The sequence below is a fragment of the Triticum aestivum genome, chromosome 5B, assembly GCF_018294505.1.
Source record: "Triticum aestivum cultivar Chinese Spring chromosome 5B, IWGSC CS RefSeq v2.1, whole genome shotgun sequence".
Taxonomy (NCBI): Eukaryota; Viridiplantae; Streptophyta; class Magnoliopsida; order Poales; family Poaceae; genus Triticum; species Triticum aestivum.
Window position 1 is genome coordinate 362,539,029 of NC_057807.1, and position 72,089 is coordinate 362,611,117.

Sequence of the window (72,089 nt, forward strand, 5' to 3'; positions counted from 1 at the left end):
TTGCTTTAGCTTAAGTCTTAGAGTAAAGCTCCCCCTAGATGTGATATCCCCCCTAAGAGGGATGAACTAACCTTGGGTTTTGTCGATGATGACTTCATGTAGGTGTTGAATATGTGGATGCTCAATGTTGATGTAGATCATTCGGAGCAATCCATTGGAGTGAGTTGCACTTTCAATACCTACACGGGTTAGTCCCACAAGGAACAAACAAGGATATCCATAGACATAGAATGATGTTCACACAAGATGATGTCCATGAAAGCATTAGGTTACCTTGTCCCTTGTCTTACCAACAAGAGGGTTTGTGACTCCTTGAACTAGTGCAAGATGTGGAAGTTGTTTGCACTTATTCTTGCCAAAATGATATGAGTGAAGTGTGTTGGCGGAGTCACCCTCAATAACTCTCTAGTTCTTCTTCTTCGGGATCCACATCATCTTGATGGGAATCTTTGGGGTTGTAGTCATACTTGATGAAGTAGAACTTGATGTAGTCTTGGGAACCCACTTGACCAAGGCCTTGGGAGCTTCTTCAAATGCATCAATCTCCTTTTGAACCTTATCCTTGCCTTTTTGCTTGTGGTCTTGTGGTGGAAGATCATATTGAGCTTGTGTCCCTTGGAAAGAAGTAGGATCATACTTCTCTTGTTGAGGAACAAACTTCGTCTTGGGGTATTGATCTTCTTCCCACTCAACTCCATTGGCATTGAACCTTCATTCAAAACCAACACCTTGATTCTTCCGGTGCCTTCCTTGCTTGCGTACAATTTCCTCAAATTGCTTACTTCCGGCAAGGCTCTTGTAAACAACTTTCTCTATAATTCCCTTCAATAAGCTATTTTATTTCTCAAGTGTAACTTGGCTAAGAGAATCATTAGTGGAATCAAGAGAACTACTAGAAGCAACAATATTGGATTTAACATGATTATTGGTACTACTAGAAGAAGAATCTTTCTTACTTTTGTTGCTAGATTTAACTTGTGGCATGTAAGTAGACAAGAGTAAACGCTTGGCAATGTAAAAAGAACTTTTCTTGCAAAGATCATCATTTATTGCCTTTAAAAACTCATGTTCTTGCTCTAGGTTGAGCTTTTCAAAGCGTAACTTCTCATGAGTCTTTAAAAGTTGTCGATGATCTTCCAAGGTAGTTTCATGAGCTAACTTAATAGTATTTAGCTCTTTAGTTAGACGCTCAATCTTCTCCTTATCATTGTCATTCGTTTCATCTTGATTAGCGTGATTAATTGACGTTTCATCATAGTATTCATCACTAGAGTTGTCAACAAGCAAATCATCATCACCTAGCAAGTCATCTTCATCACTATTGAAATCAACATACTTGGGGTGTGTTACCTTTGGGCCTTTAGACATGAAGCATCTTCCAATTCCTTCATTTGGTGAGTCAAATATGTCATAGGAGTTGGTTGACAAAAGTGCTAGACCGGCAACACCTTCATCTTGAGTATATTCGGAGTCGGGGTGATAACTTCTTTTGGAGTGATGGTCGGAGTCGGAGCCGGATACCCATTCACCAACATGAGCTTGATATCTTCATTTTGTGTAGCTCTTTGATGATTTGTCCTTCCTTTTTGAATCCTTGCTTCTCCGGGAGGTCTTCGTTCATAACGATCATCTCTACTCCTTCTCTGTCTTGGCGGTGATTCTTCTCTTCTACTTCTTCTTTTAGGTGAATCTTCTCTCCTTTTGTAGGGAGCCGTACACTCATTGGAGTAGTGTCCGGGTCTTCCACAATTGTAGCAATTATGTTCACGACTCGAAGATCTTTTGTCATTGTAGGACCTTGACTTGGAACTTCTTTCCTTGCTTCTACTCTTGTAGAGCTTATTGAAGTTCTTTACCATTAGGCTCAATTCTTCATTGAAGGTCTGTTTCTCACTTGATGATGTAGGAGCATCACATGAGGCTTTGTAAGCACCACTTGACTTGTTGTGAAGCTCTTCTTTATCCTTGAGTGACATCTCATGAGCAAAAATTCTTCCAATGACTTCTGTTGGCTTGAGATCTTTGTAATTGGGCATCATTTGGATCAATGTGCACACGGTATCATATTTTCCATCCAAGGCTCTTAGGATCTTCTTGATGATGAATCTATTGGTCATCTCTTCACTTCCTAAGCCGGCAATCTCATTTGTGATGAGAGCAAGCCTAAAGTACATTTCAGCGACACCTTCACCATCCTTCATTTTGAACTTGTCAAGTTGACTTTGAAGCACATCCAATTTGGATTCCTTGACGGAGTCAGTACCTTCATGCATATCAATCAAATTATCCCAAATTTCCTTTGCATTGTCAATATGGTTGATTTTGCTGAATTCTTCGGGGCACAATCCGTTGAAGAGAATATCACAAGCTTGAGTGTTGTATTGCAGCATCTTCAACTCTTTCGCGGTAGCTTCACGGTTCGATTCTCTCCAATCAAAGAATTCACCTTGCAAGCCAATACACACAATAGCCCAAACGGCAGGGTTATGTCCAAGAATATGCATTTCCATCTTATGCTTCCAACTAGCAAAATTAGTACCATCAAAGTAAGGACCTCTACAGTGGTAATTTCCCTCGCTAGACGCCATACTCTCCTAGGTTGTGAAACCAAGGCTATGATCACCAAAAGCTATGGAAATCAAGGAAAATGGAGACCATAGCTCTGATACCACTTGTAGGATCGAAAGTATGTCTAGAGGGGGGGGTGATTAGACTACTTGACCAAATAAAAATCTAGCCTTTTCCCAATTTTAAGTCTTGGCAGATTTTTGCAACTTAGCACAAGTCAAGCAATCAACCTACACATGCCATTCTAAGAGTATAGCAACGAAATGTAAAACATTGCATATGAAGGTAAAGGGAAGGAGTTTGGAGGGAGCAAACGCAATGTTGACACGGAGATTTTTGGCGTGGTTCCGATAGGTGGTGCTATCGTACATCCACGTTGATGGAGACTTCAACCCACAAAGGGTAACGGTTGCGCGAGTCCACGGAGGGCTCCACCCACGAAGCGTCCATGAAGAAGCAACCTTGTCTATCCCACCATGGCCATCACCCACGAAGGACTTGCCTCACTAGGGTAGATCTTCATGAAGTAGGCGATCTCCTTGCCCATACAAACTCCTTGGTTCAACTCCACAATCTTGACGGAGGCTCCCAAGTGACACCTAACCAATCTAGGAGACACCACTCTCCAAAAGGTAATAGATGGTGTGTTGATGATGAACTCCTTGCTCTTGTGCTTCGAATGATGGTATGCCCAACACTCAACTCTCTCTCATAGGATTGGATTTGGTGGAAAGATGATTTGAGTGGAAAGCAACTTGGGGAAGGCTAGAGATCAAGATTCATATGGTAGGATTAGAATATCTTGGCCTCAACACATGAGTAGGTGGTTCTCTCTCAGAAAATGAATGCTGGAAGTGAAGGCATGTTCTGATGGCTTTCTCCATGAATGAAGAGAGGGTGGAGGGATTTATATAGCCTCCACACAAAATCTAACCGTTACACACAATTCACCAAACTCGATGGGAACGAACCGTGAGACTCGGTCAGACCGATTTAGTTCATAATGCGTCCGTTAGGCATTTTGGTCGGACCAACATTGAAGGAAATATGCCCTAGAGGCAATAATAAAGTTATTATTTATTTCCTTATAATCATGATAAATGTTTATTATTCATGCTAGAATTGTATTTACCGGAAACATAATACATGTGTGAATACATAGACAAACATAGTGTCACTAGTATGCCTCTACTTGACTAGCTCGTTAATCAAAGATGGTTATGTTTCCTAACCATGAACAAAGAGTTGTTATTTGATTAACGAGGTCACATCATTAGTAGAATGATTTGATTGACATGACCCATTCCATTAGCTTAGCACCCGATCGTTTAGTATGTTGCTATTGCTTTCTTCATGACTTATACATGTTCCTATGACTATGAGATTATGCAACTTCCGTTTACCGGAGGAACACTTTGGGTACTACCAAACGTCACAACGTAACTGGGTGATTATAAAGGAGTACTACAGGTGTCTCCAATGGTCGATGTTGGGTTGGCGTATTTCGAGATTAGGATTTGTCACTCCGATTGTCGGAGAGGTATCTCTGGGCCCTCTCGGTAATACACATCACATAAGCCTTGCAAGCATTACAACTAATATGTTAGTTGTGAGATGATGTATTACGGAACGAGTAAAGAGACTTGCCGGTAACGAGATTGAACTAGGTATTGGATACCGACGATCGAATCTCGGGCAAGTAACATACCGATGACAAAGGGAACAACGTATGTTGTTATGAGGTCTGACCGATAAAGATCTTCGTAGAATATGTAGGAGCCAATATGGGCATCCAGGTCCCGCTATTGGTTATTGACCGGAGACGTGTCTCGGTCATGTCTACATTGTTCTCGAACCCGTAGGGTCCGCACGCTTAAGGTTACGATGACAGTTATATTATGAGTTTATGCATTTTGATGTACCGAAGGTTGTTCGGAGTCCTGGATGTGATCACGGACATGACGAGGAGTCTCGAAATGGTCGAGACGTAAAGATTGATATATTGGAAGCCTATATTTGGATATCGGAAGTGTTCCGGGTGAAATCGGGATTTTTCCGGAATACCGGGAGGGTTACCGGAACCCCCCGGGAGCTATTTGGGCCATAGTGGGCCTTAGTGGAAAAGAGAAGGGGCTGCCCTAGTTGGGCTACGCGCCCCCCCTTCCCCTAGTCCTATTAGGACTAGGAGAGGTGGCCGGCCCCCTCCTCCTCTTTTCCCCTCCGAGGAATCCTAGTTGGACTAGGATTGGAGGGGGAATCCTACTCCCAGAGGGAGTAGGACTCTCCTGCGCCTCCCCCCCTTGGCCGGCCAGCCTCCCCTCCTCTCCTCCTTTATATACGGAGGCAGGGGCACCTCTAAACACACAAGTTGACACAAGTTGATCCACGTGATCGATTCCTTAGCCGTGTGCGGTGCCCCCTGCCACCATATTCCTCGATAATACTGTAGCGGAGTTTAGGCGAAGCCCTGCTGCTGTAGTTCATCAAGATCGTCACCACGCCGTCGTGCTGACGAAACTCTTCCCCGACACTTTGCTGGATCGGAGTCCGGGGATCGTCATCGAGCTGAACGTGTGCTCGAACTCGGAGGTGCCGTAGTTTCGGTGCTTGATCGGTTGGATCGTGAAGACGTACGACTACTTCCTCTACGTCGTGTCATCGCTTCCGCAGTCGGTCTGCGTTGGGTACGTAGACAACACTCTCCTCTCGTTGCTATGCATCACATGATCCTGTGTGCGCGTAGGAAAATTTTTGAAATTACTACGAAACCTAACAAGAACATCCTAAAATACCTGAAAAGGACTAAGGATATGTTTCTCGTATATGGAGGTGACAAAGAGCTCACCGTAAAAGGTTACGTTGATGCAAGCTTTGACACTGATCCGGACGATTCTAAATCGCAAACCGGATACGTGTTTACATTAAACGGTGGAGCTGTCAGTTGGTGCAGTTCTAAACAAAGCGTTGTAGCGGGATCTACATGTGAAGCGGAATACATAGCTGCTTCGGAAGCAGCAAATGAAGGAGTCTGGATGAAGGAGTTCATATCCGATCTAGGTGTCATACCTAGTGCATCGGGTCCAATGAAAATCTTTTGTGACAATACTGGTGCAATTGCCTTGGCAAAGGAATCCAGATTTCACAAAAGGACCAAACACATCAAGAGACGCTTCAACTCCATCCGGGATCTAGTCCAGGTGGGAGACATAGAGATTTGCAAGATACATACGGATCTGAATGTTGCAGACCCGTTGACTAAGCCTCTTCCACGAGCAAAACATGATCAGCACCAAAGCTCCATGGGTGTTAGATTCATTACAGTGTAATCTAGATTATTGACTCTAGTGCAAGTGGGAGACTGAAGGAAATATGCCCTAGAGGCAATAATAAAGTTATTATTTATTTCCTTATAATCATGATAAATGTTTATTATTTATGCTAGAATTGTATTTACCGGAAACATAATACATGTGTGAATACATAGACAAACAGAGTGTCACTAGTATGCCTCTACTTGACTAGCTCGTTAATCAAAGATGGTTATGTTTCCTAACCATGAACAATGAGTTGTTATTTGATTAACGAGGTCACATCATTAGTAGAATGATCTGATTGACATGACCCATTCCATTAGCTTAGCACCCGATCGTTTAGTATGTTGCTATTGCTTTCTTCATGACTTATACATGTTCCTATGACTATGAGATTATGCAACTCCCGTTTACCGGAGGAACACTTTGGGTACTACCAAACGTCACAACGTAACTGGGTGATTATAAAGGAGTACTACAGGTGTCTCCAATGGTCGATGTTGGGTTGGCATATTTCGAGATTAGGATTTGTCACTCCGATTGTCGGAGAGGTATCTCTGGGCCCTCTCGGTAATACACATCACATAAAGCCTTGCAAGCATTACAACTAATATGTTAGTTGTGAGATGATGTATTACGGAACGAGTAAAGAGACTTGCCGGTAACGAGATTGAACTAGGTATTGGATACCGACGATCGAATCTCGGGCAAGTAACATACCGATGACAAAGGGAACAACGTATGTTGTTATGCGGTCTGACCGATAAAGATCTTCGTAGAATATGTAGGAGCCAATATGGGCATCCAGGTCCCACTATTGGTTATTGACCAGAGACATGTCTCGGTCATGTCTACATTGTTCTCGAACCCGTAGGGTCCGCACGCTTAAGGTTACGATGACAGTTATATTATGAGTTTATGCATTTTGATGTACCGAAGGTTGTTCGGAGTCCCGGATGTGATCACGGACATGACGAGGAGTCTCGAAATGGTCGAGACATAAAGATTGATATATTGGAAGCCTATGTTTGGACATCGGAAGTGTTCCGGGTGAAATCGGGATTTTACCGGGTTACCGGGAGGTTACCGGAACCCCCCGGGAACCACATGGGCCTTCATGGGCCTTAGTGGAAAGGAGAAAGGGGCAGCCCAAGGGGGCTGCGCGCCTCTCCCCTTCCCCTAGTCCTATTAGGACTAGGAGAGGTGGCCGGCCACCCCTCTCCCTCTTTCCCCCTTGGGAATCCTAGTTGGAATAGGATTGGAGGGGAGTCCTACTCCCGGTAGGAGTAGGACTCCTCCTGCGCCTCCTCCTCCTGGCCGGCGCACCCTCCCCCCTTGGCTCCTTTATATACTGAGGCAGGGGCACCTCTAAACACACAAGTTGACACAAGTTGATCCACGTGATCGATTCCTTAGCCGTGTGCGGTGCCCCCTGCCACCATATTCCTCGATAATACTGTAGCGGAGTTTAGGCGAAGCCCTGCTGCTGTAGTTCATCAAGATCGTCACCATGCCGTCGTGCTGACGAAACTCTTCCCCGACACTTTGCTGGATCGGAGTCCGGGGATCGTCATCGAGCTGAATGTGTGCTCGAACTCGGAGGTGTCGTAGTTTCGGTGCTTGATCGGTTGGATTGTGAAGATGTACGACTACTTCTTCTACGTCGTGTCATCGCTTCCGCAGTCGGTCTGCGTTGGGTACGTAGACAACGCTCTCCTCTCGTTGCTATGCATCACATGATCTTGCGTGTGCGTAGGAAATTTTTTGAAATTACTACGAAACCCAACAGTGGCATCCGAGCCTAGGTTAATGATGTTGATGTTATATGCACGAGTAGAACACAAGTGAGTTGTGGACGATACAAGTCATACTGCCTACCAGCATGTCATATTTTGGTTCGGCGGTATTGTTGGACGAGACGACCCGGACCAACCTTACGCGTACGCTTACGCGAGACCGGTTCCCTCGACGTGCTTTGCACAGAGATGGCTTGCGGGCGACTGCCTCTCCAACTTTAGTTGAACCAAGTATGGCTACGCCCGGTCCTTGCGAAGGTTAAAACGGAGTCTATTTGACAAACTATCGTTGTGGTTTTGATGCGTAGGTGAGATTGGTTCTTACTTAAGCCCGTAGCAGCCACGTAAAACATGCAACAACAAAGTAGAGGACGTCTAACTTGTTTTTGCAGGGCATGTTGTGATGTGATATGGTCAAAGCATGATGCTGAATTTTATTGTATGAGATGATCATGTTTTGTAACCGAGTTATCGGCAACTGGCAGGAGCCATATGGTTGTCGCTTTATTGTATGCAATGCAATCGCGATGTAATGCTTTACTTTATTACTAAACGGTAGTGATAGTCGTGGAAGCATAAGATTGGCGAGACGACAACGATGCTACGATGGAGATCAAGGTGTCGCGCCGGTGACGATGGTGATCATGACGGTGCTTCGGAGATGGAGATCACAAGCACGAGATGATGATGGCCATATCATATCACTTATATTGATTGCATGTGATGTTTATCTTTTTATGCATCTTATCTTGCTTTGATTGACGGTAGCATTATAAGATGATCTCTCACTAAATTATCAAGAAGTGTTCTCCCTGAGTATGCACCGTTGCCAAAGTTCGTCGTGCCCAGACACCACGTGATGATCGGGTGTGATAAGCTCTACGTCCATCTACAACGGGTGCAAGCCAGTTTTGCACACGCAGAATACTCAGGTTAAACTTGACGAGCCTAGCATATGCAGATATGGCCTCGGAACACGGAGACCGAAAGGTCGAGCGTGAATCATATAGTAGATATGATCAACATAACGATGTTCACCATTGAAAACTACTCCATCTCACGTGATGATCGGTCATGGTTTAGTTGATTTGGATCACGTGATCACTTAGAGGATTAGAGGGATGTCTGTCTAAGTGGGAGTTCTTAAGTAATATGATTAATTGAACTTAAATTTATCATGAACTTAGTCCTGATAGTATTTTGCAAATTATGTTGTAAAATCAATAGCTCGCGTTGTTGCTTCCCTGTGTTTATTTTGATATGTTCCTAGAGAAAATTGTGTTGAAAAATGTTAGTAGCAATGTTGCGGATTTGATCCGTGATTTGAGGTTAAATCCTCATTGCTGCACAGAAGAATTGTGTCCTTAATGCACCGCTAGGTGACGGACCTATTGCAGGAGCAAATGCAGACGTTATGAACGTTTGGCTAGCTCAATATGATGACTACTTGATAGTTTAAGTGCACCATGCTTAACGGCTTAGAATCGGGACTTCAAAGACGTTTTGAATGTCATGGACCATATGAGATGTTCCAGGAGTTGAAGCTAATATTTCAAGCAAATACCCGAGTTGAGAGATATGAAGTCTCCAACAAAGTTCTATAGCTAAAAGATGGAGGAGAATCGCTCAACTAGTGAGCATGTGCTCAGATTGTCTGAGTACTACAATCGCTTGAATCAAGTGGGAGTTAATCTTCCAGATAAGATAGTGATTGACAGAATTCTCTAGTCACCATCACCAAGTTAGTAGAACTTCGTGATGAACTATGACATGCAAGGGATAACGGAAACGATTCCCAAGCTCTTCATAATGCGGAAATTGACGAAGGTAGAAATCGAGAAAAACATCAAGTGTTGATGGTAGACAAGACCACTAGTTTCAAGAAAAGGGGCAGAAGGAAGAAGGGGAACTTCAAGAAGAACAGCAAGCAAGTTGCTGCTCAAGTGAAGAAGCCCAAGTCTGATCCTAAGCCTGAGACTAAGTGTTTCTACTGCAAAGGGACTGGTCACTGGAAGCGGATCTACCCCAAGTGATTGGCGGATAAGAAGGATGGCAAAGTGAACATAAGTATATTTGATATACATGTTATTGATGTGTACTTTACTAGTGTTTATCGCAAACCCTCAGTATTTGATACTAGTTCAGTTGCTAAGATTAGTAACTCGAAACGGGAGTTGCAGAATAAACAGAGACTAGTTAAGGGTGAAGTGACGATGTGTGTTGGAAGTGGTTCCAAGATTGATATGATCATCGTCGCACACTCCCTATACTTTCGGGATTAGTGTTGAACCTGAATAAGTGTTATTTGGTGTTGGCGTTGAGCATGAATATGATTTGATCATATTTATTGTTATAACTGTTATTCATTTAAGTAAGAGAATAAATTGTTGTTCTGTTTACATGAATGAAACCTTATATGGTTACACACCCGATGAAAAATAGTTCGTTGGATCTCGATCATAGTGATACACATAATCATAATATTGAAACCAAAAGATGCAAAGTTAATAATGATAAGTGCAACTTGTTTGTAGCACTGCCGTTTAGGTCATATTGGTGTAAAGCGCATGAAGAAACTCCATACTGATGGGCTTTTGGAATCACTTGATTATGAATCAGTTGATGCTTGCGAACCATGCCTCATGGGCAAGATGACTAAGACTCTGTTCTTCGGAACAATGGAGCGAGCAATAGATTTGTTGAAAATCATACATACTGATGTATGTGGTCCGATGAATATTGAGGCTCGCGACAGGTATCATTATTTTCTGATCTTCACAGATGATTTGAGCAGATATGAGTATATCTACTTGATGAAACATAAGTCTGAAACATTTGAAAAGTTCAAAGAATTTCAGAGTGAAGTGAAAAATCATCGTAACAAGAAAATAAAAGTTTCTACGATCTGATCGTAGAGAAGAGTATTTGAGTTACGAGTTTGGCCTTCAGTTAAAAACAATGTGAAATAGTTTCACTACTCATGCCACCTAGAACACCACAATGTAATGGTGTGTCTGAACGTCATAACCGTACTTTATTAGATATGGTGCGATCTATGATGTGTCTTACCGATCTACCACTATCGTTTTGGGGTTATGCATTAGAGACAAATGCATTCACGTTAAATAGGGCACCATCTAAATCCGTTGAGACGACACCGTGTGAACTATGGTTTGGCAAGAAACCTAAGCTGTCGTTTCTTAAATTTGGGGTTGCGATGCTTATATATGAAAAGTTTCATCCTGATAAGCTCAAACTCAAATCGGAGAAGTGCGTCTTCATAGGATATCCAAAGGAAACTATTGGATACACCTTCTATCACAGATCCGAAAGGCAAGACTTTTGTTGCTAAATTCGGAAACTTTTTGGAGAAGGAGCTTCTCTCAAAAGAAGTGAGTGGGAGGAAAGTAGAACTTGACGAGGTAACTGTACCTGCTCCCTTATTGGAAAGTAGTACATCACAGAAAACTGTTTCTGTGACACCTACACCAGTTAGTGAGGAAGCTAATGATGATGATCATCAAACTTCAGATCAAGTTACTACCAAACCTCGTAGGTCTTCCAGAGTAAGATCCGCACCAGAGTGGTACGGTAATCATGTTTTGGAAGTCATGTTACTAGACCATGATGAACCTACGAACTATGAGGAAGCAATGATGAGCCCAGATTCCGCGAAATGGTTTGAGGCCATGAAATCTGAGATATGATCCATGTATGAGAACAAAGTTTGGACTTTGGTTGACTTGCCTGATGATCAGCAAGCAATTGAGAATAAATGGATCTTCAAGAGGAAGATGGTCGCTGATAGTAGTGTTACTATCTACAAAGCTAGAATTGTCGCAAAAAGGTTTTCGACAAAGTTCAAGGTGTTGACTACGATGAGATTTTCTCACTCGTATCTATGCTTAAGTCTGTCCGAATCATGTTAGCAATTGCCGCATTTTATGAAATCTGGCAAATGGATAAACAAAACTGCATTCCTTAATGGATTTATTAAAAGTTGTATATGATGCAACAGAAGGTTTTGTCAATCCGAAAGGTACTAACAAAATGTGCAAGCTCCAGTGATCCATCTATGGACTGGTGCAAGAATCTCGGAGTTGGAATATACGCTTTGATGAGTTGATCAAAGCATATAGTTTTATACAGACTTGCGGTGAAGCCTGTATTTACAAGAAAGTGAGTGGGAGCACTACAGCATTTCTGATAAAGTATATGTGAATGACATATTGTTGATCAGAAATAATGTAGAATTATTCTGTAAAGCATAAAGGAGTGTTTGAAAGGAGTTTTTCAAATAAAGACTTCGGTAAAGCTGCTTACATATTGAGTATCAAGATTTATAGAGATAGATCAAGACACTTGATAAGTTTTTCCAATGAGTACATACCTAGACAAGATTTTGAAATAGTTCAAAATGGAACAGTCAAAGAAGGAGTTCTTACCTGTGTTGCAAGGTGTGAAATTGAGTAAGACTCAAGACCCGACCATGGCAGAAAATAGAAACAGAATGAAATATCATTCCCTATGCCTCAGTCATAGGTTCTATAAAGTATGCTATGCTGTGAACCAGACATATTGTATACCTTGCTCTGAGTTTGGCAAGGGAATACAATTTTGATCTAATAGTAGATCACTGGACAGCGGTCAAGAATATCCTTAGTAAGGACTAAGGAGATGTTTCTCGATTATGGAGGTGATAAAAGAGTTTGTTGTAAAAGTTACATCAGTGCAAACTTTTACACTGATCCAGATGACTCTAAGTCTCAATCTGGATACATATTGAAAGTGGGAGCAATTAGCTAGAGTAGCTCCGTACAGAGCATTGTAGACATAGAATATTTGCAAAATACATACGGTTCTAAATGTGACAGACCCGTTGACTAAGCTTCTCTCACGAGCAAAACATGATCACACCTTAGTACTCTTTGGGTGTTAATCACATAAGCGATGTGAACTAGATTATTGACTCTAGTAAAAACCCTTTGGGTGTTGGTCACATGACGATGTGAACTATGGGTGTTAATCATATACAGATATGAATATTGGTGTTAAATCACATGGTGATGTGAACTAGATTATTGACTCTAGTGCAAGTGGGAGACTGAAGGAAATATGCCCTAGAGGCAATAATAAAGTTATTATTTATTTCCTTATAATCATGATAAATGTTTATTATTCATGCTAGAATTGTATTTACCGGAAACATAATACATGTGTGAATACATAGACAAACATAGTGTCACTAGTATGCCTCTACTTGACTAGCTCGTTAATCAAAGATGGTTATGTTTCCTAACCATGAACAAAGAGTTGTTATTTGATTAACGAGGTCACATCATTAGTAGAATGATTTGATTGACATGACCCATTCCATTAGCTTAGCACCCGATCGTTTAGTATGTTGCTATTGCTTTCTTCATGACTTATACATGTTCCTATGACTATGAGATTATGCAACTCCCGTTTACCGGAGGAACACTTTGGGTACTACCAAACGTCACAACGTAACTGGGTGATTATAAAGGAGTACTACAGGTGTCTCCAATGGTCGATGTTGGGTTGGCGTATTTCGAGATTAGGATTTGTCACTCCGATTGTCGGAGAGGTATCTCTGGGCCCTCTCGGTAATACACATCACATAAGCCTTGCAAGCATTACAACTAATATGTTAGTTGTGAGATGATGTATTACGGAACGAGTAAAGAGACTTGCCGGTAACGAGATTGAACTAGGTATTGGATACCGACGATCGAATCTCGGGCAAGTAACATACCGATGACAAAGGGAACAACGTATGTTGTTATGCGGTCTGACCGATAAAGATCTTCGTAGAATATGTAGGAGCCAATATGGGCATCCAGGTCCCGCTATTGGTTATTGACCAGAGACATGTCTCGGTCATGTCTACATTGTTCTCGAACCCGTAGGGTCCGCACGCTTAAGGTTACGATGACAGTTATATTATGAGTTTATGCATTTTGATGTACCGAAGGTTGTTCGGAGTCCCGGATGTGATCACGGACATGACGAGGAGTCTCGAAATGGTCGAGACATAAAGATTGATATATTGGAAGCCTATGTTTGGACATCGGAAGTGTTCCGGGTGAAATCGGGATTTTACCGGGTTACCGGGAGGTTACCGGAACCCCCCGGGAACCACATGGGCCTTCATGGGCCTTAGTGGAAAGGAGAAAGGGGCAGACCAAGGGGGCTGCGCGCCTCTCCCCTTCCCCTAGTCCTATTAGGACTAGGAGAGGTGGCCGGCCACCCCTCTCCCTCTTTCCCCCTTGGGAATCCTAGTTGGAATAGGATTGGAGGGGAGTCCTACTCCCGGTAGGAGTAGGACTCCTCCTGCGCCTCCTCCTCCTGGCCGGCGCACCCTCCCCCCCTTGGCTCCTTTATATACTGAGGCAGGGGCACCTCTAAACACACAAGTTGACACAAGTTGATCCACGTGATCGATTCCTTAGCCGTGTGCGGTGCCCCCTGCCACCATATTCCTCGATAATACTGTAGCGGAGTTTAGGCGAAGCCCTGCTGCTGTAGTTCATCAAGATCGTCACCACACCGTCGTGCTGACGAAACTCTTCCCCGACACTTTGCTGGATCGGAGTCCGGGGATCGTCATCGAGCTGAACGTGTGCTCGAACTCGGAGGTGCCGTAGTTTCGGTGCTTGATCGGTTGGATTGTGAAGACGTACGACTACTTCTTCTACGTCGTGTCATCGCTTCCGCAGTCGGTCTGCGTTGGGTACGTAGACAACGCTCTCCTCTCGTTGCTATGCATCACATGATCTTGCGTGTGCGTAGGAAATTTTTTGAAATTACTACGAAACCCAACAAACATGTCAACTCGGTGGGACCGATTTCATTAGGGTTAGGGCATAACATAATCTCGGTGAGACCGATTATACAAACTTGGTGGGACCGACTTTGATAATAATATAGCCAGAGAGTTGGTCAGGCAAACTCGGTGGGACCGATTCACTCATCTCGGTGGGACCTAAACGTTACGAAAGGGAAACAGGGAGTTTGCATTGCGGACTCGGTGGGACCGATCGCTCATCTCGGTTAGACCGAAACGTTACGAAGGGAAACAAAGAGTTTGCAATCCCATCTCGGTGAGACCGAGATCCCTATCGGTGAGACTGAAGTGACTAGGGTTTCTAGCAGTGGCTATGTCAAATGAACTCGGTGGCGCCAGATGGATCAAATCGGTGGGGCCGAGTTTGACTTTTGGTTTGGGACATATGTGGATATGAGAAAATGGTTGAGGGCTTTGGAGCATATCACTAAGCATTTTGAGTAAGCAAGCCATTAAGTAACACCTCATCCTCTTTTAATAGTATTGGCTTTTCCTATAGACTCAATGTGATCTTGGATCACTAAAAGTAAAATGTAGAGTCTTGAGCTTTTAGAGCTTGAGCCAATCCTTTGTCCTTAGCATTTTGAGGGGTCCACATTCCTAATCCATGCCATGCCAAACATTGAACTTTCCTGAAATATTCATCTTGAAATGGCATTAGTTCAATGAGCTATATGTTGTTAATCATTACCAAAACCACCCAGGGATAGTTGCACTTCCAGTATCGTTCCTGAAGGCTCTGTCGCAGTGTTCCCTCTTCTGTCATCTTGCTCCGGTTGAAAACATGATCTTCCGGATCGAGCAATGGTGGCTATCCGTGGTCGTATCCTTCTGGGAGGCACCGCTTTGGAGTCCTGGCTTCGTTGTTGTCCGACTCGCCTCTTTATTGCGGATGCTCATGGTGGAGGTCTCCATCGGCTCCAAGCGGTCTGACTTGCTCATCTGTAGTTTGCTTGGTCGTTAGTGGTGTGGTGTGTTGGTGCCCGACACCGTTGTATCTTGCCTTGGGTGTGTGTGTTCGGTGCGGTGGTGGTGTGTGTTTGTATTGGTCTCTCGGTTGTAACCAGTGATGGTTGCTTTATAATATAAAGCGGGGGAAACCCCTTTTCAGTAATCCCTTTTGGTAGAGTTGCTGAACTTATCTGCAATACCTTGGCGACTTGCTCTACTTACATGTGCCACATATGCGACCGCTGGTGCAACTGGGTTGGGCGAATATCGTGGCGCAGACACCCCACCTCCGGAAGCGGAGGCAACAGAAAGCGTGTCGGGCAGGATGATGAACGACGAAGAAATGGCTGGCGACGATGGAGGACAGAGTAGGGCATGAACACTAGAGCGGTGCGGAGACACCAAGACGAGAGCGGCCACCAGAGTTAGGGTTGGGCAGCAACACATACAACGTGTCGAGGGCGATGGTTGTGCCACGGCCAACAAACATCAGGGAGAGAGGACACTCCATCGAGGATGTGGCACGGTTATCGAAGCTAGGGTTGGGCGGCAGAGATTTGCTGCTACAAAGCACAGTTGAGGTCGAAGATCGTGACTTGCGAGGGGCAGGACCTCATGACATGCGAGGGGCAGAATGTACGTGATGATGATTTTACTTTGGCACACCATTAAGTCTGTGCCGTTCGATTGGTGACAGACCATCCAAGGAATAGATAATATGGGATTTAATTACATGGATTACATCATATGACAATGGTTGTCCTGTTACAATAAGTTGGATGTCCCTAAAAAATGTAAGCTGCTTCTTTATAAATAGTAGAGATAGAGATAATTTTGTACCCATCCTCTCTCACCTGATATCAGGAGTCTCGTGTGCTCACGGAAGAGGAGAGATGGTTGCGTAGAACTCTGAAGCACATGGTACTTGGATTAGCTTCCCTGGAACGAATGATTGTGAGACAACGGTCGCGGTTGAGATGGCTGCAGGAGGGAGATGCCAACACCAAGCTCTTTCACCTGGTGGCCAATGGACGAAAGCTGAAAAACTTCATTCGTGCAATCTCCGTGGCAGGAACCACCATCACGGACCAAGCGGCCAAAGAGGAGGCTTTTTTCGAGGCATACAGTGAACTGCTGGGGAGTTGTGGGTCACGTGAGCACACATTAGACTTGGACTATCTGGGCATTGAGCCAATCGATCCGGCTGACCAAGATTTGGTCTTCTAGGAAGAGGAGATTTGGAAAGTGGTGAAGGACATGCCCTCGGATCGCGTGCCCAGGCCGGACAAGTTCATTGGTATTTTCTTTCAGAGAGCATGGGTGATTGTGAAAGGTGACGTGATGGCAGCGTTGAACAAGCTATTCCTCAACAATGGGAGAGGACTTGGAAGGTTATATCAGGCCCTTATCACCCTGATCCCTAAAAAGCCGGAGGCTTGCCATATCAACGACTTTAGGCCGATCTGTCTGGTTCATAGCATTCCGAAGTTAGCATCAAAACTGCTTGCATCTCGGCTATGCCCGTGCATGGGAGAGTTGGTGCATGCAATCCAATCGACGTTCATTAGGGGCTGAAATATCCATGATAACTTCTTGCCGGTCAGGCAACTTGCGATAAATCTTCACAAAAGGAAGACGAAGGGAGTGATGCTGAAGCTGGATATCTCGCGCGCCTTCGACTCTTTGTCCTAGCTGTTCTTATTTGAAGTGTTGCGCGCCAAGGGTTTCTCGAGCACTTGGAGATCATGGATTGCTACTCTGCTCAGGACGGCAAGTTCGAAAGTGGTAGTTAACGGATGTGCTGGTAGGAAGTTTATGCATGCATGTGGACTGAGGCAGGGGGACTCCATCCCGCCCTTGCTCTTCGTCATTGCGATGGATGTTCTCACTGCTATGGTAATGAAGGCCCAGGAGATGAAGGCAATCAGCAAAATCCCCAGCTGCGCTCTGATTCAAAGGCTCTCTCTATATGTTGATGATGTCGTTATGTTCATAAGGCCATGGAGATCGGATCTGTGGTTTGTTCAGGAGGCACTCAGAATCTTCGGGGAGGCATCGGGTCTCAAGGTTGACTTCGCCTAATCCTTGGCCATTATGATTAGATCGGAGGATGCAGAGGAGGAACTGGTGGCAGGCCCTGCCATGGAAATTGGAGACTTTCCCCATCAGGTACCTGGGGCTGCAGCTGGGGATCAAACAACTCTTGCGATCGGAATGGCGGCCTATTGTGGATAACGTGCTAAAGATGATGCCAGGCTGACAGAGAGGCCTTGTAACCAGGCCCGGGCGCCTCATTCTGGTGAACCAGGTTGTTCGTGTTAGGCCCACTCATCACCTGATCGTAGCGGAAGCCCCGAAGTGGGCGCTGGAGAGAGTGGACAGGGGCTGTCGCGCGTTCTTCTAGGCAGGGACGAAAGAGATTCAGGGCGGCAAATGCGCAGTTGCGTGGAAATGGGTATGCCGGCCCAAACAGCTGGGAGGTCTAGGCGTGGTGGATCTATACAAACAGGGGATAGCTCTCAGATTAAGGTGGGAGTGGTTGAAGCGCACGGACAGCTCGCGGCCTTGGCAAGGTCTCAACTACGACACAGACAAGCAAGTTATGATGGCTTTCGACAGTTTGGTCAGATGGGAAGTTGGGGAAGGCTCTCGGATTCTGTTCTGGAGAGATCGTTGGGTCAACGATTCATGCGTGAAGGAGATTGCCCCGTTACTTGTCAAGAAGGTCCGACAACAGGTGGTTAACAGGAGGAAGGTTAAGGAGGCCCTACATTTACATGCCTGGACACAAGATATTGTGGGTGAGATGAATACAGAGGAGCTTTTGCAGTTCATCCGACTGTGGGAAGTCTTGGTGCAAATGGAGCTTGTCCCCGACACCGAGGATACCCCGATCTGGCAATGGGATGCGAGCGACAAGTACTCGGCAAAATCTGCTTACAAAATGATGTGCGAAGGGGGAGTCCGATTCCAATGTGCCTCGGCTGTCTAGCGTAGTTGGGCCACACTCACTTGTAAACTCTTCATGTGGCTTGCCCTTCAATACAGAGTATGGACATCGGATCGCCGACAGAGACATGGACTGCAAGACCATAGCTCGTCTTGCTTCCTATGCGACCATTAGGAAGACAAGGTGGATGATATCCTCCTGCAATGTGTTTACGCGAGACAAGTGTGGTTTCTGTGCTTCAGGCGGATTGGCATCGACCTAGGATTGCTACCGACCACGGAAGACACGTTAGGAGACTAGTGGGTGGTTGCCAGAAAACGCATCGACAAGAGATGCCGGAGAGGATTCGATATACTCTGCACGTCCGTCTGTTGGAACCTTTGGAAACAGAGGAACGACAGGGTATTTCACAACAACAACATCGTCAATGAATGAGGGGCGGCCGATTTAATTCATCAAGAGATCATGCTCTGGGCATCGACGACAGGAAGAGGAGAGCAATATGGTATAGAGTAAGGGCCGAGCCGGCAAAATTGGAGGCCCCGTGCGAAATTCTAAAATGGGCCTTATCTCACTAAAAATCACTACATAAACAGAAGTATAATAATACAAAGACTATAATATCTTACATAACAATGGGAAATATCGTTCTAAAAAAAACAATTGGAAATATCAAGAATCATACCTATTCTTGGTTGTATAATCTTCACTTAAACAACATCATTATTTTTAGTATTCTTCTCAATACTAGACACCTAATAGTTCAAAAGAATAAACTACACGATTTTAGCAGAAGTAAATAGTGGGCTGAAATTAGAACTCAAAATCAAGGGCTCACGGGATCACCGGTTATTGACGCGATGACGCTTAAACATCGGAGATCGAGAGATAGTCTCAATTTTCCTTGCCTTCAGGTGAATCAGGTCCTCCATGTCGGTTGTCGTTCGGCCGCTCTTGGTCATGCCCTCGGTCCTCCAGACTCCTAAAAAGGAGTTGCCGCGTTGGAACGGAACCGCTCATCTTGACTGGGGATTCGTGAGAAGGAAGGAGGACTGGAGTCTAGTGGAACCCTAACCTGCTGCCGTGCCATGTCGATGGCCGCCAGACCAAAAGAGGAAGAGGCGCCTCGTCGCTTCGCTCGTCTCGATCGATCGCTGGACGAGGCATACGCCCCGAACGGAACATGGCCAAATGGAAGACGGAAGAGGCCCATCTACATAGGTTAACAGGGGCCAGATGGAAGACATAAGAAGCCAGACAACATAGGCCCAGATACTGTTTAGAGGAGTACCGCTACGTAAAAAATGTGAGGCCCTGAAAGGGGGGGGGGGGGGCTGTGCGGGCGCACAGGTTGCACCCCCTGGGTTCGGGCCTGTATAGAGTAGTAGCCTAGTGTGTGGAGTGGTGGGGTGGATGTGCCTGCCATGTGCGGCGGTGCATATCGTTTGTATTTCTTGTGTATAACCCTCTCTTTTCTATAAAACTCTAAAAAAAGCTTTAACTGGCGGTGTTTTTTGCTGCCACCGTTTATTAGATTTTTGCCGTGCTATCATTGGCGTCAAGTTTTGCTACAACCGAAATCAACAGTTGGAAAAAAAGCTTCAACTGGCGGTGTTTTTTGCTGCCACCGTTGATGAATTTTGCTACAACCTTTAATCAGGGGGTCCGGCGGGGGCGCTGGACTGCGAGCGGCGGGGCGCGCGACTGCAAGCTGCCGGAGCTGCAACCGGCGACTGGTGTTGCCGGAGCCGCTACCATCACCAGCGAGGGGAGCTGCAACCCAGGGGCGAAGTTTTTGCTGCATGTAGATCCCGGCGAGAAACATGAGAGAAGATGGCGGAGACCGGCGGCGAGCGCGGCGACCGACGGCGAGCGCGGCGACCAGTAGCGGGGGCGGCGGAGAGAGAGGTCCAGGTGACGGGGTGACGGCCGACGGCCGGGAGAGGAAAGGAAGAAAGAGAGGGGAAGTCAACGCGGGGAATCGGACGGCTCCTAATTACGCGCATCAAACGGCTAGGGCTGGACCGGCTGAAACTGTTCGGCCGGCGCACCGGCGCCTAGCATCGCCCTAGAAATAATGAGGTACACAACTTAAACAAAAAACATTTGTAGGTAAACACGTAAAAATTCGAATTCGCGAACTGTGGTGAACCTCCTACATCGCGTAGCCAAAATGTCGAGTGAACTGTGAACCTCTCGAGTTATCCCAAGTCGCGAACGACACGATGGCGCTTAGCCACCTCCGCCATGCGCCGCTCGCTCTCCGCCTCGCGCTCCCGTCCATCGCCTGCTCCTCTCCCGCCACCCGCCGCCTCTTACTCTTTGCGCCGGCTCGCCCGTGGCGCCTCCTCTCTACCGCCTCGAAGCCGCGCTCGCTCGCCACCTCCGCCGCCGCCGAGGCCGACAACACCAGCGTGGGCACCGACGGCTTCTTCGCCGAGGACAGCACGTCCTGGAAGTCCCTCGGCATCTCCGACCGCCTCGCGTCCGCCTTGCACGGCACTGGGCTCGAGAGACCCTCGCTGGTCCAGGTAACTCTTGTTGCACCTCGCCGCTGCCGGTCTCTGCACAGCGCGTGCTCGACGAAATGCCTGAGCCCGCGTTGCAATGTTTTCATATACCTTTTCAGCGTCAGCTTTTCAGTTGGTAGATCGAACCTCCTATATGTGTCTTCATCTACAGTTGCCGTATAGGGATGATTTAGCCTGGTCTCAGTTCATGTGAAGTGATCGAGCAGTCTGAGCTTGTATTCTTCGAGTCCCAATGTTAAATAACCTATCAGTCCACTCCCTGTCTCTTGGAAACACGGAAGTCCTTTCTAGTGCAGAATTCATGTGCGCTGCTAGCTGTTGTGAAGATTTTAGCTTTCTACATCACATGCCTAAACTATATGTGGTGATTAGTTTGATAAGTAGCTGTGGATGCCCCCTACCTGTTCTTGCTCGTGACGGATGTCCTCCAACAGCATATCAAGTAGGATGGAGTGATGATGCACCCTCTGGTTGATGGCACCTCACCGCTTGCCCTTCAGTACGCCAATGATACCCTCATCATCATGCGAACTGGGTTGGGTGTGGTTAGGCGCCTAAAGGACATCTTGGACGACTTTGCGGTCGCGCGACGGGGCTGATCATCAATTTTCACAAGAGCATGGTGGTGCCCATGCATGTTCAGGAGGACGACCTACACGACATGGTTCAGGTGCTGGGCTGCGGCGTTGGGAGCTTTCCTCAAGTCTACCTCGGTCTGCCGCTCTCCAACCACAAGCTCTCAATGGACGACTTCTTCCAGCTCATCGCCAAGGCCGAGCGCTACCTCTCCGGCTGGTGAGCGCAACCGCTCTCCTTCGGAGGTCGCCTGGTGCTGCTCAATGCTGTGCTGGATGCGTTGCCCACCTACGCCATGGCGGCGATGGGGCTCCCTCCGTCGGTTCTCCATGCAATCGACGCCCTGCGTCGCTCCTTCCTTTGGACCGCGTCGGGATCCCAATGCCTGGTGGCCTGGGATAGGGTGGTCCGCCCCAAGGAGGAAGGCGGGCTCGGAGTGTGTGCACTGCGGGTCCAAAACCGCTTCCTCCAGATGAAGCTGCTATATCGCCTACACTCGCGTCAGGACGTGCCCTGGGCCCGCTGGGTGTGGACCGAGCTCGGACGCTCGCTGCTAACCCTGGTGTTGGCGTCCTCTCTCCCAGGCCCTCACTGGTCCTCCCTGGACCAGCTCATGCCGGTGTACAGAGCGATATCCCGTGTCTCCATCGGCGGCAGGTGCACCACCGCGTTCTGGCTGGACTCGTGGCTGCCCGGCGGTGCTCTGTCTGTGAAGATGAGCTCGCTTTTCTCCCACACCACCATGCCCGCGGTTTCCGTCGCCCATGTCGTCGCATTTGGCCCCGATAGCGTGCTTGTACCCCGTTTGAACCATGCCGGCGCCCTGGAGCGCGGCGCCCTGCTGCTCATCCTTCAGGAAGTGGGCCTGTCGGCAGCACCCCATGAGCGGACCCTTCGCCGTGGCTGCGGGAAGGGCGCGTTGCTCTCCTTGGCCGGCGTCTACCAGCTCTGTCACTTTGGTGGAGTGCAGGTGCCCTTCATCGACTTCATGTGGAAGAACTACGCCCCCAGCCAGGTCCGTTTCTTCGCCTGGCTCCTGGTTCAGGCTCAGATACACACAAGAGACGTGCTCCTGCGGAAGCACATCATCGCGTCGGCAGGCGCTGGCTGTCCCCTCTGCGCTTCGCCCCTCGAGACGGCTGATCATCTCATCTTCAGCTGCCCCTTTGCTCGTCGGTTCTGGGAATTTGTAGGTCTGAATCAACCGGATGTTGCCTCCGTCAGGTCGCTCCACCTGCTGTCTCCCCCATGCTCGGTGCCAATGCGAACGGGACCCACCTTTCTGCTACTTTGCTGCTGGCAATTGTGGAAGCGTCGGCAACACGGTTGTCTTCCAGGGTGTGCCGTCATCGATCCCCCGGCTGCTGAAACCCTGCAGGGAAGACGCCGTGCTGTGGAGGGTGCGGCTGCCTGTAGCTCTCAAGCCAGCAGCTGATGCCTGGTTAGCCTGCTTTGCATGCTCTCTGCCTGCCTAGCTTAGGCCCGATCTTGTGTTCCCACCTCTCTCTACCCCCGTCTCTATTCCCATGTTGTACATGCTGCTCATCTGGGCGTTTGGCCCCCTTTTAATAATGATAAAAAAAAGTAGCTGTGGATGAGAAAATTCAGGCGTTGTAGCTCCTTGTAGGCCTCTTTTAAGATTAAGACGTCGTAATCGAATCAATTGCTTGTCTTTGCAAAATTACTGACATAGTCCTTCTACAAAATTACTGACAACAATTTAGCTAGATGAAATTGGATTCAGTGTTTTATTGTGCCCCTTCTCCAGTTTGCGTGTCTGGTGCTAATGTACTGTTCTTGCTGGAACTTGTGTGCTAGTAGAGTTCCATATATTATTCTATATTGCTTTTGTTAGAGCATTGTGTTGCGACAAATGAATACTTTCCTAAAAATGTCAACTGCTGCAATGCAGGCAGCTTGTATACCACATGTTCTTACGGCGAACGATGTAATTGTTGCGGCAGAGACTGGCAGTGGCAAAACACATGGTTACCTGGTTCCACTGATTGAAAAACTGTGCACCAAATCTTCCTCCACAGAAGATGGTGATTCTGAAAACATTGCTGTGAGAACAGATAACATCGTGTTGGTTTTCTGTCCTAATGTCATGCTGTGTGAGCAAGTTGTTTCAATGGCTAATTCATTACTGGATGTATCTGGTGAACCACTTAAGCGCGCTGTTGCAGTTTGTGGGCCAAAGGTATGGTCTGCCTTTCTGTCATATATGATACAGTACTTGATAGCATGGTAAACTCGTCACATCTTCTTGTTTTATGTATGGATAATATGAGACTACTTACGTCACATTCTACAACTGAATGTCTGTTTCAATACTTCATCATTTCTGTAGTGGTATATTCCCCAATTTACACTTTGGGTCTAAGGTCTTAACTAAACATGGGTCTTTAGTTATGTTCATATTTCTAAAACACTGTTACATTAATAAAACATATTCTGGCACAACATCTGCTTATTTTATGTTTTTTGATTTATATTGTATCTTCACAGGGTTGGCCTGCAGTTCGCCCAGATATTCTTGTAGCCACTCCAGCCGCTCTTTTGAATTATCTATTCGATTATGACCCAGAGAGGAGGCGGAGGGAGAAGTTCCTACGCAGTGTAAAATACATCGTAAGTACTCTAGTGGGACTTTTTTTGTGTGTGCAGACATCAGGTTGCCCTTTTTAGACATCTTTGGCATAGCCAGATTAGAAATCTTGTTGTTCCATCCTATCTTTTATTTAATCTTGAGTTGCTGGATATACTTGGCAAGGTTAGGATAGAATTTTGTGCTTTCCTGCAACTTGGAGAAGAAAGCATTTTGAATGGTTTCAACTCTCAAGTTAAGCTGTAATTTCCTGTGTATTTTTTTCTTGTTTCTTATCATTTTCTGCATTTGCATTTCTGTTGGCCTTTCTGTCTTATAGCAAGTGTTTGAATTACAGTCTTTAACCTCAAGACAGGGAGTCCTAAAACTAGCTGATTTTGAACAGGTATTTGATGAGGCAGACATGCTACTTTGCGGAAGTTTTGAAAATCAGATCATTCGTCTCATCCACATGCTGCGGTTTGACGAGAAGTTACTTTCAAGGGCGGAAGATTCTGGAAAAGAAGTACCGCTCGAAGGTTCTGATGAATATCATGAGGATTCGGGTTCTGAGAGTGCTGAAGTTAGTGATATTGATGATGAAAATGAAGATGGTCATATTCAAGATGGAGCAGTCAAGGCGAAGAATGCTCATGTAGGAGCACGCAGGGATTGGAGAAGGGTTAGAAAAGTTTATAGGCGCAGCAAGCAATATGTCTTTGTTGCTGCCACCCTCCCTCAGAGTGGAAAAAAGACTGCTGGTGGTGTGCTGAAACGTATGTTTCCTAGTGCTGTGTGGGTTAGTGGTGCTTATCTGCACCGTCACAACCCTAGGTATGCACTATGTCTTACAATAAGCTAATATTCTTCCTCTTGGACAGATTTCTCACTATTGCTGGGTTTGTTAGTCGCAGTTTTTTTCAAAAATCCCATATTTGTTTCTTATTGTCCCTTCCTATTCGCACCTTCAATACATTTGATACACAGTGTACCATATATGCAGACTGGAGAGAAGATGGATAGAGGTTACTACTGATACACAAGTCGATGCTCTTCTGGATGCAGTAAAGTATGGCCTGAAGAGTGAAGTTGACCCAGAACTTGGTCCAAATCGAACTATGGTGTTCACGAACACCGTCGACGCTGCTAATTCAGTCTCTGACATATTGCGGAGAGTTGGTATTCCATGCGTTTTGTACCACCGTGAGAGCTCCCTGGAGGAAAGGACAGCCAATTTACAATCTTTCCGGGAGAATGGTGGCGTGCTCGTCTGTACTGATGCTGCCGCTCGTGGGCTTGACGTGCCAAATGTATCACATGTTATTCAGGTACCGTTCGACCTCGCCTCTTGAAATGTCTGCATGTCTGGCGCTGCACAGCTGTTGCCTGTCTGTCACAGGTAACATTGAACTTCCTATCGTATCTACTTGTGGTGTCAGCACAATACTTCAAAATCTGTACACATGATGGCGCAAAAAGTCATGCATTATGCACAGCTGCTATATATGTGGAATACTAGTATTCTTAGAAAAATGTTTATAGTTATTACTACTATGAAGTCTAAACCCTACGTTAAGATACTCATGCTCCTTTGCATCATCTCATCAGAAGTTCTTTTTAACGCTTCTACCTATACCTGCAGGCGGAGTTTGCTGCTTGCGCTGTCGACTTTTTGCACAGGGTGGGTCGCACAGCTAGAGCTGGCCAATCTGGAATAGTGACTAGCCTATATACAGATGCAAACCGTGATCTCGTGAGAGCAGTTCGTCAAGCGGAGGAGCTGGCCCAGCCAGTGGTAAGACTCTTCTCTGTTCTACTCATCATCATGTCACGCAGTGTTACTTCGTGTTGTACGGAAATTCTTACAGAAAATAACCTTTTTTCTTGGTATAATCAGGAGAGGGCGTTCAGTAGAAAAAGAAGTTTCCGCAACAAGTTGAAGAAACAAGCTCGACTGCGCGAACCTGCAACGTTGCTGTCTTGATTTATGACTTTTCTCGCCTTTGATGTGTAGAAACAAGGAGTTACTCACAGTCTTGTGTTTTTCTAGTGGCCTAGTTCTGCCATTTCATTTTGTACTGTTATAAGATTCAAGACATGTTCAAGTGCAATTTTCTTTTCTCAATCTGACCACACATGCCTAAGAGTTGGGTATCTTTTTTGTGTAAGTGTCAAAAAAACATTTTACATTATGAGACGGAGGGAGTATCATATTATGATGTAAGAGACGAGCAAAATTGTATGTAAAACTGATTGGACCTTGTTTGCCACCATCCAGCCGTGTTGAGAACAATCAGCCTTGTAGTAGCTGACAGATAAGCTTGCTGACAACTATTCAACATGCCTGGTGGTAAAGATAATATGTAAAACCTATATATGTAAAAAATATTGAAACTTCCCCAAAAGAATAACCTATCGAGCTGTCGCTCTCGAAAAAAGATGACACATACACTTTATACAGTCACGCTAAAAAGGTGTTATGTCATCTGTCCACCGCGCCACCCGCATGCGGTTACAGGTTTTTCCATGCCACGCTATTTGTTGTCCACGTAACGCGACCTAAAAGGTTGTTCCCCTCATCTCTCATCTCTCCACGCCTCACGACCTACCTAAAGGCGAGGGCGCCGCCGCCGCAACCCCGACCGGAGATGCTCCAGCGTTTTGACGCGCACGGCCGTCCCCCGCCGGCATCTGCGCCCCGTACGCCGGCATGCTTCGGGATTTCCCGGCTTGCGTCGCCTGTGGATCGAGGAGCGGGAGGCCCGGAGCGCCTGTCATCCTTCAGAAATTCCCCATGGCAGAGACGGTGCGATGGTAGCTGACTTATATGGTCGGCCTCTGTCGATGTGTAACGGCAAACTGGTCCGGTGAGTTGATCTGACTGATGGGAAGTACGGTGCATCGCCGCCCTGCTCCGGTAAATGTTCTATGTAGACTCCAGGCAGGCAGTATAGTTCTCGTAGATCTGTTCGAGGAGCATCCCTCTATGGCGTTGACCGCCACAGATCTGAAGGTACCGGTGGGCGACTCAGATCTGCAAGGAGACGTGCGGACCTCCATTACTAGACCCACGGCAAGTGTCTGATGCATGCTATCGGCGATGTGATTCAGCGATGTAATTTTGTGCTAATGATGCGGCTGCGGTGGCACGTTGGCCCGGATCTAGCTTTCTCATGTACCCATCCCTGCCTGGTGCAATTGTTAGTGATGCCGCTGCAAAGCCCGGCCTAGATCTGTTATAATATATGTTGGTCTTTGCTGATGAAGGCAGGAGTCTGCTCAGATGCGTGATACAGGAGGATGACCTCGGCTTGCAAGTTTGTTTGGTGTGCATTGGTTGTAGTTATACTGCCTCGAGGGCCTTGGAAGCACCAGGATGATGCGATGGTTGCCAGAGGAGATCAATTGCTTCACTTGAAGGTTGGGCAGGCCGTTGATAAAACAGCACCAAGTTAAGTTGAATGTTTTGTCGATAAGTCAAGTTACTAATTGATTATTATGTCTGACGACTTAAACTTGTCTGTGACGGCTGTTCAGGTAATTAGTTGAATTATGTACATTGTGCTGCTAGCCGTTGTACAATAATTATTGGGAGTTATAATGTGTACCATTGAAATTTTGTTGTATCTGCTATACATGTCTATTATTTCAAAATAAGCTTTTCATATTCATGATATGCAATTGTAATATTTATCATGGAAATTTTTGGTGTGCACTGTTTGATTAAACGGTGGCTTAGAAATTTATACAACTAGCAAATTTAACACAGAACAATATTGCTATCATACAATTGTAGTATTTTATATGAGTAGCTATTGAGCTAGTCATGGACACGAGTGCGTGGAAGTTAGCTATCCAAGTGCTAGAACCATGAGTTGGTTTCGAGACCTTATGCGTTTCAGCTCTACCCTACACCAACTTGTACTAAAGGCTCTGTTGTTGTTGTTACACAATCATCATAATTTCTATGTGTGCAGCCACTAGATAGTTATTATGTGAAATTTCTAGTGTATATCATTGCAAATTTAGTTGTACTTGCTATCGATGTCTATAGTTCTATATTGATGAGAAAAATGTTGTACCGATTCATAATATGCAATTCAAAATCTCATCATCGAAAATTTTGTATACATCATTTGCCAAAATGATGGCTTGAACATGGTTACTTGTTATTCATGTAACTAGCAGAATTAACCACAAAACTATACTGCTGTTGTACAAGATAATGATTGTGCAGTTATCATACATTTACCGTTGATTTTCTATGGTATTGATTTTTTTTGCGTTATGTCTATACAATTAGTTGTACACAATTAATTTTTCTATACCAGTACGTATGAATTATCTTTCTATACTAGTAATGCCTAGGACCACCTCCTACCACTAATTTTTTAATCGGTTGAGCAATAGTACTCCATTATACGTCCCTATTTCTATAATTGATTTGTTCATCTGAGAACTTTATTCTGCAGGTACGCATCGGACTCGATGCCCTTTATCCCTGCGTAACATACAATTGAAGGTATGCTCAATGGCCTTGTTGAATTCCTTGGCATGCTACTTATGTTACTTTATGCTGAATTATAAAAAAATGCACGTTGGCTGTTCTCTTGGTACACCAAATAGCCTTTGTAATCTCATCCAATATCCCTCTACAAATATAGGTATGGGTTTAATTGTAGCTATGGTTTTTTACTCACACAACCTAAGCTATTAGTTTTGTGGAGCATATGCTCGTATATGGTGTTGCTTCGAAAATAAGGCTATGTATATGACACAACACACCATAATTTCTCCTGCATCAAATGAGCTACACTTCAGAGCCAAATCATCTGCATGCATTAGACGCACCTTCTTCATCACCTCCAATATTTTGCGCACACTCATATCAGCAACAAGTATCAGCAACATCCGTGAGTACTCGTGGACATGGGTTTTGAGGTGGAGAGTGCATATTAAGAGATGTGAGGTGCTAGGAATGCTGAAAGTTTGGGACCGCGGTGCTTGGATGCATGCGACACAAGGGGGCATGGGAGCATTGGCGGTCGAGCAACGGGGTTGGGCCAGGTAACGACGCAGGGGATTTATAACCATGGCGTTTGGGGATGGCTATTTGGGGGGAGGGGGGGAGGATCAAGTACCATTTCTTTTCCCTTGGTGCTAGGGCTATGGGACTCAGACCCAAAGGATTAGTGGATTGGGTTTGGTAGGATAGTTGCCAGCTATAACAATAAAAAATCGGATATTTTTGGATACGTCTGGGTAGTAGGGAAACCATGTCTATATCCATATCCAATGACTAATGTCATCTGACTGTGCCTGAAATTTCATTTCAAACTCCTCCATTTGGTTGGAAAATGTGTACTATCTTCAACCTTACCCACATACTTTGGCATTTATCTTTTGGGACTGGCTAGGGGTCGATTTTTTTGAAACGTCCGACGTGAATCCAATGGCTAGATGGCCTTGTTCGACCTCCCGATCTCATCCACCAGTTGAACCGCTTGGCTGGCAAGCGCACATGTACCAGCCTTGCCACCCCATCCCCCCCTCACTGTCGCCGCTCGGCCATCCCTCTAAACTGGCGAACCACCAAAATTTTCTAGCAAGCCTACACCTTGAACCGTCTGTTTTGGGCTCGCAACGGCTCATTCCTTGCCAAGGCCGCCCTTGCCGGCGTACCTGGACCTTGCTTTGCTCGCGACGGCGCCACCGACCTAGTTGGCGGCCTTGGTGCTCCGCGTGCCTCCTTCGTTCCCAATGCAAATCGACTGACCCAAATTTGAAATTTAGGCAGCCTACTTCTAGCAAAATTGTTAAAATCAATTTTATACTAAAATTTGTTTGAATATAATAAGTGCACATGATTGAGAATTTCTAATTATGAAACATTTCTACCTCTGCACTCACGTAATATCTATCCTAAGGATATCCTATTGTTCCATATTTTTTTTAGTATAAAATAATGGTTAGTTGTCAAATGCTCCCTCCGTTCCTAAATATAAGTCTTTTTAGAGATTCCACTGCGGACTACATACGGATGTATATAGACATATTCTAGAGCATAGATTCACTCACCAGCTCCTGCAACTCTAGAATTTGTCACTCCACAAGCAGGTGATGATGATCGACTTGATGCTAGGTGATTGGAGAAGAACCACCTCCTTGACTCGTGTTGTGCAACCTCGATGTCGAGTTACAGTCCTCTAGCACAGGGGAGCTGGGCTTCTTCGCAGAATCTGAGAGAGAAGGCGTGGCAAATAGCCATGTGCGAGGGAAGTGGACGCGGTGGAACAAAACAAGACATGGGATCTCGTCGATCTACCACATGGCCGTCGACCAATAGACCTCAAATGGGTCGATAAATTGAAGAAAAATGAAGGTACAAAGCATGACCGGTCGACTGAGGTTTTGTCCCGTAGGCCGGCATTGACTTTGAGGATGTCTTTGCGCTTATCGTTGACGTGGAATGCACTTGGCTGTTGGCCTATCACTCACATGGAATCCACTCCGGCTATTGCTTGCTTTGGCTGCCTAGGAGGTGTGGCTCTTACCACCACATGGACCTTAAATCAGCCTTCTCAATGGAGAATTAGAGGCAGAGGTTTATGTGAACCAGCCACCTGGCTTCATTGTCGCTGAAGAATAAAGAAGTTTCGTGGCTACGTAAGGCCCTCTATGGCCTATGGGAGGCTATGTTTTCAAGGCGTCCAGGCGCTTTAAGGCGCTGGGGGGGCGCCTCAACGCCTAGGCGCTCAAAGCGTGAGGCGAGGCGACGCCTTAGACACTTATTATTAGGCGCTAGGGGTACTAATATGGCAGCCATGAGTGGACATGTAACTGATTCATACCTTGAATTTCCTGGTTGTTGAGCCCACATAGCATCCATTCCTCCCATCTTGTTTCCCATTTCTGCCTTCCACAATAGAAATCTGCATAAAGATGAACATATATCATATATGGTTAAAACTAAACTTAATTAATAGATCACCATTGGTAAAAAAACAGAGTAGATGACAGAGCAAGTGCAAAACAAGATGACAAACATGAGTGCATTACATATTACATAAACTTGGCCGGAGAGGGGGATGGCCGGCGGAGATGGATCTTGGCCGGAGAGGGGAAGGGCCTGCGGAGGAGGAGCTTGGCCGGACAGGGGGAGGCCGGCGGAGGAGGAACGGATCTGGGCCGGCGGCGTGAGAGACTGAGAGGAGAGAGCTCCTCTCTCTTTTCCCCTCGATTTGGAGTCACAGGTGTGTTCCCCTCTCTCTCCTGCCTCTGTTTACCCCCTCTCTCCCGCCCAATTTCTCTTCCCTCCCGCCAATTCCTCTTTCTGGCGCGCGCCAGCTGCTGGTTCCCGCTCAACCTGCCCGCGCATGTCCAGGGCGTCCAAAATCAAGCAAAGCGGCGCCTTGGACGCCTAGGCGACGCCTTGGACGCCTCAACAGCACAAGGCGGACGCCTTAGACAAAAAACTAAAGCGACGGCGACGCCTTGACGTTCGCGAGCGCTCTGACGCCTAGGCGTCGCCTAGGCGACGCCTAGGCGACGCCTTGAAAACATAGCTGGGAGGCACCGTGAGCTTTGAACGCGGCGCTTGACTGCATGCTTAAGGGCATTTGCTTCAAATAGAGGGCGTCAGCACGTGATCTACCAGCGCATCTTTGGTGGTGAAATTCAATCATTGTAGGCTATGTAGATGATCTGATCATCTCTAATTCGCCCAAACGAGGACTTGAGAGCTTCATGCATGAGATGGAATCAAAATGCTAGGTGAGTGACCTTTGCCTACAAACAACAACAACAACAACAAAGCCATAAGATGGGGTAGGCTAGAGTTGAAACCCATAAGATCTCGCAACCAACTCATGGCTCTGGCACATGGATAGCAAGCTTCCATGCACATCCTTCACCTTGGAGAAATGATGGTTGCAATCTTGCTCACACTCCAATGGAGCAGCCTTATGTTGTCCAGCACAGACAACAAAAGAGTTGGACACTACGAAGTACCGGTGGATTGTTAGCTATCTTGTCCACACATGGCCAGACCTAGCCTTTGTTGGGTTCGAGGGTTCGTCAGTCGATTCATGAAGCGGCTCATAGGGAGCACATGATGGCAGCGAAGTGAATCTTTCGCTATGTCATGGGCATGATCTACTATGGTTCACGCTATAACCGGAAGACAAAGGAGGCACGACTAATTGGTTACTGTGACAGTGACCTCGCCGGTGGCATTGATACCAAAGAGCACTAGTGTTAAATTGTTCTTCCTCGGCAACTGCTTGGAGTTGGCAATCTCTCAAAGCTTGCACATTCTTCCTGTGAGTCAGAGGCAGAGGCAGAGTATGTGGCAGCCACAACTGCTGCAGTGCAGAGGATTTTGCTTGGAGAAATCTGCCCTGGCTTTAGCCAAAAATCCAGTCTCCCATGAGCGCATCAAACATGTTGATCTTCGATTCCACTTCTTTAGATGGAAGCATCAGCCCCAGCCACATCAATACTTCAGACCAACTCGCTTACATTTTGACAAAGTTGCCAGGGCTAGTAAAGTTTCAAGAGCTGCGTGCCAATTTTGGATACTCAAGTAGATACACAAGGATTACTGAAAAAGGCTTTCGCCCCGCTTTATATATAAAGCAAAGATCAACCATGGTCCAAGTACAAACGCACCCCACGACAACACACGCACACACCCAGGGTGGGATACATAGGCGCTGAGCGCAGCAACACCACCCCTAACACTACAGGAGCAATCGGGGTCCTCCACCATGAACACGCCACCGCGAAGAGATGGAGCCGCATATGATGAACCGTGTGCATCAAGGCAGCGCCTCCAAGAAGGTTATGACGCCAATGCGCCGCCACCACCCGACTCGGGGGTCAGAGTTTCCCTTGGAGCAACACGATGACCGATGGGCCGCCGCCAAAGGAGCCCAGCCGCCGTCGTGAAACAATCCGAACCACCACCATGAGCTACCACCACGCTGTGACAGCCCACATCACCGCCGAGACCCCGAGGAGCAGCCCCGAGTCGCCTTGCAGCAGCTGCGGCACGCCGCCGAAGACGCAGCGCGCCCTGCGGCCATGGACGTTCGACGCCCCTCCACCCCTAAAGGAGCAGCCTGGCTGCCCGCCACCCCGCCACCACCTTAGCCAGGCTGCCGCCACCACCCACACGCCTTTCGCCGCCATCGCCCAGATCTGGGATGGGGGGGACCAGATCTGCCGCCAGCGAGGCCCCCACCCCCCGGAGCCCCACGAGTCACCGCAGGGAGGGGGAGCAACACCAACGGGACGCTAGGCCGTCAAGGGGAGGAGGCAGGGCCCGGGGAGGGACCGACGCCGGCGCTGCGAAAGGTCGCGCCCCGCGATGTACACCTCCAGCGCGCGGGAGAAAGAGGCCCCGCCGCCGCCTACGCCACGCGACCTTTGGCCGGCGACGCCACCGGCGGCGGCAAGGGGAGGGAGACCGGGGCGGGGTTCGAGAAGAGGCGGCGCTAGGGTTGGCTCCCGGAGTTGCCTGCTGGAGCGACTCGGGAGCGACTCACGCGAGATCTATCGATACACAAGGATTAGTGGGAGAATGTTAGAATAATCCTTGTCCTGTAGTATAGTAGTATAGGCTGGTTAGTTTTCCTTAGTAAAGATAAACTTGCTATCCTGTAGCAAGCAAGTCATCGTCGTTAGCACCAGGCTGTCACTGTGCTGTCAGGTACAACCGTTAGTCTATAACAGACCATGTACCTCGTATGTATATACTCCCTCCGTCCGGAAATACTTGTCGAAGGAATGAATGCATCTAGACATATTATAGTTCTAGATACATCCATTTTTATCCATTTCCGTGACAAGTAATTCCGGACGGAGGGAGTACATCTATGCAGCATGAACTGCAGTGCCTTTCAGCAGCCTAAAAATAGAGTCCAAAATAAGAAACTGTGCTCTTGCTACTAACACACATTGTGACTTTCAGTAGACCACCATCAATTTTTGTCGCACAAGTGTACACCAGTTTCAAGGGATGATCTGACGTATCATGAATAGCATACAAATTAATATCATAGGAATGCTGGAATCACAAGTATAGTATCACACCATTCAATTCCATAATATCATCACATTGGCCCAGAGGTTTCATCTTTTTTATTATCGTATAATAAATGCAACCAGATCCAAAATTAACATTAATTATTTGGATGAACATCACAACTCACCGCAAGAACACATGATGACCAGTAGTTCACTATGGCCAAGACTCTTTACCTGATTAAGATGCCCTTTACCCTCTAAACTATGTTCTACCTTACCATTAAGCTTCACTAAACTAATGGCTGTCAAACTTGCTGTAAACTTGGACCCGAGGGCCACAGTCAAGGCTTGATGATGACAACAGTACCACACCTTAGAGACAAGGAGAAATGATAGCTAGAGATCTGATATTTATCCTATTATCTGCTTTATTCCTCTATAGGCTGTCTTTATACAGAGGTCTGAGTGGCTAACAATGCCAAAGTACTGAATTGATGGTGCTACCAGCATGCTTCTGGTCAACTAAAATTTTCAATTACGTGAACTGGCACGTGTTCATCAAGGTTAGCATGACAGGTTTCCGTTCACCGGGCTATTTGCTCGCATAGAAGGTGGAGCTACTGAACCCTCATAGAAGCACTAAGAAGCTTACTAAGGATGCGGATAAAATCTCAACGGAGTACGTTCATAGAAGCACTACGAAGCTTACTAAGGATGCTGCCTTTATCCTAACTATGGGTTGCTGCCCTTGCTACATACATCCCTGCCACAACATATTGGTCTTGCATGTCTAGTATTGGTCTGGGTCAGGTTGGGATGATCGTATGGGCATCTCTGCCATATGAAACAAATACTCCTTCTGTTCACAAATATAAGGTGGTTTGGATATTTCTATATGGGTTACATACGGACTGAAATCAGTGAACAAACACACTAAAACTTGTCTATATACATCCGATTCAGAAACAAGTTAGAACATCTTATATTTGTGAACAGAGGGAGATGCAAGTAGTGGGCTGTCACTTCCAGTTTGGGTCAGGTTGGGATGGTGGTATGGATAAAACAATTAAGTTGGTTGACAGGAAGGCCCAACTAGGTCCTATGTATAGTGTGCTGTATAGTGCAGCGTACGGATCAACCACAACTTGTTTCTACCCTGGGAATCCTTCATTTTATTTTTGCATGCTGATGCATATGCAATTCTTTGGTGCTATCAATCCCTGAAACCACGAGCATAACAAAAGAACTGAACAGTAACTTTGAAGTACTAGGTTTTAAATTTTTCTTTGCTCGTATCCCTACCGTCCATTTTACCGTTCCCGTCACCTGCAACAAGAGGATTCAAGCAAGTTAATTATGCTGCAGGGCCTGAAAAACTAGAGATGGGAAGGATTTCACAGAAGAAATTCGAGACTTTCAAGAGTTTTTTTTTGAGGCATTTCATTATTTAGAAATGATGTTATTCAAGTGTTAACATACACATGTTCCAGGATCTCAACATACTGTTTGGGAGCAGAAAATGAGTAAGCCAAACATTAAAAAGTATGCCTTTAAATCGAGGATAGGTTTAATATGTTTTGTTCAAAGTCAAGTCACTACTTTATCTCCAGACCTATAAACAATAGGTCTCAATTCGGGAGGAAGAACCGGTATTGTGGTCAGCCCATGGTATGTGCTGCTGCAGTGTAATCTAGGTGTATTGGATGATAAAACATGTATATGAAATGTTTAATTTTGCTCATCTGCCTTAGTCCTATGTTCTAGAATGACAATCTACACCCAAAGACATGCCTGCTCATATTTAGACCAGTAGTAGTCCCTATACTGCAACACTCTGCACTTTTCTTTTATCCGTGTTTGCAGAAAAAAAAACATGTGCTTCTAATTCTCCAGAGTTCACTGCGGTTCATGACAAAAATTGTGTCTCCAGTATGCTAATTACAGATGCTATAGACGTAGCAAAAGTCACCTTGAACTAATTTATCCAGCGGATTTTAAATCAGATACGTCAGATCTGGGACCCATTAAGGAATTTACGGAAGCAGATGAGGAGATTTAGAAATCTTACTGTACTGCCCTCGGCCGCGCAGCCTCGAGTTCGGCCTCGCGTTCGAGCCGCTCCCTCCGCGCCCTGTCTTCGGCCGCCTGTCTCGCATTCTCCTCTTCCTTACACCTTGCGCAGTGTTCCATGCCCCGACGCACGCTCAGCGGTAGGGTTTTGCGGCATGTGACGCAATACCAGCTTGCCGAGCCTTCCGCATTCCCGGTCTTCCCCGCCTTCTCCTTTCCCTTCCCCGCCTTCCCCATGGTCTGCAGATCTTGGTCTGGAAGCTTCGGTAGTGGAGAATTGGGGATGGTCCCTGTGGGAACGGCGGGTAGAGAGATGGTGAAGCTGGGAAGGGGTGGAGCAGTTACGGTAACACCGTTAGTTAACACCGTTAAAGTTGAACAATATTTTGTACTCCCTCCGTCCCAAAATAAGCTCAACTTTAGCTCTAGTACAAATTTATACTAGGCTCAAGACACTTATTTTAGAACGGAGGTAGTAACAAATACACAGTACATTTGCGGGTAGATACAACATTTTTGGGAGACTATCCCACCTTCGATATGAAAAAAAGATTGTTTAAGAATTCATTCGATTAATCAGTTAGGACGTTGATAACGCCCGCACATGTGGTGAGAGCAACACCCGTCCACACGCCTACAACACACAGATTGCGCCATGTCACCGTATGCATGATTAAATCCATACACAGATTAGTTTTTAAAAAGTTTTATCTTTTAAATAAAAAATCCGATTAAAGATCTGTTTTCATGATTAAATCCCTCGTGATGAGATCTTTGAAACTAGATCTCATATCCATATGTTTTGATGCCCTTTTTTTGGGTTAAAAGTTGGCATGTCTATTGCACATGAATTGCCATGGTGTTTACACTGAAGTTGTCATGGTATGTTTCAGTTATTTTTTCTTCTACCTTTAAAAGTAATTTTAACATATTATAAAACGAGAATTAAGAAACTAGACTTGCCATGAATCAACTAAAATTGCCATGATACATGCACTTAAAATTGCCATGGTTCATAAAAAATTAATTTTCATAGTCAAAGTATTTGGAATTGCCATGGTCAAAATACTAAAATTGCCATGATTTATAAACTAAATTGCCATGATTTATAAACTAAAATTGCCACACGGCAAGTTTAGTGTAAACACTGGCAACTGCAGTGTATGGCAACTTTTGACCCAATTTTTCTTTCATCGAAACATATCAACATGAGATCTATTTTTGAAGATCTCGTCGAGATTGATTTAATGATGAAAACGGATTTTTGATTGGATATTTTAATTAGGAGACAAAACATTTTTAAGCCAAAATTCAAAAAGATTTCCGCTGATGTCATCTGTATTGACGTGGCAAAATGAATGGTAATGAAGGCATTTGGGCCATGTTGCTTCGTGCCACACGTGTGAGCGTTATCATTTGGGATCAGTTAATGGGCCAGTTAATCGCTACTCGTAGAAAGATTGATTCGAATAGCACCTACTCGCCGCGTTAACTTGCCACGACGATTAAATGGCCTGTCAGACCTATTAATTGGTTTTCAGGCCGATTAATTGTTGTTGGTCCGTTAACTTGTGGGCGAATAAAGCCTAATTATTTGGCCGATAACCCCACCCAGCCCCCTCTTGCTCCTAAATAGCTAGAGTGTGGCCCTCGTCCCATCCCTCCTGCTTCTCTCATCCCCTTCCGTCCTAGATGGCGGTTGGGCAGGTCCTCCTCAGCGCGCTGCGTGCCGCTTCCCCTCATCTTGTGTGTGACGTAGCTTCCTCTCCTCCATCGGTGCGCTGCTACCCCCTTCTTCCCATGGATGCTTAGGGCATTTCCAACGGCAACCCACAAATTCCCCTTCACATCTGTTCGCGGACAGGGGGACCAGTTCGCGGACACGGAAGCGGCAGGGCGCCATCCAACCGTAGCCGCATACATTTTCACAACAATTTGACCCAACTGGATGAATCGTTCAAACAAGTCTGAATTTCATATAAACAAGGCCGGAATTCATATAAACACACCAGATTTCATATAAACATGACCGATTTCAGTACAAATACATCAAAGTGATGCTAGGCGGGCTTTGGAGTATAATTAATAGCTAAATGATCGCTGAAGCCCGTTCCCCGTGTTCGGCCATGAACCAAGAGAACGGAAGCTTCGCATTTTCCAGCTCCACCTCGACGCTCTCCAGCTCTGCCTCCATGACCTCCGCCTTCGGAGGCCCGGGAAGTGAAGTTGTCCGCCTCCACGTCACCGCCAAGCGACTAATCTACCGAAGATAGTCAGCCCACCAAGCTTCACATCGATGGGAGGGAGGAGCGGTGGCCTTCCCGGGACACGAGCGGTGGCGACCTACGTATCGTGCACTACTTTTCCTCGCTGTCGGTGGCGTCCGTGGACGTGCCGGTTTCTTTGTGGTCATGGCGCCGAGGCACGCTCTCCTCATCGTCGGTATCGCCGAACAACGCCTCGCCCGCCTCCTCCCCGCACTCCTTGTGGGCGGCCGCCACCCACTGCTGGTATCGCCAGTGGGCGAGGCGAATCTGGCGGGCGGAGCGGTAGGACTCGAGCAACGCCTCTTGCTCCGCCAGACCCACGTCCGGCGCGACCGCCCTGCCGGCGGTGACCTGCTCCTCCGCCTGCAGATGCTTCTGGCGGAGGTTGTGGTTGTAGTTGCTACTTGGTTATGGCCGAATCTCATGAAGGTTTCCTACTTGGTTATGGCTTAAACTCTCACACTTACCGTGTCTACAATAATTTCACCCGAAAGGTTGAAGAGACGGTAGATGTGAAGTTTGATGAATCTAACGGATCGCAAGTAGAGCAATTGCCAATTGATGTAGGAGACAAAGACCCTTCGGAAGCAATCCAAGACTTGTCTATTGGCAAGATTCGTCCAACGGAGGTGAAGCAGAGTACCTCGTCCGTCCAAGTGGAAGCTTCCACCTCACGACAAGGTGAACCAAGAGTTGATACAAAAGCATCCACAAATGGGACACACCAAAATGAAGAAAACGAGGAAGTACACCAAGATGAACATCAACAACCTCCTTCTCCACCACGACAAGAGAACGACAACGTCAACAATGAAGAAGGCCAAGAAGAAGAAGAAGATGAAGAAGATGTTCCTCCAAGATCCAAGCAAAAGCTTTCACGAGTTCGAGCAAGAGTCGCCAAAGACCACCCCGTCGAGCAAATCTACAATGATATCCAAACTGGGAGAATCACTCGCTCTAAAACTCATTTGGCTAACTTTTGTGAACATTATTCATTCATCTCTAGCATTGAACCTATGAAGGTTGAAGAAGCATTGGAAGATCCGGATTGGATACATGCCATGCATGAATAGCTACACAACTTTGAGAGAAATCAAGTTTGGACATTGGTTGAGAAGCCCGAGAACAACCACAACATCATTGGTACCAAATGGGTGTTTCGCAAAAAGCAAGATGAAGATGGACAAGTAGTTCACAACAAAGCCCGTCTCGTCGCCCAAGGCTACACTCAAGTCAAAGGTATGGACTATGGTGAGACATATGCCCCCGTTGCTAGACTTGAGTCCATTTGCATCTTACTTGCCTATGCTAATCACTATGATATCACCTTGTAGCAAATGGACATTAAAAGTGCTTTTCTAAATGCTGAAATAGAGGAGGAAGTTTATGTTAAGCAACCTCCCAGCTTTGTTAATCCTAAGAAACCTAATCATGTTTACAAACTTCACAAAGCTCTTTATGGTCTTAAACAAGCTCCTAGAGCGTGGTATAAATTCTTGACCAAGTTCCTTATTGAAAAAGGCTTTGAAATTGGAAAAATTGATTCTACTCTTTTTACTAAAAGGGTTAATGGAGAACTATTTGTGTGCCAAATCTATGTTGATGATATTATATTTGGTTCGACTAACCCTCACTTTATGAGAAATTTGGAAAGCTAATGTCGGAGAAGTTTGAGATGTCTATGATGAGTGAACTCAAATTCTTTCTCGGTTTGCAAATCAAGCAAACTAAGGAAGGTACCTTTGTCTCTCAAACAAAGTACACCATGGACTTATTCAAGAAGTTCAATATGCAAGAATGCAAAGGTATGACTACATCCATGCCTACTAGTGGACATCTTGATTTGACCAAAGATGGTGAACCGGTTGATCAAAAGGTTTACCGCTCCATGATTGGTTCATTGTTATATCTATGTGCCTCTCGTCCCGATATTATGCTAAGTGTGTGCACAGGGACGGAGCCAGGATTTGAGCATAGGGGGGCCAAGACAATGGCACATGAGATTTTTTTACTCTTATGTTAACCTCCTTTACACCAATGTCTTAACAGAATTAATCCTCCTCTTAAAGTCATAAGAGAAAAAATAGATAGGAAATCTGAGCACTAATAGAAATTTAATGACATAAGAGATGTAGATTTGTGAAATTTTATAGTGGCATAATTTTGGGATTAGGAGTTTGTATATAAATTAAATATTGGTCCGGCTATTACCTTGGACATAGAAATTATAAATGTTTGGAATTAAATCATTCTTGCTTACCTCATGACATCAATAAAAATCTTTAGACTTACTTTGTGGATTAGGCTGCTCCCCTTCGCTAGGTTGCACGTTGTTTGCACTGGCATCATGTTTTGACGGTTGAGAGCTTGAATCAATTCCACTTTCTTCCTCTTCATGTCTACTGTCTACACAAGCACAAATAAAAAACAGAAAATGTATAATTGATTTTGAATGCCTACAGTCTGTATGACTATATATCTATGATTTGTCAAGCACAAACTAAACTAATTTGAATATAAACTGCCTTTTTCCGCTCATGTTTTTGCCTCTCATCAGTGCGTTAAGCCGTCCGGCAACGTGTCTGTGGTCCGTAGATTGACCCTCCCTGTTCCGGCGTCCCCTTCCCTTCTCTGCTTCTTGGTGGTGGCGCGGCCGCGAGATGGGAAAGATTCGATCACAGCAATCGGCGCAACCGCGCGATGAAAAGATCTGATCGCAGCAGCCCCTGGCGGCTCGGAAACAAAGAAGTTAGCAGCCATATGTGCGTGCGTGGTTCCACGATGGCCTTTTTCCAAGTCGAATGGCTGCTAATATAATTTTATTAGCCCACTGCAACTAACATCCACGATGGCCTGCTTAGGCATTCTTAGCATTGGGCTGTACATGGGCTCGGGCTGCACGTTAATTAACAGGCTAAAGAGGGATAGGGGGGGGGGGCGAAGCAATCACGATCAAGTGCACAGGCAAAAAAGATCAGCGAATAAGTCATACCTGTAAGGGACGAGGCAATCGTTGGGGGGGGGGGTCTAGCCCCCCCTCGCCCCCCTGCATCCGTCCCTGTGTGTGCATGTGTGCACGATATCAAGCGGCCCCTAAAGAATGTCATCTTAAGGCTGTGAAAAGGATAGTGAGATACTTACTACACACATCAAATTTTGGCATTTGGTATCCTAAGAGGTTTTCTTTCAATCTTGTTGGTTACTGCGATTCGGACTATGCCGGAGACAAGGTTGATAGAAAGTCCACTTCGGGTACTTGTCAATTTCTTGGTAGATCTCTTGTGTCTTGGTCCTCCAAGAAACAAAACTCGGTATCCTTATCCACCGCCGAAGCGGAATACATTGCCGCTGGTTCATGTTGTGCTCAATTACTTTGGATGACCTAAACTCTTAAGGATTATGGGATATATGTGAAACATGTTCCATTGCTTTGTGACAATGAAAGTGCTATCAAGATTGCTCACAATCCCGTGCAACACTCTCGAACTAAGCATATTGAAGTTCGTCACCATTTCATTCGAGATCACGTTGCCAAAGGGGACATTAACCTTAAGCATGTTCGCATCGATAAACAATTAGCGGATATATTCACCAAACCGCTTGATGAGAAAGTATTTTGCCGTTTGAGAGATGAATTGAACATCATTGATGCTTCAAACCTGGAGTAGGAACTCCATTTGGATACATGCAAGGCATGAGCCTTTGACTAAACCTTGATATTTCTTTCATGTTGCTATTCATATGTCTTGGATATATTTGCACCCTTTCATGTCATCTAACCCTTGTATGTACTTGGATGAATCTAAATCTATGAGATTGCAACCCACTCACATCTTGATCAAATCTCTACATCACCAAGTCCCTACAAAATGGTGGTTGAAGACAAGGAAGCACGAAACCCTTTCAACATATCCTTGACAAATTCTATATTGAGCTTCATGATTGTCATTTTGGATACACAAGTGCTTTTCCTTGCAAGACTAACTCATGTAGGAAGATGAACTCAAATTCTAAGTGGAGCTCCCAACTTTTGATTAGCTACATCAATCTTGAGCAACCCACACAAGTTCAACTACATGATCACGATCAACACCACCACCCAAGTTATGTTATTCCATCTTAGAGAAGCTTTACTCCAAGTCATGAGTCAAAGAAACTCAACAAGATGTGAATACATCAAAATGCTTAAACGAAAAATGGTAACCCCATTTTGAGCTTAAACGATGAGTATGACCTATGATCAAGTGATCTCACTTGACTCCTAAGTCAATATACTCTAACATAGGTGACATTGTCGCCGAGCAATTCTAGATGAAGTTCTCTTGTGTTCTTTTTCTGTGCTCTTGCATTTGTGTCATGCATATTTGTTTCCCCTTTCAAAAAAATCTTCATCTAGATTTCTTTTCTGTTTCTTTTTGTTCTGCATTCCCTGCATCCAATTCCTTGCAAATCCTTGTGATATCTTACTTGTCTAGCGAGCTGAGGTGACAAGTGTTTTCTCTGTGATGAACTCGGTCACATTGGTCTGTTGTTTTTGGTCCAACCGAATTCATTCGGTGCAACCAAAACACACAACTCGGTGCCGCAGATTTCAAGCATGAAAGACAACTTGCCACTTGTTCCTGCATTCTTTTTGATCCAACTCCACTCAATGATTCTTGTCCTCTACCAGCATCACATTCGACTTGCTGCTTTGTTCCGTGACTCAAGGACCAAACCCATTTGTAACAAAAATCCAGAAGAACCCTTCTTGGAAATTGATGTCAAAGGGGGAGAGAGAGATCACATCAAAGCTTAATCATTTCTATAGGGGGAGAGAATACTCAGGAAGAGAGAGAGACCCCAGATGCTTGGTGTTCAAGAGGAGAGAAGTCACATGTCTTTAAGAGGGGAAAGGCATATTTATATTTGATTGTTTGCATTAGCTTTGTTTCTTTTCTTTGATCTGGTTTTCTGTTCCCTATCTTCTCCCAGTATCCCATGCTAGATTCAGGGGGAGCAAGACATCTAAGGGAAGGAAATCCTTGAATTCATTGCACATCTTTACCTTTGGGTACATGTCTATATCTAATGGGGTACTCAGTACTCACTCTCTACATGTCATCCCAGTCTTGGTACTCTTGTGGTTTCTTTTGTTTGCTCTGGCTAGTAGGTGTATCTGTCTTATCTAACCTTGTTTACACAGGTTCATTCCTTCCTAAGACAACTCAAGACCACAAGGTAAGTATATGCATCACATCCATGTGTGTGAGGATTTCTTGCTGATGTACATACTATTTGCAAGAAGGACTCATGAGCATGAAGGTACATTTCCTATTCATATCATTTGCTCTGATGCATATATCCAAGATACATGTAACACATTGCTTACTCTGTCATGCTTATGCATCCACATACTCCTATATTCCATATTTACATGATTGCATACATGTAGGGGGAGCCTATGCATGTTACATGTCTTTCCAAAGCTTTACTTGTTATTCTCTATATCTTTATCTAAAGCTTTGATGTATGTTGTTATCAATTACCAAAAAGGGGGAGATTGAAAGCACAAGTGCTCCCTGGGTGATTTTGGTAATTAATGTCAACATATCTCTTGTTGGACTAATACTTTTACCTAGTATGTCTCAGATAAGTTCAACAATGGAGTGACATGGACTAGAGGATGTGGAACCCCTTCAAGATGCTAAGGACAAAGGATTGGCTCAAGCTCAAAGCACAAGACTCTACATTTTACTTTTAGTGATCCAAGATCACATTGAGTCCATAGGAAAGCCAATACTATTAAGAGGGGATGAGGTATGGCTTAATGGCTTGCTTGCTCAAAGTGCTTAGTGATATGCTCCAAAGCCGTCAACCATTTTCTCACATCCATATATGTCCCAAACCAAAAGTCAAACTCGGCCCCACCGAAACTTTCTATCCGGCGCCACCGAGTTCTCTTGACATAGCCACTGCCAGAAATCCTAGTCTTTTCGGTCTCACCGATAGGGATCTCGGTCTCACCGAGATGGGATTGTAATATCTCTGTGTCTCTTCGCAAAGCTTCGGTCTAACCGAGATAAGCGATCGCTCCCACCGAAATTGCAATGCAAACTCTCTGTTCCCCTTTCGTAATGTTTTGGTCCAACCGAGATGAGCGAATCGGTCTCACGAGTTTTCTTGACCAACTTTCTGTGTGTCTATTACCAAAATCGGTCTCACCGAGTTTGTGTAATCGGTCTCACCGAGATTACGTTATGCCCTAACCCTAACCATATCGGTCCCACCGAGTTGACATGTCGGTCCCACCGAAATTTCTAACGGTCACATTATGAACTAAATCAGTCTGACCGAGTTTCACGATTCAATCCCACCAAGTTTGGTAAGTTGTGTGTAACGGTTAGATTTTGTGTGGAGGCTATATATACCCCTCCACCCACTCTTCATTCATGGAGAGAGCCATCAGAACATGCCTACACTTCCAACATACATTTTCTGAGAGAGAACCACCTACACTTGTGTTGAAGTCAAGATATTCTATTCCTACCACATAAATCTTGATCTCTAGCCTTCCCCAAGTTGCTTTCCACTCAAATCTTCTTTCCACCAAATCCAAATCCCGTGTGAGAGAGTTGAGTGTTGGGGAGACTATCATTTGAAGCACAAGAGTAAGGAGTTCATCATCAACACACCATTTGTTACCTCTTGGAGAGTGGTATCTCCTAGATTGGCTAGGTGTCACTTGGGAGCCTCCGTCAAGATTGTGGAGTTGAACCAAGGAGTTTGTACGGGCAAGGAGATCGCCTACTTTGTGAAGATCTACCCTAGTGAGGCAAGTCCTTCATGGGCGATGGCCATGGTGGGATAGACAAGGTTGCTTCTTCGTGGACCCTTCGTGGGTGGAGCCCTCCGTGGACTCGCGCAACCGTTACCCTTCGTGGGTTGAAGTCTCCATCAACGTGGATGTACGATAGCACCACCTATCAGAACCACGGATAAAAAATCTTCGTGTCTCCAAATTGCGTTTGCACACTCCAATCCCGTCCCTTTACATTCTTGCAATTTGCATGCTTTACTTTCCGCTGCTCATATACTCTTGTCATGCTTGCTTGATATGTATTGTGAATGTTAAAACTTGTGCCAAACTCACATTCAACTTAAAGAGATTAAAAAAACTGCACCTTTTCTTACTTAGAGTCTATTCACCCCCCTCTAGACACCTCTTTTCGATACTTTTAGCTGACCTCTCTATGGAGCCTAGGTAGGCTGCGACATGTTGATCTTCCGAGACCGGTATGACCCAGGAAAGTTTGCCCGGCCAGAGGGATCGAGCGTGTTGGGCAATGTGGTGCACCCCTGCAGGGAAGTTTATCTATTCGAATAGCCGTGTTCCTCGGTAAAAGGATGACCCAGAGTTGTACTTCGACCTTATGACAACTAGAACCGGATACTTAATAAAACACACCTCTTACAAGTTCCAGATGCAACCCGGTGATCGCTTTCCCACAAGGCGACGAGGGGAGGATCGCCGGGTAGGATTATTCTATGCGTTGTTACTTGATGCTGCACTTGCTACTCTCTTCTACATGCTTCAAGATGGAGGTTGCCAGAAGCATAATCTTCGATAGGACTAGCTATCCCCCTCCTATTCTGGCATTCTGCATTTCAGTCCACAGATACTACCCATTTCATTGATACCAATGCATATGTAGTGTAGATCCTTGCTTGCGAGTACTTTGGATGAGTACTCACGGTTGCTTTGCTCCCTTTTCCCCCTTTTCCATTCTTCTCGGATGTTGCAACCAGATGTTGGAACCCAGGAGCCACACGCCACCGTCGACGATGACCCCTACTACACCGAGGGTGCCTACTACTACGTGCGGGCCGCTGATGACTAGGAGTAGTTAGGAGGATCCCAGGCAGGAGGCCTGCATCTCTTTTGATCTGTATCCTAGTTTGTGCTAGCCATCTTATGCCACCTTGTTAACTTATGTCTGTACTCAGATATTGTTGCTTGCGCTAACTCTTTTATGATCGAGCACTTGTATTCGAGCCCTCGAGGCCCCTGGCTTATAATATGATGCTTGTATGACTTATTTGTTTTTAGAGTTGTGTTGTGATATCTTCCCGTGAGTCCCCGATCTTGATCGTACACGTTTGCGTGTATGATTAGTGTACAATTGAATCACGGGCGTCACAAGTGTTGGAAATATGCCCTAGAGGCAATAATAAAAGTATTATTATATTTCATTGTTCATGATAATTGTCTTTTATTCATGCTATAACTGTATTATCCGGAAATCGTAATACACGTGTGAATACATAGACCTCAATATGTCCCTAGTGAGCCTCTAGTTGACTAGCTCGTTGTGATCAACCGATAGTCATGATTTCCTGGCTATGGACATTGGATGTCTTTGATAACGGGATCACATCATTAGGAGAATGATGTGATGGACAAGACCCAATCCTAAGCATAGCACAAAGGTCGTTTAGTTCGTTTGCTAGAGCTTTGCCAATGTCAAGTATCTCTTCCTTAGACCATGAGATCGTGTAACTCCCGGATACCGTAGGAGTGCCTTGGGTGTATCAAACGTCACAACGTAACTGGGTGACTATAAAGGTGCATTACAGGTATCTCCGAAAGTAGCTGTTGGGTTGACACGGATCGAGACTGGGATTTGTCACTCCGTATGACGGAGAGGTATCTCTGGGCCCACTCGGTAATGCATCATCATAATGAGCTCAAGGTGACCAAAGTGTTGGCCACGAGATCATTCATTACGGTACGAGTAAAGTGACTTGCCGGTAACGAGACTGAACAAGGTATTGGGATACTGACGATCGAGTCTCGGGCAAGTAACGTACCGATTGACAAAGGGAATTGTATACAGGGTTTGATCGAATCCTCGACATCGTGGTTCATCCGATGACAACATCGAGAAGCATGTGGGAGCCAACATGGGTATCCAGATCCCGCTGTTGGTTATTGACCGGAGAACGTCTCGGTCATGTCTACATGTCTCCCGAACCCGTAGGGTCTACACACTTAAGGTTCGATGACGCTAGGGTTATAAAGGAAGTTTTTATGTGGTTACCGAATGTTGTTCGGAGTCCCGGATGAGATCCCGGACGTCACGAGGAGTTCCGGAATGGTCCGGAGGTAAAGATTTATATATGGGAAGTCCTATTTTGGCCACCGGAAAATGTTCGGGATTTTTCGGTATTGTACCGGGAAGGTTCTAGAAGGTTCCGGAGTGGGGCCACCTGCATGGGGGGACCCACATGAACGTGAGTAGTGGGGAAAGGCCCCACACCCCTGGTCAAGGCGCACCAAGATCCCCCCTTAGAAGGAATAAGATCATATCCCGAAGGGATAAGATCAAGATCCCTAAAAAGGGGGGATAACAATCGGTGGGGAAGGAAATGATGGGATTTCTTTCCTCCCACCTTGGCCAACGCCCCAATGGACTTGGAGGGCAAGAAACCAGCCCCTCCACCCCTATATATAGTGGGGAGGCGCATGGGAGCTTAACACAAGCCAAGGCGCAGCCCCTCCCCTCCCCAACACCTCTCCTCCTCCGTATATGCTTGGCGAAGCCCTGTCGGAGTACTGCTGCACCAACTACACCACACCGTCGTGCTGCCGTTGGAGCAATCTTCCTCAATCTCTCCTTCCCCCTTGCTGGATCAAGAAGGAGGAGACGTCTCCCGTCCCGTACGTGTGTTGAACACGGAGGTGCTGTCCGTTCAACACTTGGACATCGGTGATCTGAATCACGTTCGAGTACGACTCCATCATCACCATCCCCTTGGCTAGCTTCCGCTCGTGATCTACAAGTGGTATGTAGATGCAAACTCTCTCCCTTGACTCGTTGCTTAGATGAACTCATAGATGGATCTTGGTGAAACCGTAGAAAAAATTTTAATTTTCTGCAACGTTCCCCAACAGTGGCATCATGAGCTAGGTCTATGCGTAGTTCTCTTTGCACGAGTAGAACACAATTTGTTGTGGGCGTGGATTTTGTCATCTTACTTGCCTCTACTAGTCTTTTCTTGCTTCGGCGGTATTGTGGGATGAAGCGGCCCGGACCAACCTTACACGTACGCTTACGTGAGACCGGTTCCACCGACTGACATGCACTAGTTGCATAAGGTGGCTGGCGGGTGTCTGTCTCTCCCACTTTAGTTGGAGCGGATTCGATGAAAAGGGCCCTTATGAAGGGTAAATAGAAGTTGACAAAATCACGTTGTGGTTATTCGTAGGTAAGAAAACGTTCTTGCTAGAACCCAATTGCAGCCACGTAAAAGATGCAACAACAATTAGAGGACGTCTAACTTGTTTTTGCAGCGATTGATCATGTGATGTGATATGGCCAGAAGTTGTGATGAATGATGAATTGTGATGTATGAGATCATGTTTTTTGTAATAGGATTCACGACTTGCATGTCGATGAGTATGACAACCGGCAGGAGCCATAGGAGTTGTCTTTATTTTTTGTATGACCTGCGTGTCATTGAAGAACGCCATGTAACTCACTTTACTTTATTGCTAAACGCGTTAGCCATAGAAGTAGAAGTAGTCGTTGGCGTGACAACTTCATGAATACACGATGATGGAGATCATGATGATGGAGATCATGGTGTCAAGCCGGTGACAAGATGATCATGGAGCCCCGAAGATGAAGATCAATGGAGCTATATGATATTGGTCATATCATGTCACAACTATATAATTGCATGTGATGTTTATTATGTTTATGCATCTTGTTTACTTAGGACGATGGTAGTAAATAAGATGATCCCTTACAAAAATTTCAAGAAGTGTTCTCCCCTAACTGTGCACCATTGCTACAGTTCGTCGCTTCTAAGCACCACGTGATGATCGGGTGCGATGGATTCTTACGTTCACATACAACGGGTGTAAGACAGTTTTACACAGCGAAAACACTTAGGGTTAACTTGACGAGCCTAGCATGTGCAGACATGGCCTCGGAACACGGAGACCGAAAGGTCGAACACGAGTCGTATGGAAGATACGATCAACATGAGAATGTTCACCGACGATGACTAGTCCGTCTCACGTGATGATCGGACACGGCCTAGTCGACTCGGATCGTGTAACACTTAGATGACTAAAGGGATGTCTAATCTGAGTGGGAGTTCATAATTTGATTAGAACTTAATTATCATGAACTTAGTCTAAAACCTTTGCAAATATGTCTTGTAGATCAAATGGCCAACGCTCATGTCAACATGAACTTCAACGCGTTCCTAGAGAAAACCAAGCTGAAAGATGATGGCAGCAACTATACGGACTGGGTCCGGAACCTGAGGATCATCCTCATAGCTGCCAGGAAACAATATGTCCTAGAAGGACCGCTAGGTGACGCTCCCGTCCCAGAGAACCAAGACATTATGAATGCTTGGCAAACTCGCGCTGATGATTACTCCCTCGTTCAGTGCGGCATGCTTTACAGCTTAGAACCGGGGCTCCAAAAGCGTTTTGAGCATCACGGAGCATATGAGATGTTCGAAGAGCTGAAACTAGTTTTCCAAGCTCATGCCCGGGTCGAGAGATATGATGTCTCCGACAAGTTCTATAGTTGTAAGATGGAGGAAAACAGTTCTATCAGTGAGCACATCCTGAAGATGTCTGGGTTGCACAACCGTATGACCCAGCTGAACATTAACCTCCCAGATGAGGCGGTCATTGACAGAATCCTCCAGTCGCTCCCACCAAGCTACAAGAGCTTTGTGATGAACTACAACATGCAGGGGATGGAAAAGACCATTCCTGAAGTGTTCTCGATGCTGAAGTCAGCAGAGGCTGAAATCAAGAAAGAACATCAAGTGTTGATGGTCAATAAGACCACTAAGTTCAAGAAGGGCAAGGGTAAGAAGAACTTCAAGAAGGACGGCAAGGAGGTTGCCGCGCCTAGTAAGCCAGTTACCGGGAAGAAGTCAAAGAATGGACCTAAGCCTGAGACTGAGTGCTTTTATTGCAAGGGGAAGGGTCACTGGAAGCGGAACTGCCCCAAATACTTAGCAGATAAGAAGGCCGGCAAAACCAAAGGTATATTTGATATACATGTAATTGATGTGTACCTTACCAGTACTCGTAGTAACTCCTGGGTATTTGATACCGGTGCCGTTGCTCATATTTGTAACTCACAGCAGGAGCTGCGGAATAAACGGAGACTGGCGAAGGACGAGGTGACGATGCGCGTCGGGAATGGTTCCAGAGTCGATGTGATCGCCGTCGGCACGCTGCCTCTACATTTACCTACGGGATTAGTTTTGAACCTTAATAATTGTTATTTAGTGCCAAGTTTGAGCATGAACATTGTATCTGGATCTCGTTTAATACGAGATGGCTACTCATTTAAGTCTGAGAATAATGGTTGTTCAATTTATATGAGAGATATGTTTTATGGTCATGCTCCGATGGTCAATGGTTTATTCTTAATGAATCTCGAGCGTAATATTACACATGTTCATAGTGTAGATGCCAAAAGATGTAAAGTTGATAACGATAGTCCCACATACTTGTGGCACTGCCGCCTTGGTCACATTGGTGTCAAGCGCATGAAGAAGCTCCATGCCGATGGAATTTTAGAGTCTCTTGATTATGAATCGTTTGACACGTGCGAACCATGCCTCATGGGCAAGATGACCAAGACTCCGTTCTCCGGAACAATGGAGCGAGCAACCAACTTATTGGAAATCATACATACCGATGTGTGCGGTCCAATGAGCGTTGAGGCTCGCGGAGGATATCGTTATGTTCTCACTCTCACTGATGACTTAAGTAGATATGGGTGTGTCTACTTAATGAAACACAAGTCTGAGACCTTTGAAAAGTTCAAGGAATTTCAGAATGAGGTGGAGAATCAACGTGACCGAAAGATAAAGTGCCTACGGTCAGATCGTGGAGGAGAATATTTAAGTCACGAATTTGGCACACACTTAAGGAAATGTGGAATCGTTTCACAACTCACGCCGCCTGGAACACCTCAGCGAAACGGTGTGTCCGAACATCGTAATCGCACTCTATTGGATATGGTGCGGTCTATGATGTCTCTTACTGATTTACCGCTATCATTTTGGGGATACGCTCTAGAGACAGCTACATTCACTTTAAATAGGGCACCGTCTAAATCCGTTGAGACGACACCGTATGAATTATGGTTTGGGAAGAAACCTAAGATGTCGTTTCTAAAAGTTTGGGGATGCGATGCTTATGTCAAGAAACTTCAACCTGAAAAGCTCGAACCCAAGTCGGAAAAATGCGTCTTCATAGGATACCCTAAGGAAACTGTCGGGTATACCTTCTACTTAAGATCCGAGGGCAAAAATCTTTGTTGCCAAGAACGGATGCTTTCTAGAAAAAAGAGTTTCTCTCGAAAGAAGTAAGTGGGAGGAAAGTAGAACTCGATGAAGTACTACCTCTCGAACGGGAAAGTGGTGCAGCTCAGGAAAATGTTCCTGTGATGCCCACACCAACTGAAGAGGAAACCAATGATGATGATCAAGGTACTTCGGATCAAGTTGCTACTGAACTTCGTAGGTCCACAAGGACACGTTCCGCACCAGAGTGGTACGGCAACCCCGTCCTGGAAATCATGTTGTTAGACAACGGTGAACCTTCGAACTATGAAGAAGCGATGGCGGGCCCAGATTCCAACAAATGGCTTGAAGCCATGAAATCCGAGATAGAATCCATGTATGAAAACAAAGTATGGACTTTGACAGACTTGCCCGATGATCGGCGAGCGATAGAAAACAAATGGATCTTTAAGAAGAAGACAGACGCGGATGGTAATGTCACCATCTATAAAGCTCGACTTGTCGCTAAGGGTTATCGACAGGTTCAAGGGATTGACTACGACGAGACATTCTCTCCCGTAGCGAAGCTAAAGTCCGTCCGAATCATGTTAGCAATTGCCGCATACTATGATTATGAGATATGGCAGATGGACGTCAAAACAACATTCCTTAACGGGCATCTTAAGGAAGAACTGTATATGATGCAGTCGGAAGGTTTTGTCGATCCTAAGAACGCTAACAAAGTATGCAAGCTCCAGCGATCCATTTATGGGCTGGTGCAAGCATCTCGGAGTTGGAATATTCGCTTTGATGAGATGATCAAAGCGTTTGGGTTTATGCAGACTTATGGAGAAGCCTGCGTTTACAAGAAAGTGAGTGGGAGCTCTGTAGCATTTCTCATATTATATGTAGATGACATACTCTTGATGGGAAATAATATAGAATTTCTGGACAGCATTAAGGCCTACTTGAATAAGTGTTTTTCAATGAAGGACCTTGGAGAAGCTGCTTACATATTAGGCATCAAGATCTATAGAGATAGATCGAGACGCCTCATAGGTCTTTCACAAAGCACATACCTTGATAAGATTTTGAAGAGGTTCAAAATGGATCAGTCCAAGAAGGGGTTCTTGCCTATGCTACAAGGTGTGAGATTGAGCTCGGCTCAGTCACCGACCACGGCAAAAGATAAAGAAGAGATGAGTGTCATCCCCTATGCTTCAGCCATAGGATCTATTATGTATGCCATGCTGTGTACCAGACCTGATGTAAACCTTGCCGTGAGTTTGGTAGCTAGATACCAAAGTAATCCCGGCAAGGAACACTGGACAACAGTCAAGAATATCCTGAAGTACCTGAAAAGGACAAAGGACATGTTTCTCGTTTATGGAGGAGACGAAGAGCTTGTCGTAAAGGGTTACGTCGACGCTAGCTTCGACTCAGATCCGGATGAATCTAAGTCACAAACCGGATACGTGTATATGTTGAATGGTGGAGCAGTAAGCTGGTGCAGCTGCAAGCAGAGCGTCGTGGCGGGATCTACGTGTGAAGCGGAGTACATGGCAGCCTCGGAGGCAGCGCATGAAGCGATTTGGGTGAAGGAGTTCATCACCGACCTAGGAGTCATACCCAATGCGTCGGGGCCAATCAAACTCTTCTGTGACAACACTGGAGCTATTGCCCTTGCCAAGGAGCCCAGGTTTCACAAGAAGACCAGGCACATCAAGCGTCGTTTCAACTCCATCCGTGAAAATGTTCAAGATGGAGACATAGAAATTTGCAAAGTACGTACGGATCTGAATGTCGCAGATCCGTTGACTAAACCTCTCTCGCGAGCTAAACATGATCAACACCATAACTCTATGGGTGTTCGATTCATCACAATGTAACTAGATTGGTGACTCTAGTGCAAGTGGGAGACTATTGGAAATATGCCCTAGAGGCAATAATAAAAGTATTATTATATTTCATTGTTCATGATAATTGTCTTTTATTCATGCTATAACTGTATTATCCGGAAATCGTAATACACGTGTGAATACATAGACCTCAATATGTCCCTAGTGAGCCTCTAGTTGACTAGCTCATTGTGATCAACAGATAGTCATGATTTCCTGGCTATGGACATTGGATGTCGTTGATAACGGGATCACATCATTAGGAGAATGATGTGATGGACAAGACCCAATCCTAAGCATAGCACAAAGGTCGTTTAGTTCATTTGCTAGAGCTTTGCCAATGTCAAGTATCTCTTCCTGAGACCATGAGATCGTGTAACTCCCGGATACCGTAGGAGTGCCTTGGGTGTATCAAACGTCACAACGTAACTGGGTGACTATAAAGGTGCATTACAGGTATCTCCGAAAGTAGCTGTTGGGTTGACACGGATCGAGACTGGGATTTGTCACTCCGTATGACGGAGAGGTATCTCTGGGCCCACTCGGTAATGCATCATCATAACGAGCTCAAGGTGACCAAAGTGTTGGCCACGAGATCATTCATTACGGTACGAGTAAAGTGACTTGCCGGTAACGAGACTGAACAAGGTATTGGGATACTGACGATCGAGTCTCGGGCAAGTAACGTACCGATTGACAAAGGGAATTGTATACAGGGTTTGATCGAATCCTCGACATCGTGGTTCATCCGATGACAACATCGAGAAGCATGTGGGAGCCAACATGGGTATCCAGATCCCGCTGTTGGTTATTGACCGGAGAACGTCTCGGTCATGTCTACATGTCTCCCGAACCCGTAGGGTCTACACACTTAAGGTTCGATGACGCTAGGGTTATAAAGGAAGTTTTTATGTGGTTACCGAATGTTGTTCGGAGTCCCGGATGAGATCCCGGACGTCACGAGGAGTTCCGGAATGGTCCGGAGGTAAAGATTTATATATGGGAAGTCCTATTTTGGCCACCGGAAAATGTTCGGGATTTTTCGGTATTGTACCGGGAAGGTTCTAGAAGGTTCCGGAGTGGGGCCCACCTGCATGGGGGGACCCACATGAACGTGAGTAGTGGGGGAAAGGCCCCACACCCCTGGTCAAGGCGCACCAAGATCCCCCCTTAGAAGGAATAAGATCATATCCCGAAGGGATAAGATCAAGATCCCTAAAAAGGGGGGATAACAATCGGTGGGGAAGGAAATGATGGGATTTCTTTCCTCCCACCTTGGCCAACGCCCCAATGGACTTGGAGGGCAAGAAACCAGCCCCTCCACCCCTATATATAGTGGGGAGGCGTATGGGAGCTTAACACAAGCCAAGGCGCAGCCCCTCCCCTCCCCAACACCTCTCCTCCTCCGTATATGCTTGGCGAAGCCCTGTCGGAGTACTGCTGCACCAACTACACCACGCCGTCGTGCTGCCATTGGAGCAATCTTCCTCAACCTCTCCTTCCCCCTTGCTGGATCAAGAAGGAGGAGACGTCTCCCATCCCGTATGTGTGTTGAACGCGGAGGTGCTGTCCGTTCAGCACTTGGACATCGGTGATCCGAATCACGTTCGAGTACGACTCCATCATCACCATCCCCTTGGCTAGCTTCCGCTCGTGATCTACAAGTGGTATGTAGATGCAAACTCTCTCCCTTGACTCGTTGCTTAGATGAACTCATAGATGGATCTTGGTGAAACCGTAGAAATTTTTTTAATTTTCTGCAACGTTCCCCAACAACAAGTTGGTATCAGAGCCAACTGCTTGTAGGAATCCCCTTCCAAACTCGTTGGCCGAAGTTGAGTCTAGTCATTGCAAAACTTTTACTAACATGGTTGTGTGGCTTACAGGCCCATATCACCGTTGGGTGGTATTAGGTTATTTTATTCCTCGTCTATACTCTGGGACTCTAATCTCTCTTCTAGGTTAAATAATTTTACTAACTCTGACTCTAGGTTCTCGTAATTACATCTTCCCAGAGAGCCCCTCACTCCAGATGATTACTTGGAGCACCGAAGGATTCCAAAAATACTCTCCGATGTTCTCTCGAGACTTTGTGCCCGTTGCTTTTGCAATTCCCTACCATCAAAATATCCCTATGGATAAATACATACACATGCCATTCTTACTTTTGTTCCTAGTTGATCTTGTTATTACAAGGTACCCCGAAATTCTCTCTATTGATCCGAGAATACTTTGTGCCTACTGCTTTGAAGTTCTTGCCACATGAATGCCCTCTATGGATAATTCCTCGCACTTACCGAGTATCCGCTCTTCCCCCGTTGTTCATATGATTCACAAGACACATTGAAATACTATCTAATCTTTCGGTAATCCTCTACCCGCTATTACTCTACAAATACTTTTCTGCTTGCATTATGGTTGTGTTCCATATGACTAGCAATATTCATTAGTATCCTTTGTCATTATCATTCTGAGTCCCTTGATTCAATAAGTTGCGAATGCTCGCAATCCTCAATCAGATCCTAGAATTCATCCTTCCGGCTCAGACGTCATTTTAAACATGAGATGGATCTCAACCAATCAGATTGCCGTCGATTGTACCCCTAAGCCTACTCAACTTATCCATCCTTAATCAGAGCGTTTACTTCTGATACCTTGATTTGGAATTCATAATTCCTTTGCATCTAAGCTATGAGTTAGTTGGTTGTTTCTATAATCTAATGCCTTTGCATTGTTTTCTTCCTGTGGTTGTGCGCAAATGCTCACATCATCTCGGTTATGGACCGTCAGATCCTTTGTTGGATTTTATCCGACAGCGACCTTCATATTCATTAACCTTGTAAGCCTTTCCTCGGATACATAATGCCTTTGGTAAATTGTATCTCTGCTTTCTTAACCATGCTCTGCTTTCGGGCTGGTATAATTTACTCTTGAAGTTTGTGTTATATGTTCCTAAGTTGCCCCGATGGGTTGAACCTATGCCTTCCCTAATATGTGTGAACTCGTAAGTTATGCGAGTTACACTCTACTGGCTTTTCGTCAGATAAAATTTCAACACTACAACTTCTTCAAAAGCGAAAAGTGAATGAAAGGTTGTGCATTGGAGAAGTGGGAGTCGACCTTGAACTTTGTGTTCATGCCCATGGACACGTTGTAGATCTTATCATGGAAGCTTCTCTTAAATTAATTATTCCCTTGGTATAAGTTCATATTATATCTAGGATCTGGTCTTTTGCAATCATGGTTCTGGCCATATTGATACTCCTTGATTCCTTTTCTCGGGAAAGTTAAAGTACTTGTCTTCTGCAGATCAATACATATCCGCAACCTCTATTTTATCTTCCTTCGATTATTACCCTCTGGTATATCGATAATATCAAAGAACTGTGTCGCTTCCTATGAGTCTACATCTAGTATTGCTTCTCACCGATTTCAGATTCCCTCCGGGTTCTGAGTTATTAGTCACTCGAGAACACCGATAAATGAATCGATTCCGCACACCGATTCAATAACTCAGTATTTTTCATTGCTTACGAGCTTAATAAACCTTCAAGTCATTCCCAAGCCTGATCGGCTATATCATTATTGTGCTAAATTTTAATTGTGCTACCTGATCCTTACTCCCGTAGCGCAACTTTCAACGATGAGCTAAGCTTACTTCGATCTTCCTCTACTTATCGTTCACCCCGAACAACAAGCTTGATTCCGGGTCAGTGTCATATCCGTGGATCCAATAATCTTTCACTGCATCAGCCTTTTACTTGATGCAGTCGCCATCCGATTGCTTCTTCGTGGAGCCTCTCAACAAAATTTGTCGTGATCATCGTCAACATTTTGACTCCTTCCAAGATATCAATCGAATTCTTAATGAGAAATACCATCCTTGCCCCTCGATGATTTGTATTATCAACGACAACATTATTGCCTCCCCTCCGACACAAACTTGATCATGTTATGGAGCTCCTTGCTACCTAGCTTATGTTATGTTCTACCTTGGATCATTACCATATTTTATATCAAGGATGTTGTGAGAATTGCTCCACCTCTTAAGAATTCTTGGTATAGTGATACCTCTCACCATCACCATTCTTTCTTGTGTTGTTTCTAACTGGGATACCAACAATTGAACTATGATGTGTGAATTCAAAACTTCTAGTAACCCTATTGCTTTGAAGTGAATGGTCGATAGTTTCATTCTAATTCTTGTGTTCATTAAGCCACCATTCTAACATTGATCGTGCAACCCAGCCCATATTTTGGGTGCACATTTCAATCAATGTTTAATTGTGTATGCTTTCCTCGAGCATACATCATTATATCATTTGGCCTGAGAATTGTCATCTCTTTGTTAACATAATTGTGGAAAACTCGGTGAATTATCACTGACTCCATTAGCCACATCCTCATCTTCTCCTTGGTTAATGATGAACTCTTGTTTTGGAACTTGCTTCTATAGTTCATTTCCCGAGAATCTTATAATGCCATCTCGTCAATTTGTGTGCATCTTTTCTTCTCAGGCATCCTGAGACTGCGGTATCCTGACACCAATCATATCTGAATCTCGGTCAGATATGATGGTTGGAATATATTTCCAAGAGTTATAACATTGGCCTTTATATGAACCGGTAAGGTGATGTCATGCCTAGCACACCTGGCTGGAGGACCTATTGTTATAGTTTCCTTTTTAGCAAGGTTAGCCATTCATCCATGCTGAAATTGTAAGACTTATTCTATAAAGAAGTTCCCGATGGATCCTTTGTATTACGAAAGTCAGACCTTTACTTGATGACCATGTCTATGATATCTCGAAGCATGTCCATGGTACTCCAATTTTCAATAAGGACATTTGAAGCAAAATGCTAAAATTTCTTTGTCAATTATCCAAACACCATTGTATGGGTAATGTCATGAAATTTCTCTCCCCTTACCTAAAGGGTTTTCTACTTCTATCCTGTCATGGATATCATGCTCTGCTTGCCCTTGCGAAGGATATACCCCTAGAATATGTGTTTAGACACAGTTTTCCTTTCCATTGTTTTGATTAGTATACTAATTACTTTTCCTTTCCATTGTTTTTTTAACCTTTCTTGTAATCTGACTTAACTAAGCAGTGATAATTCCCTGCTTAGGTAAGCACCTCGTTGTACCACTCTATCGGTAAGACCCTGTTACTATTGTTGATGACATTCCGGCAGCCACCGATGGACGAGAACTTTGCCTATTGGTCCACCTCGTTAAACGAGTAGGAAAATGGTTCTCTTCGTCCCTCACCTTGGTACCGATGTTTTTGCCAACATAACTGACAGACTATCCTCCGACATGCCTTGCTTACATGATCGTGCAAGACGTCACTGCCCTTCCTACTTTTAACCCATATGGTGGGCCCATAACCCACAGTTCCACATAATTGAAACCTGACTCTCTTGTACACCCCATATTTCAAAAGTTATTCCTAACGCGTGGCTTTGTCCGAAAGATCACCAATTCTGGTATCAGACACAATAATTATTCCCATTGCTTTGAACCCCTTTCACTTTGTTTCAGGCAACGAACGATTGCCTATCCGCTTGAGATTCGTATTGCACCTTCTTACCTTTCTCTCGATGACTTTCTTAAATATCAACTCGAGAGATGCCTCTATGCCTTGTCCACAGAGATGGCCCCCAGGTACCTAACATGTATTGAGCTCCGCCCTTCTCAAGTCTTATCCCTTGGCTTTCCATAAGCACGATGGAGATCCTGAAGAAAGGATGTCGGCTTCATCATGATGACTTGAAGTAGAGAAATGAAGACATCAATGTAGTGGATCGACCTCTAGGAGAAGAGAAACCAAGAACGAGAAGATCCATTAGAAGTACGTAACCATAATTTTCCCTCTTACTCTACCTTTTAAATCTCGGGATGAGATTTCTTGTAGTGGAGGAGAATTGTGACGCTCAGATAATTAAGCTATAGTAATTCCATGCTAATGATGCCACATCACCTCGGTTACTGTTGTTAATCTTGCGTTAGTTCAAACCAATTCAAATTCAAATTTGAATTAAAGTCAAACGATAAAAGTTTTCAAACATTAAAACTAAAATGTTCATCATCTGGAAAATATTCATTTGTTAATATTGGTGGCGAACCAACATTTCTAAAAAGTGTTTAAATGCCCTAAACTATCCAAAACTGTGGCAAACAGCCCCAAAATTTATCATTTCTATTTAAACAAAATTTCAAATGAATTCAAATACCTTGCATACTTTTTTGTGGCAGTGCCTAAAAATGCAACACCAATTTTGGACCAAGTTCCATATTTTGCAAAAATAATTTGATGGTTTAGTTAAATATAAATAGTGCATATTAAAAGAAAAGGCAGAAAACAGAAAAGTTTTAGAAAAAGAGAAGAGGTAGAGGAACTACTACTGCTGCACTGGGCCCTAGTGGCCACAGTGCAAACCCAGCCCACCAGCAGCCATCCTCCTCCTCCCTGTTCACGGGGGGGGGGGGGGTGGCACGCATCCGAACCACCATGGCCGCTGCTGTGGGTGTGTGGCGACCATCCCGTGGTTCCCCGTCGCGCATAAGGTCAGCCCCCTGCCCCTCTCTCCCTCCCCGGAACCCTAGACCACCCCACTCTTCCTCTCGCCTGCTCTCTCTCTTGATTTTGGTGGCGCCCGAAACCTCCGACGCCATGGCCGACCCCGTCCACGCGACCACCCTCGCCCCCACGTGCTTGGAGCTTGACCAGGAGCTTCATTCGCCTCCATTGCATCGTCCACGAGCACGGTCTCGAGCTGGACGCCTCTACATTGTCGGGATCGAGAACTTTGTCCTCTTCGATCACCGGTGCCTCTCCGTCAAATATACCATCGCTGCTGCTCCTAAACTCCCAACGGGCCTCCGTGCGCCTACTAGGTGAGCTCTGTCATGGATCCCCTTCCTCTGTTGCTCAATCCGTGCTGCTACTTGTTGTTGCCAATGATACTGCTCTAGTCGCCATGGTTGGGGTCACCGCATCGATACCGCATGCGTCGTCGTCGGCCTCATCGCGCCCCTATGCCCCCACTCACCCCGAAGCTGCGCTGCCTTGCTGTCGGGCTGCCGCGGCTCCCTTCCCGTCCACCACTGCGCTGCCCCTCGCCGCGCTCGCCGGAGCTCCCCTACGGCCCCTGCGCTGCCTCGCAGTCGCGCTCCCACTTGGCCCATAGCCTCGCCCGCAGCCCCCCACCCGTCCGCTGCTCCTGCGTCCGCCTGCTCCAGCCGCAACCACCACTTGCCTTGCACGCGCTGCACCGCCTCGCTGGTGCTGCTGCTACCTCGTCGCCCCGGCCTTCCTCACACACACGCGCCTGCAGCCGCGCAACTCTGTCGCAGCTACCTCCGCTGCCGAGCATCGCCGCCGCTCGTCGACCCGCCGCCCTCCGTCGGCACCGTTCACGGCCAGCTCGCCGTCGCCGCAGTTCGGCGAGCCACTCGCCTGCGCCCCGATTTTTCCAGTTCAGGTGCCCATGCCCGAGCGCTCACTACCCACTGGCGCCCGTCACCTGTTCGGGTTTCACCCGATGACTGCACCTGCTATGGCCTCTGGCCCATTGACAGCCGGGGCCCACACCCCTTAGAACGAGTAATAAAAATAATAATTATATTAATTAATTATTTTATTAATCTAATTAATCCTGTTAATTAATCTACTACCTAATTAGTCTAACTAAAACTATTAGTTAACTAGGCAGACAATGATAGGGGGGGGCACCCCCTGTTGACCAGTCAAAGTTTGACTGGTCAACTCGGTCCCCCTGGTCCCACATGTCAGCCAATGTACATTTTTGTGTACACTGTGCTAGGTACATCAAATAATTTGACATTTAACTTTTGAATTAAAATAATTTAGAAAATGAATTAAAACTTTAAAAATTAATATAAAATAATTCGTAACTCGGATGAAAATACTTTGTACATGAAAGTTGCTCAGAACGACGAGACGAATTCGAGTACGCAGTACGTTCGTCCGCCGCACGTCCCTAGCATAGCAAACATGCACCAATCCACCTCCGTTTCATCTGCCCGAAAACGTCAAACACTGGGAATACTTTCCCGGATGTTTCCCCCCTTCGCTAGTAGCACCTACTGCGTTAGCTCACCTTGGCACCGCTAAATGTCATGTCATGCATCTTAATGCATCTGTTTGAATTGTATTAATTGTTTCTACCCCCTCTTCTCTCTGGTAGATTACGAGACCCACGCCGCTGCTGCCCCGATGGACTACGGTGTTGACGACCCCTCCTTCTCAACCGAGTTTCCAGGCAGGCATACCTTCCTTGTCAACGACCAGGAGTAGTCAGGAGGATCTCAGGAAGGAGGCCTGCGTCTCTTTTGATCTGTATCCCAGTTTGTGCTAGCCATCTTGTGGCACCTTGTTAACTTATGTCTGTACTCAGATATTGTTGCTTCCGCTGACTCTTTTATGATCGAGCACTTGTATTCGAGCCCTCGAGGGCCCTGGCTTGTAATATGATGCTTGTATGACTTATTTATTTTTAGAGTTGTGTTGTGATTGTCGGCGTTCTGGGGACGGGGTACCTAGACTTGCCTGCCTGCAGCCCACTGCGTGGCTCCATCAACGGCCTGGTATGGCCCACCTTCAGCATCAACAACACAAGACCCTTGCCAGGCGGACGACACTAGGACCTTCTGAAGGAAATATGCCCTAGAGGCAATAATAAAGTTATTATTTATTTCCTTATTTCATGATAAATGTTTATTATTCATGCTAGAATTGTATTAACCGGAAACATGATACATGTGTGAATACATAGACAAACATATAGTCACTAGTATGCCTCTACTTGACTAGCTCGTTTATCAAAGATGGTTATGTTTCCTAACCATGGACAAAAGAGTTGTCATTTGATTAACGGGATCACATCATTAGGAGAATGATGTGATTGACATGACCCATTCCGTTAGCCTAGCACTTGATCATTTAGTATGTTGCTATTGCTTTCTTCATGACTTATACATGTTCCTGTAACTATGAGAATTATGCAACTCCCGTTTATCGGAGGAACACTTTGGGTACTACCAAACGTCACAACGTAACTGGGTGATTATAAAGGAGTACTACAGGTGTCTCCGAAGGTACATGTTGAGTTCGCGTATTTCGAGATTAGGTTTTGTCACTCCGATTGTCGGAGAGGTATCTCTGGGCCCTCTCGGTAATGCACATCATTATAAGCCTTGCAAGCAATGTGACCAAATGAGTTTGTTACGGGACGATGCATTACGGAACGAGTAAAAAGACTTGCCGGTAACGAGATTGAACTAGGTATTGGATACCGACGATCAAATCTCGGGAAAGTAACATACCGATGACAAAGGGAACAATGTATGTTGTTATGCGGTTTGACCAATAAAGATCTTCGTAGAATATGTAGGAACCAATATGGGCATCCAGGTTCCGCTATTGGTTATTGACCAAGAATAGTTCTAGGTCATGTCTACATAGTTCTCGAACCCGTAGGGTCCGCACGCTTAAGGTTTCGATGACAGTTATATTATGAGTTTATGAGTTTTGATGTACCGAAGGAGTTCGGAGTCCCGAATGAGATCGGGGACATGACGAGGAGTCTCGAAATGGTCGAGACGTAAAGATCGATATATTGGACGACTATATTCGGAGTTCGGAAAGGTTCCGAGTGATTCGGGTATTTTTCGGATTACCGGGGAGTTACGGGAATACGGGGAAGAGTATTGGGCCTTAATGGGCCTTAGTGGGAAGGAGCCAGGAGGTGGCGCGCGCCCCTCCCAAGCCCAGTCCGAATTGGACAAAGGGTTTGGGGCGCGGCCCCCCTCTCCCTTCCTTCTCCACTTCCCTCCTTTCCCCCCTTCTCCTAGTTGGACTAGGAAAGAAGGAGTCCTACTCCCGGTGGGAGTAGGACTCCCCTTGGCGCGCCCTCCTCCTAGGGCCAGCCTCCTCCTCCCTTGCTCCTTTATATACGGGGGCAGGGGGGCACCTCTAGGCATAACAACACAAGTTGATCTACGGATTGTTCCTTAGCCGTGTGCGGTGCCCCCCTCCACCATATTCCACCTCGGTCATATCATCGCGGAGTTTAGGCGAAGCCCTGCGCCAGTAGAGCATCATCATCGTCACCACGCCGTCGTGCTGACAGAACTCATCCCCGAAGCTTTGCTGGATCGGAGCCCGGGGATCGCCATCGAGCTGAACGTGTGCTGAACTCGGAGGTGCCGTACGTTCGGTGCCTGGATCGGTCGGATCGTGAAGACGTATGACTATATCAACCGCGTTGTGCTAACGCTTCTGCTTACGGTCTACGAGGGTACGTGGACAACACTCTCCCCTCTCGTTGCTATGCCATCACCATGATCTTGCGTGTGCGTAGGATTTTTTTTTGAAATTGCTACATTCCCCAACAATGGCATCCGAGCCTAGGTTTTATGCGTTGATGTTATATGCACGAGTAGAACACAAGTGAGTTGTGGGCGATACAAGTCATACTGCTTACCAGCATGTCATACTTTGGTTCGTCGGTATTGTTGGATGAAGCGGCCCGGACCGACATTACGCATACGCTTACGCGAGACTGGTTTTACCGCCGTGCTTTGCACACAGGTGACTAGCGGGTGTCTGTTTCTCCAACTTTAGTTGAACCGAGTGTGGCTATGCCCGGTCCTTGCGAAGGTTAAAACAACACCAACTTGACAAACTATCGTTGTGGTTTTGATGCGTAGGCAAGAACGGTTCTTGCTAAGCCCGTAGCAGCCACGTAAAATTTGCAACAACAAAGTAGAGGACGTCTAACTTGTTTTTGCAGGGCATGTTGTGATGTGATATGGTCAAGACATGATGAGATATAAGTTGTTGTATGAGATGATCATGTTTTGTTGAAGTTATCGGCAACTAGCAGAAGCCCTATGGTTGTCTCTTTGTTGCATAAGATGCAAGTGCTAAATAATTGCTTTACTTTATCGCTATGCGATAGCAATAGTTGCAAGAGCAATAGTTGGCAAGACGACCATGTGACGACATATTGATATAGATCAAGATGATGAAGATCATGGTATCGTGCCGGTAACGATAGAGATCATGACAGTACTTTGGAGATGGAGATCAAAGGCGCAAGATGATCATGGCCATATCATGTCACATATTTTGATTGCATATGATGTTTATCTGTTATACATCTTGTTCTGTTTTGTTTGACGGTAGCATTATAAGATGATCTCTCACTAATTATCAAGAAGTGTTCTCCCTGAGTATGCACCGTTGCGAAAGTTCTTCGTGCTGAGACACCACGTGATGATCGGGTGTGATAGGCTCTACGTTCAAATACAACGGGTGCAAAACAGTTGCACACGCGGAATACTCAGGTTAAACTTGACGATCCTAGCATATACAGATATGGCCTCGGAACACGGAGACCGAAAGGTCGAACGTGAATCATATAGTAGATATGATCAACATAGTGATGTTCACCATTGAAACTACTCCATCTCACGTGATGATCGGACATGGTTTAGTTGATTTGGATCACGTAATCACTTAGATGACTAGAGAGATGTCTGTCTAAGTGGGAGTTCTTAAGTAATATGATTAATTGAACTTAAATTTATCATGAGCTTAGTCCTGGTAGTATTTTGCAAATTATGTTGTAAATCAATAGCTTGCGTTGTTGCTTTCATATGTTTATTATGATATGTTCCTAGAGAAAATTGTGTTGAAAGATGTTAGTAGCAATGATGCGGATTGGATCCGTGATCTGAGGTTTATCCTCATTGCTGCACAGAAGAATTATGTCCTTGATGCACCGCTAGGTGACAGACCTATTGCAGGAGCAGATGCAAACGTTATGAACGTTTGGCTAGCTCTATATGATGACTACTTGATAGTTTTGTGCACCATGCTTTATGGCTTAGAATCGGGACTTCAATGACGTTTTGAACGTCATGGACCATATGAGATGTTCCAGGAGTTGAAGTTAATATTTCAAGAAAATACCCGAGTTGAGAGATATGAAGTTTCCAACAAGTTCTATAGCAAAAAGATGGAGGAGAATTGCTCAACTAGTGAGCATGTGCTCAAATTGTCTGGATACTTCAATTGCTTGAATCAAGTGGGAGTTAATCTTCCAGATAAGATAGTGATTGACAGAATTCTCTAGTCACCATCACTAAGTTACTAGAACTTCGTGATGAACTATAGTATGCAAGGGATGACAAAAACGATTCCCAAGCTCTTCGTGATGTTGAAATCAACGAAGGTAGAAATCAAGAAAGAGCATCAAGTGTTGATGGTTGACAAGATCACTAGTTTCAAGAAAAGGGCAAAGGGAAAGAAAGGGAACTTCGACTAGAATGACAAGCAAGTTGTCACTCCCACGAAGAAGCCCAAAGCTGGACCAAAGCCTGAAACTGAGTGATTATACTATAAAGGAAATGGTCACTAGAAGCGGAAATGCCCTGAATATTTGGTGGATAAGAAGGATGGCAAAGTGAACAAGGGTATATTTGATATACAGGTTATTGATGTGTAGCTTACTAGTGTTTATAGTAGCCCCTGAGTATTTGATACTTGTTCGGTTGCTAAGATTAGTAACTCAAAACAGGAGTTACAGAATAAACAGAAACTAGTTGAGGGAGAAGTGACGATGTGTGTTGGAAGTGGTTCCAAGATTGATATGATCATCATCGCACACTCTCTATACTTTCGGGATTAGTGTTAAACCTAAATAAGTGTTATTTGGCGTTTGCGTTGAACATGAATATGATTTGATCATGTTCATTATGATACGGTTATTCATTTAAAGTCAAAGAATAATTGTTGTTCTGTTTACATGAATAAAACCTTCGATGGTCATACACCCAATGAAAATAGTTTGTTGGATCTTGATCGTAGTGTTACACATATTCATAATATTGATGCCAAAAGATGCAAAGTTAATAATGATAGTGCAACTTATTTGTGGCACTGCCGTTTGGGTCATATCGGTGTAAAGCACATGAAGAAACTCCATAAAGATGGATTTTCGGAATCACTTGGTTATGAATCATTTGATGCTTGCGAACCGTGCCTTTTTGGGCAAGATGACTAAAACTCCGTTCTCTGGAACAATGGAACGAGCTACTGACTTATTGGAAATAATACATACCGATGTATGCGATCCGATGAGTGTTAAGGCTCGTGGCAAGTATTGTTATTTTCTAACCTTCACAGATGATTTGAGCAGATATGGGTATATCTACTTGATGAAACATAAGTCTGAAATAGTTGAAAAGTTCAAAGAATTTCAGAGTGAAGTGGAAAAATCATCGTAACAAGAAAATAAAGTTTCTACGATCTGATCGTGGAAGAGAATATTTGAGTTACGAGTTTGGTCTTCAATTAAAACAATGTGGAATAGTTTCACAAACTCATGCCACCCGGAACACCACAGCGTAATGGTGTGTCCGAACGTCATAACCTTACTTTATTGGATATTGTACAATCTATGATGTTTCTTACCGATTTACCACTATCGTTTTGGGGTCATGCATTAAAGATAGCTGCATTCACGTCAAAAAGGGGCACCACCTAAGTCCGTTGAGACGACACAATATGAACTGTGGTTTGGCAAGAAACCAAAGTTGTCGTTTCTTAAAGTTTGGGGTTGCGATGCTTATGTGAAAAAGTTTCATCCTGATAAGCTCAAACCCAAATCGGAGAAATGTGTCTTCATAGGATACCTAAAGGAGAAAGTTGGGTACACCTTCTATCACAGATCCGAAGGCAAGACATTCGTTGCTAAGAATGGATCCTTTCTAGAGAAGGAGTTTCTCTCGAAAGAAGTGAGTGGGAGGAAAGTAGAACTTGATGAGGTAATTGTACCTGCTCCCGAATTGGAAAGTAGTTCATCACAGAAATCAGTTCGAGTGATTCCTACACCAATTAGTGAGGAAGTTAATGATGATGATCATGAAACTTCAGATTAAGTTACTACAGAATCTCGTAGGTCTTACAAAGTAAGATCCGCACCAGAGTGGTACGGTAATCCTGTTCTGGAAGTTACGTTACTAGACTATGACGAACCTACAAACTATGAAGAAGCGATGGTGAGCCCAGATTACGCAAAATGGCTTGAGGCCATGAGATCTGAGATAAGATCCATGTATGAAAACAAAGTATGGACTTTGATTGACTTGCCCAATGATCGGCGAGACATTGAGATTAAATGGATCTTCAAGAGGAAGACGGACGCTGATAGTGTTACTATCTACAAAGCTAGAATTGTCGCAAAAGGTTTTCGACAAGTTCAAGGTGTTGACTACGATGAGAGTTTTTCACTCGTATCTATGCTTAAGTCTGTCTGAATCATGTTAGCAATTGCCGCATTTTATGAAATCTGGCAAATGGATAAACAAAACTGCATTCCTTAATGGTTTACTTAAAGAAGAGTTGTATATGATGCAACCAGAAGGTTTTGTCAATCCTAAAGGTGCTAACAAATTGTGCAAGCTCCAGCGATCCATCTATGGACTGGTGCAAGCATCTCAGAGTTGGAATATATGCTTTGATGAGTTGATCAAAGCATATGGTTTTATACAGACTTTTGAAGAAGCTTGTATTTACAAGAAAGTGAGTGGGAGCTCTGTAGCATTTCTAATATTATATGTGGATGACATATTGTTAATTGCAAATGATATGGAAATTCTGGATAGCATGAAATGATACTTGAATAAGAGTTTTTCAAAGCAAGACCTCGACGAAGCTGCTTACACATTGAGCATCAAGATCTATATAGATAGATCAAGACGCTTGATAAGATTTTTCAATGAGTACATACCTTGATAAATTTTTGAAATAGTTCAAAATGGAACAATCAAAGAAGGAGTTCTTGCCTGTGTTACAAGGTGTGAAGTTGAGTAAGACTCAAGACCCGACCATTGCAGAAAATAGAAAGAGAATGAAAAGTCATTCCCTATGCCTCAGTCATAGGTTCTATAAAGTATGCTATGCTGTGAACCAGACCTATTGTATACCTTGCTCTGTGTTTGGCAAAGGAATACACTTTTGATCTAATAAGTAGATCACTTGACATGGGTCAAGAATATCCTTAGTGAGGACTAAGGAGATGTTTCTCGATTATGGAGGTGATAAAAGAGCCCGTCGTTAAAGTTACAACGATGCAAGCTTTTACACCAATCCAGATGACTCTAAGTCTCAATCTGGATACATATTGCAAGTGGGAGCAATTAGCTAGAGTAGCTCCGTGCAGAGCATTGTGGACATAGAATATTTGCAAAATACATACGACTCTGAATATGACAAACCCGTTGACTAAGCTTCTCTCATGAGCAAAACATGATCATACCTTAGTACTCTTTTGGGTGTTAATCACATAGCGATGTGAACTAGATCATTGACTCTAGTAAACCTTTTGGGTGTTGATCACATGATGATGTGAACTATGGGTATTAATCACATGCAGATGTGAATATTGGTGTTAAATCACATAGCGATGTGAACTAGATTATTGACTCTAGTGCAAGTGGGAGACTGAAGGAAATATGCCCTAGAGGCAATAATAAAGTTATTATTTATTTCCTTATTTCATGATAAATGTTTATTATTCATGCTAGAATTGTATTAACCGGAAACATGATACATGTGTGAATACATAGACAAACATATAGTCACTAGTATGCCTCTACTTGACTAGCTCGTTTATCAAAGATGGTTATGTTTCCTAACCATGGACAAAAGAGTTGTCATTTGATTAATGGGATCACATCATTAGGAGAATGATGTGATTGACATGACCCATTCCGTTAGCCTAGCACTTGATCGTTTAGTATGTTGCTATTGCTTTCTTCATGACTTATACATGTTCCTGTAACTATGAGAATTATGCAACTCCCGTTTACCGGAGGAACACTTTGGGTACTACCAAATGTCACAACGTAACTGGGTGATTATAAAGGAGTACTACAGGTGTCTCCGAAGGTACATGTTGAGTTCGCGTATTTCGAGATTAGGTTTTGTCACTCCGATTGTCGGAGAGGTATCTCTGGGCCCTCTCGGTAATGCACATCATTATAAGCCTTGCAAGCAATGTGACCAAATCAGTTGGTTATGGGATGATGCATTACGGAACGAGTAAAGAGACTTGCCGGTAACGAGATTGAACTAGGTATTGGATACCGACGATCAAATCTCGGGCAAGTAACATACCGATGACAAAGGGAACAACGTATGTTGTTATGCGGTTTGACCGATAAAGATCTTCGTAGAATATGTAGGAACCAATATGGGCATCCAGGTTCCGCTATTGGTTATTGACCGAGAATAGTTCTAGGTCATGTCTACATAGTTTTCGAACCCGTAGGGTCCGCACGCTTAAGGTTTCGATGACAGTTATATTATGAGTTTATGAGTTTTGATGTACCGAAGGAGTTCGGAGTCCCGGATGAGATCGGGGACATGACGAGGAGTCTCGAAATGGTCGAGACGTAAAGATCGATATATTGGACGACTATATTCGGAGTTCGGAAAGGTTCCGAGTGATTCGAGTATTTTTCGGAGTACCGGGGAGTTACGGGAATACGTGGAAGAGTATTGGGCCTTAATGGGCCTTACTGGGAAGGAGCCAGGAGGTGGTGCGCGCCCCTCCCAAGCCCAGTCCGAATTGGACAAAGGGTTTGGGGCACGGCCCCCTCTCCCTTCCTTCTCCACTTCCCTCCTTTCCCCCCTTCTCCTAGTTGGACTAGGAAAGGAGTCCTACTCCCGGTGGGAGTAGGACTCCCCTTGGTGCGCCCTCCTCCTAGGGCCGGCCTCCTCCCCCCTTGCTCCTTTATATACGGGGGCAGGGGGGCACCTCTAGGCATAACAACACAAGTTGATCTACGGATCATTCCTTAGCCGTGTGCGGTGCCCCCCTCCACCATATTCCACCTCGGTCATATCGTCGCGGAGTTTAGGCGAAGCCCTGCACTGGTAGAGCATCATCATCGTCACCACGCCGTCGTGCTGACGGAAATCATCCCCGAAGCTTTGCTGGATCGGAGCCCGGGGATCGTCATCGAGCTGAACGTGTGCTGAACTCGGAGGTGTCGTACGTTCGGTGCTTGGATCGGTCGGATCGTGAAGACGTACGACTACATCAACCGCGTTGTGCTAACGCTTCCGCTTACGGTCTATCAGGGTACGTGGACAACACTCTCCCCTCTCGTTGCTATGCCATCACCATGATCTTGCGTGTGCGTAGGATTTTTTTTTTTGAAATTGCTACGTTCCCCAACACCTTCAGAATGAGCGGCCTCTTCAGGCTGGCTCCTAAGGAGCAGAGATTTCTATGCAAGCTTCCACCTCATGAGGTTCAGATGACGTGAGAGATGACAACCAAGGCCAGGCGGGTGCCAGCGAGCGTAGTACACCACTTTCCTCTTTGGTGCTAAAGAGGCAAGCACAGGCGTGGAATCTCGAGGAATCAGCCAAAGGTTTCCATTTCTATGCAACAAGACCAAGACCGCCAGGACGACAGGATGGAGGTCATCACCAAGCCTACCACGGCATCATGACCAGAAGCTTTGGAGGCGAAGACTACCTTTTGTCAGGATAAGATGTACCAGTTGTATCCCTTGGAATTTGGCCGTTGTGGGATCCCTTCCCGCCTTCGTTTTGGGGGAACAGGACCAAGGCCACTATAAATAGGGACCAACCACCACCAAAGAAGGGGACGGGTCATTCAGATCATCCTCTCCCTCAACAGCTAAAGAACACACCTCCTAAGGTTGTTTTCCCACTGTACTAGTTCATCCTCAGCCCACCTCGAGGCCAATCCACCACAAAGCAAGAGTAGGGTTTTAGACCGCAAGGTGGCCGAAACCTGGGTAAACTGCTGAGTCCCATTTCCTTCCAGTTCATCGAGCTAAGCCATGGGATCGACGAATAGGCAGACTAGGAAGGTTGAGTTCTTCGCACACACCCTAGAGTTCAAATCTATCCAGGGTTTGCGGAGCCCGGAATCCAACATTTGGCGCGCCAGGTAGGGGTGCGTCAAAGATCCACCTCTCCATCCTCTCTGCCCGTGCCGATTCGACTCTCATGGCAAGCGCTGCTTGATACATCTCCAACGTATCTATAATTTTTTATTGTTCCGTGCTATTATATTACCCCTTTTGGATGTTTATGGGCTTTATTTTACAAATCTATACCATTTTTGGGACTAACTTACTAACCGGAGGCCCAACCCGCATTGCTGTTTTTTTTTGCCTATTTTAGTATTTCGAAGAAAAGGAATATCAAACGGAGTCCAAACGAAATGAAACCTTCGGGAGCGTGATTTTTGGAACGAACGTGATCCAGAGGACTTGGAGTGCAAGCCAAGCAGCAACC

General features: G+C 45.3%; 1 protein-coding gene and 1 long non-coding RNA gene across 3 annotated transcripts; both read left to right on the plus strand.

The window, feature by feature from the left end:
• The first annotated feature begins 20,607 nt into the window (after positions 1 to 20,607).
• LOC123111871 (DEAD-box ATP-dependent RNA helicase 22) lies at positions 20,608 to 26,263 on the plus strand. Of its 2 annotated transcripts, none has more exons than XR_006454844.1 (7): positions 20,608 to 20,975; positions 23,464 to 23,751; positions 24,060 to 24,182; positions 24,545 to 24,972; positions 25,142 to 25,537; positions 25,781 to 25,933; positions 26,036 to 26,263. XR_006454844.1 is itself a non-coding variant. In XM_044532754.1 (7 exons), the coding sequence occupies exons 1-7, from the start codon at positions 20,670 to 20,672 to the stop codon at positions 26,120 to 26,122; spliced, it is 1,710 nt and encodes a 569-aa protein (XP_044388689.1). In that variant the 5' UTR covers positions 20,608 to 20,669; the 3' UTR covers positions 26,123 to 26,263. The 2 variants fall into 2 exon arrangements, 1 of the variants encoding a protein (XP_044388689.1); XM_044532754.1 differs by having other exon boundaries at positions 25,142 to 25,466.
• A 359-nt stretch (positions 26,264 to 26,622) lies between these two features.
• LOC123111872 (uncharacterized) lies at positions 26,623 to 35,908 on the plus strand. The gene is made up of 2 exons (XR_006454845.1): positions 26,623 to 28,660; positions 35,533 to 35,908. It is a non-coding gene; the product is annotated as an uncharacterized lncRNA (long non-coding RNA).
• Positions 35,909 to 72,089: the final 36,181 nt, after the last annotated feature.

Coding starts and splice junctions, on each gene's coding strand:
- LOC123111871 (XM_044532754.1), top strand. CDS start 20,670: ATGGCGCTTAGCCACCTCCGCCATGCGCCGCTCGCTCTCCGCCTCGCG. Junction 20,976..23,463: donor AGAGACCCTCGCTGGTCCAG/GTAACTCTTGTT, acceptor GCTGCAATGCAG/GCAGCTTGTATACCACATGT. Junction 25,934..26,035: donor AGGAGCTGGCCCAGCCAGTG/GTAAGACTCTTC, acceptor TGGTATAATCAG/GAGAGGGCGTTCAGTAGAAA.